Source organism: Pungitius pungitius, chromosome 1 (genome assembly GCF_949316345.1).
Source record: "Pungitius pungitius chromosome 1, fPunPun2.1, whole genome shotgun sequence".
In the NCBI taxonomy this organism is placed as follows: Eukaryota; Metazoa; Chordata; class Actinopteri; order Perciformes; family Gasterosteidae; genus Pungitius; species Pungitius pungitius.
Window position 1 is genome coordinate 26,010,389 of NC_084900.1, and position 57,168 is coordinate 26,067,556.

The 57,168-nt window shown below is 42.6% G+C and overlaps 1 protein-coding gene across 3 annotated transcripts; it reads left to right on the forward strand.

Annotated features, from left to right (window-relative positions):
* The first annotated feature begins 584 nt into the window (after positions 1-584).
* sema3b (sema domain, immunoglobulin domain (Ig), short basic domain, secreted, (semaphorin) 3B) lies at positions 585-52,958 on the forward strand. 3 transcript variants are annotated; one of them, XM_062563720.1, is made up of 19 exons: positions 585-1,098; positions 21,026-21,139; positions 33,960-34,558; positions 36,040-36,197; positions 37,380-37,442; positions 43,692-43,811; positions 44,273-44,366; positions 44,525-44,644; positions 44,762-44,904; positions 44,999-45,113; positions 46,125-46,194; positions 46,562-46,706; positions 47,337-47,556; positions 47,645-47,736; positions 47,897-47,938; positions 48,459-48,616; positions 48,730-48,785; positions 49,278-49,417; positions 49,682-52,958. In XM_062563720.1, exons 3-19 carry the CDS (start codon positions 34,399-34,401, stop codon positions 50,192-50,194), a joined length of 2,409 nt encoding a protein of 802 aa, XP_062419704.1. In that variant the 5' UTR covers positions 585-1,098; positions 21,026-21,139; positions 33,960-34,398; the 3' UTR covers positions 50,195-52,958. The 3 variants fall into 3 exon arrangements, with proteins under 3 accessions (XP_062419704.1, XP_037334395.2, XP_037334394.2); XM_037478498.2 differs by lacking the exon at positions 21,026-21,139; XM_037478497.2 differs by lacking the exons at positions 585-1,098; positions 21,026-21,139 and adding an exon at positions 27,556-28,284.
* The last annotated feature ends 4,210 nt before the right edge of the window (positions 52,959-57,168 follow it).

Here is a 57,168-nt window from a genome sequence, read left to right on the forward strand (position 1 = left end):
AGCTAAATTGACAAATTGACCCCATTAATAACATCTCAGCTCATTTTCAGTGTGGCTACTTCAGTGTCACATGACTGCGTCCTCAAACCAACCATTTTTTTCCCATCATACGGGGAATTCGCGTTTGGCCCAAATCCCAATTTTGTGGCAAAGCAGAGAGGTAAAGATCAAGGGTGTTGGCCGTGGACCTTGTTTTTCAAGTAACGTGAGAACACTGATCTCATGGATGATTTGCCATTTCAAAGGGTTTAGTTTAAATGAAATGCTTAGGTGTTAAGTGCACCCTTATCCCAATCAAACTGGGATCCGTGTCACGACCAGATCTGCCAACGGTTTGCTGGATCAGTACCGACACACAACAGTGAGCCTTTGGTGATGAGCCGTGTTGGAACACAACAGAAGGAGAAAGACACTGCGGCTGGGTGACACAGCAATGATGTGCTTCTACCTCTGGACTGTAGCAGAGGGAGTGGCATTAAAGAGGAGTGTGTGTGTGTGTGTGTGTGTGTCATAATGAGAGAGAGCTTTGCTTTCATGCCTGAGCAGTGAAAGAGTATCACTCACAGAGCACAAGCCAAAGGAGAACAAGTAAAGTTAGGCGGAAAGAAAGAGACGCGAGGAGGGGGGACAGAAAGGGGAGAAAGAAAAGACAGAGAAAGAGTTGGCTGAAAGCAGCTTCTGTCTTACGTCCCACCCCCTGAGTGTCTTCCCCTCCTCTCTGCCCGGCCGGCCCGGGAGCGGCAGGGAAAAGAAAAGGAGTGCAGAGAGAGAGAGGGATAGAGAGAGAGAGGGAGAGATACAGAGGGAGCTCAAGCACGCTCGCTCTTTAGCGCAGGACTTTCAGGACCTTTGGAGTGGGGCGCCAACTCACACTGACACTAACACGTGCTGCTTTTATTGTTACTGATACACATCTCAGAGGGACTCAAGGAGGGAGAAAAAGGAACACAAGGAGACCGAGAACATTAGAAATAGTCCATCCCAGCCAGTTCCTGTGGACTATTTGACCACGATGGCACCTGCCAGAGGGGAGAGTGACTAGGAGGGGCTGAGGAACAGAACCAGGACGCAGGCAGGGAGGAAGCTGCCGATGAAGAGGTGAGGGTTTCATTCTCTGAACAGTGAACAGTGTCCATGTCCATGTGAGCACAAACTTTCATTACAGTTTTAACTCATGGAACTACGGAGGAAGGCGTGTGTTTGAATGTGGTGGTGTGAATACAAAAGGGAAGTGTCTATTCAGTGCGTTTCTGTATTTATTTATTGAATGGATTTTAAGAGCTGAGCCTAAAAAGTGGGATGATTTCAGTTTCCTGGACTCTCTGGAGGTTTTTGTGATCGAGTTACTCCGCTCAGGATGTGTGTAAACTGCTGGTTTGGTTTCCTATCAGTGTTGATCATTATGGTGATTTCCTTGGTAACACGATAGCACGGCTGGACAAAGTCAACTGAGCTTAAATCAGGAAAGGAGATCTGGAGGTCTGTTGTATGTTGGGGGAATGTGTGTCTTGGATGTTTTATTTCCTGATGGTCAACCAGCACAAGTTGGGGATTTAAGGGGAATTCTTTTTTTGCAGAGAATCTTTTTCGGATGGAATTGGTTAGACACACCTGAAGTTGTGTTTTCAGTCTGCGAACACAACAAAATGTCTAACGTTGAAGGCTCAATTAAGCATTGTATGACGTTTAACAGAGAATCAGTGTTTATTAAAGGCACCAGTGGACATATAGAAGATTAGAAGTCCTTGGTCCTTCCACCTGCGCTCATTGTGTTTCGCATCCCTCCACTCCTCCATGCTCGACCCTCCATGCTGCCACACTGACACTTTTGTTCCCTAATCTCATTTACGTCTGCCTTTTTCTGCAGGTTTCCGCTGAAATCCCACAACTAATGACAGAGGCTTATCCCGTGCCACTCTGCCTTACTCTCATCCTTTCTACCACCCCTCTCTTTTCTCCCCTTCATCCTCTGTTTGACAATCCATCTTTTTTATTTTTTATAAAGCTTTAAATATCTGTTCTCTTTCATGCTATTTGTAGTATCAGCATCTTCTTTTTATAGCCTTCACCAGCATGTTTTGTGTGTGAGTGGGTGTATACGTGATTTAAACCTCACAGGTGTGCATTTTGTCTGTCATCTCTCCTATTCAGTGTAGTAATCCCACGTCTGACTGGTCTGTATAACCCCTCCACCCAAAACCTACTTCAACCATGCACAGTAACCCCCCACCACTATGCCATTGAACCACACATTAACCCCTCTACCTTTGCACTGAGGTGTGTTATGTCTGCACTAGATGGTCCAACAAGGCCCTCTTAGTTGCTTGAATGGAAACCTGTTTTTACGCATCAAGTTTACAGGTCAACAATGCTGTTTAACGCCTGGTACGCTCTCCGCGGTGTAAAAGTGTGACAAATGTCCTTCAGTGTCACTGGAGTCAGCGCAGGTCGGGGTGTTTAAGGTTTACCAGACCTCCTCAGCTGCCTGACAATGATTTTTCTCATTCAAAATGGTGTCGGTGGAGTCACTTAAAACAAAGATCCTCACACTATCAGGCCTGTAGAGATCCATGACGGATTGCACATGTTCATTACTGAAGATACAAACTTGAACTACATCAAAATAAAAATTAAGAAAGAAACATGGTTCTGATTTAATTTAAAAACACAGGCTTTGGTTAATAGTTGCCACAGTGGTTATAGTTATATAACTGTTTATGACTTGGTAAACTCTTAGCACGAGTTCAGTTTGTTACCTTCACTTTTGAGAAGTTACTCTGAAGAGAAAAATGTACCATTTATAAAGTATGTGTTTGCACCGCACTTTGGACTTTGAGAGCCCTTTCATCTTTGCCACAGTGATCTGTGCACCTGCGACTTGGTTAACTTTGGGAAAGATTATGAGTTAAATTGAGTTGGAAATGCTTGGTTAAATTCAGGCAAAAAAATCGAACCAACTACGTTTGGGTTAAAATAAGAACTGAAAGGTGCTACTACTAGGGATAGATCTTTATACGCCGTTTTTTCCTAGTTTAGGATTACGTTGATTATTGGTTGAATATGGGTGCAAAACATTTTGTACTCGTTGCTACAAACAAGTTTACTATATTTATTGTATACGGCCTCTGTTCTTTCACTGCATTGGGGGCTAACCAATTGCCAGCTATTCTTCCATTATCCCTTAAACACTGCCGCAACTGCAAATGAAGACAGGCGGGGGGGGGGGGGGGGGGGGTTTAAAACAGCATATGAACAATAGCTTTTACCACCTGGTCACAGGTTGCATTCAGTCTTTAAGTTTGTTCAAGTCATGTGACAAGAGAGAGCACCAAAGTGGACATGTATTTAACCCAAAAGCTACCATGGGTTCAAGGTGCGTCTGCTGATTGCCTGGTGATGAATTGACCAATGAGGTAACTTTATGGTTAAAATGGCTTCACACTGATCCACTGCCACACCTTAAAACCATTAACCCCCATCTCAACCCTTCCCCACGGGAAAAAGTCATTAACCTTCCTCTTAACCCTTTCCGCAGCCTGAAATATCTACCTAGTCAGCAGAAAGTAGAGATCAAAATGTTCAGATTCAGGACAGTGATAAGGTACCTTATATGTATGTATGTGCATATACTATAGACCACGGGAAAAAAGTGTCCTTTTGTTTTTATCATTTCAAGTACGAATGATATGAATATTTTGACGAGTAAAGAGAGATTTTACAGAGAAATGAAAGAGAGAGAGAGAGAGAGAGAGAGATTGGGTAGCGATGCAGGTCTTTGTTTGAAATATTTAATGAGTGTCTCTGCTCTCTTGAAATATTGACTTTTTCCCGTATAGCCAGAGGGGACAGACCGTAGCAGAGGTTGTTCCCTAATTTAAATAAAAAGCAAAAGACTGTTGGCATCAAACTTTCAGTAGATTCTTACAGTTATTTATTTTATTATTTTCGTTTACAATGTAAAAAAAAAATGGCAATGGAACTTGGTTTGAATGTAGCAGTTAAAAATTGTGTTGTGTTTTATGTGTGTGAAAGGGAGAAAGTATGTGTAGACTTTCTAATTGTGTGTTTTGCCATGTATGAGACTATGGCCTAATGACTATGACTGCACAAGCGTGTCTTTATTTTTGTGTATGCTCCTCTGGTGTCATTCAGGTTCTTTTGTTCAAAAGGTGTAGTTTCCACACTCATACCATGAGCAGAAAGGTATAATGGTACTTGTGACATGATGAAAAAAAAGGAAGGCAGATTTGTGTTCTGATGTTCGCCATTTCCTGCGATGCTGAATTTGAATGTCAAATTTGAACCTCTAGCTGCAAGGTCAGCTCTACAAAGTAAGCACAAAAATATATGAATACAAAATATGAATGAATAGATGAATGCGCTGGATAGCAGAGCAAGGTGCTGATATATTTGCAGTTTTTACTAGTAATAAACTGTAAGTGCCTTAGTGCATATGTGCATGTTTGTGTTGCGCTAGCAAGTGCTGTTATATATTTAATCAAAGATTTGTTTGTACTTCTTAACTTCACAACCGTTGCATTAGCTTTACATGACAACTGATAGCTGATGCGGAAGATGTAGAATAAGATAGCAGATAATATATCCCATGTTTTAATAGCGTCATTTGATATGCACAGATAACATCAACACATGGACGGATGGATTACCAAAGAGTTGAACCTGAGGTCAACGAAAACTCTCAAAGTCATCACTTTGTTAAAAAGTCTGGTCTGACGTAAATGAAAAGGTGAAAAACACTTTAGCCGATGTCAAGCATCAACTACCTAAGGTGAGGCGGTTATTAAATGATAGAGAAAGAGGATTCGCATGAGAGAACACAAGCTGAAATTAGACAGAAAACTGCATTTTGTCTGGCAGACCAAACTCTGCTTGAGCACAACTCGGATGCTCCTCTTACTTCGTTATGTTTACACTGACTTCCATCCCCACACAACCTTCTTCCACACATGTTTTTAGGAATTCAATTATATTTCATGATCTATTTTGGTTTCTTTTAAATATTTGAATATATGAATATATACTTATAGCAATAGTTGCTTGAAAATAGCTTGCACATTCATAAATAAAACGTTTTGAGATCCATTCATGAATCTGGATATATTTCCGTAACAGATGCAGAGAGGAACTGGTCCGAAACAGATTTATTTCACAGCAGACCTTCTGATGGTGCGTTGCAGGGCAAACAGGCGTGTAATTAATGAGATAAATGATTGCCCTGTTCAATTAAAGAGTATCAGGGCATGCTGACTCACTGGAATGGCTGTGATACAGCGGGTATATAATTAATTTGATCAATTACAACTGTGTTGACCCTGATGATACATTAATAAGGTTGCTGTGGTTCTATTGGTCGGCAAACTCTCGCTCCAGTTACAGCTTCGCAATGCTGTGCTTTTTAGTGTGACGTTATTATGGTTCTAGTAATGTATAATATCCTGTGACCCTTCATTATTCATCCCAACATTAAAAAGATTTTAATGGTCAAATGTCAAACATCCATTACTGACCTTTTTGGTCCTTACGTGTCAAATTATCAGGTATAGACAAAAAGCACATTAAATATGGTACAATATGTATGTGGGGTTTCTGCTCCTCTAAGGATACTTTCTTTGTGCTCCTTTTCTTACCTTACCTCACCCTCCTCTCCCCCTCCTCACCCACACACCGACATCCCATCACACGCACACACACCCTTCCTGTCTTTCCTCATTTCTTTTTCCCTCCTTGAATGCTCATGTCTGCGTAGCGCTGTAGCAGAAAAAACCCTCCGTTGCCAGACTGACCTGTAATTGCACTCTCAATTTGTGTAGATATAAGCGTGTGTGTGTGTGTGTGTGTGTGTGTGTGTGTGACAGCGAAAGTTTGCCCGTCCTGTCCCATCACCTTGAGCGGTCACGCAGTGTTGAAGGTGAGCTGGAATTAGGAGGCTTTACACAGGAAGATAGGAAAATAACGAGATTCTCTCCATCCTGTTCAAAAACACACACACATACAAATAAGCACCCTTATAGTTTAAGCAAAAGTCTCCCTCTAACTGCCCCCCCCCCGCCGCTCTACCCCCAGAGGGGTGCTAGAGGGGCTTATTCAGGGGATTTTGCTGTTCTGCAGTGTGCCTGTCAGATAAGGAAGGAGACGCAGGCCTGCCTGGTGACACGCTACTAAGCGCATGCTGTACAGCCTCCTCTCCTTCCTGTTCCCTTTTTAACCTGTCACTCAAATCCCCTGCCACCCTGTGCTGCTACTGGCAATGACACCACACACACACACACACACACACACACACACACACACATACACACAGGCTGGCATCTCATTTGGGAACTAGTAAACGTACACATTCACAGCCATTCCTTTGTTTCGATTTTTCTCACTTTGACTCTCTAGCTTCTTTGTTTTTAGTTTTTTTAGCCCCACCCCTTGAACAACTCCCGATTACGTTGTGACTTCGCGACTACCTCCTTTTTCCTCCTCTTCTTTAAAAAGGGCTAAACAGCCTTCTTTTCCCCGTGCTTTTTCTCCGGGTTTGCCCTCCATTCCCTGGAACTCCATCTCTTCTCCTCGCCTGTAGTGCTGCTTACTGCTGCTCCGGATCACAGAGACCGATTGAAAGACACGAGAGGAAAAGCACTTTGAAAGAGCATTTATTGCTGTTTTTACCTCAAAATAGTTTTCATTATCCAAGGTCTTTGTCTGATGACCAAGGCTGGGACATGAATGATTGATCTGGGTCGAGATGAGGTGCTTGGTGAGCCCTTCCAACCTCTAACCACCAGCTCCCCATCCACTCTTCTGCAGTGCAGCTGCTGTTTACAGTGCTTACACACTAGAAGCCCACCAGTTCCCCATCCTATGTGAGGAATCGGAGCGAGGTCATGATGTGCATCTGACTTTCGATGAACTGAGAGACCTGATCCAAAGTTGACATTCCCTCTCTCTATGGAAGCATATAGTGCACAGCCTGAGAGGAAATTGAATGATTACATTGTTGCTCCTACTTCTTCCTCCTGAAGGTATTAATGGTAAATTCCACCTTTTTCTGCTTTGATGTCCTTGCAATGTATATGATGCCTTGCAAGCCCTCTGTTGGCTAGTTTCCGTCCACAGCCGCCCACTCTACCATAAAACCCTCCTCGCCGACGCCCTGGGCCCATCTTGACTACCCAGCACCTCCGTCACCGCCAACCTCTTTACCGACACCATCCCCCAGCCCTTCAGCCTCTTGGCAGCTCTTACAGGCAGGCTAATTGACTCAGTCCCAGGAGGGGGGATCATGCCACATTTCTAATTTGGCTTCCCCTCCTACAGATAAAAGCTACATCTCTCTATCCTTCAACCCCCCCTCGCTTCAACCCCTCGGTATCTAGCCCTTTTCTTCTTTTTTCCTTTTTGCACTTTACATTTTTTATAGTTTAGAATGAATAACTTACATTTTCAGGTGTGTAAAAAGCATGATCTTTTGAGGTTGTTTTTTTTTTTCCAAATGACTGCCAGTCACAAAAACAGACATAATAGACAACTGAATACATGAAAGGACAGATACACAACTCTCAGAGGACAGCACCTCACATTGGCTCACCATGGGGCTCACCTTCAGAGAGCTCCAGCTCCACCAGCCACACCCGGGGACTACGACGGCGTGTGCCAATGTGTGTGTGTGTGTGTGTGTGTGTGTGTGTGCCTGCACACGTGTGTGCCTATGGACTGTGCCCCATCGCCCTAAGAAGCCGATAGACAATGAATAAAGACATTTTGTTCACTGATTGCATCACGCTGCAGAATCACAAGAAGTAAAATGTCTTCATTTCTGCCCAGATTAGAAATTAAAGAGTTAAAGATGTGTTGTGAGCATATAAGTTGTGTATAGTGCACAGGCTTATGTTTAATTATACATGTTTTAAGGTTCCACGTGTCTTTGCCTCCATAAAAAAGGAGAGCATGTGATTTAGATGATGAACTCATGTATATGTGTGTGTTTGAAGAAAAGCATATAAGGCATATTATTTTATTTACAAAAGAGAATTGACCCAAGTTCCATGATATAGCTGATATACAACTACAAATGCAAACACACACACACTCTGAGTGTACACTCCAGCAGCACAGCATGAGTCGGGCATCCTGACAGATTTCTGTGCAGGAAGCATGTTTGGTATGTAGCAGTAGCTGCGGCTTTTAGGAAAATGGTCTTTTCAGATGGACAGATAAGGTATTTTAGCTGGAGGCTTTGGGTCCTCTGGTCTTGTGGAAAAGACATTTGACACGTAGAGAGTTGTTACCTTCAGTGCAGTATGTGGAAAGATTTCAGGGCTGTTGGTGGAAAATCCATCCCCATTTTCAAATAACAAGTGAGACCCTTTTCCCTACAATCAAACAGATGCACCGACGAGGTTATTATTTACTTTAGACGTGAATGTAATGTTCAAATTTTGAGTTATGTTTTCCCCTATTCCCCTCCAACCCCCCCGACCTCCTCCCTACACAAACTTACAGGAATGTTGACACAGCAAAATGTATTGATTGTAGCGATACGACAAACATATGACAGTTTTAAGAGGAAAAGCTTATCCTGTAACACAGAGGACATGGGACGTACTGTTCTGGACCCTCTGAGACATTTGTCACAGGCCTCTTCTCTTCCTCTAATACCTTCCGGTGCTATAAAGCCTGGGAATGCACATCTTAAATGAGCGGCATTAGCAGATAAACCCATTGAAGATTGAAATTCAAATTTGCTTTCATTGCCATGGATGGGAAGTTCCCCTCCTCCAATAGGGAGCTGACAGTCTTTGATGTGACCAGTGATTAGTAACTGGAACTTCGGGGAGAATTGGCTGATGTCTTATGTTTGGGTGAGGGGGCTTCAAACAGATCAGTCTTTTATGCTTCAGACCCCATATGCTTATTTACTGCTCACCGCATCCCTCATTAGCCATGGTGTTGCGTGTGGCTCTTTGGGAGAAAACAGGACAGTCTGCTCACAAATTGCCTACATACATTTGGTTTTGTATGTATATTTTATGCATGCTTCTATATGCATGATTTGGGACAAAAAAAATTTAATTGCTTACTTAAATATTACCTGTGACTGCTCATTGTTGTTGTAGAAAGAGCAGAGGAAGTAAGAGGACAGAGAGAAACAGAGATTAGGAGGTGGTAGAGAATGAGGGAGGTGGAATGGATTTTGGATGAATGTGAAATGTGCTGCTGGAGATTGTTTCCATAAGGTAATGATGATAGAGAAAGACAGGCTTATATAATAGGAGCTACTGATGTAATGATGTAAAAATGTAAGTAAAGTAATTTCATCATGTTAACATGACATTTCTTCTCTGCCTTTATTTTGGTTTTCTCTTCAACCTTATCTTATCAATATCAATTTTGTAACACTTATTATTTAGTTTGCCACCTATTTTTCTGTAATGAAAGATCAATGGAATAAACTCACAGGAAGTCTCGGAGCATCAGAGGAAAGATGGAAAGGGATGGTAATGAGGCAGGAACAAAAAGGGTCAAAGATTTGGACCTCTTGGCTGAAAAGGTCAGTCAGAGGTTGGTAGCTGATGAGCGTATCTACCTGAGGGCAACATGGACACACCCATGTCACTTATTTATACCTTTACTGCATTTTGCGCTTTGACGTTTCCCACCTTTTTTTTTTTTGCACACAAGTGTAGTTAATGAAGTCTAGTTTGAGGTCATGGATCAGTCTTAATAACGGAAAAGCTTTGTTTGCCTCTACAGCTCCGTCTAGCTTCTGACAGTAATGATGATAGATGAAAGGCAGCGACATAATGACTGACCAGCACAGAGTTTAGTGTGTGTTCTGGAAATATCAGTGCAGCAAAGAAAAGAGCAGGCCGTGGCATGAACAACAGTTGTTTTCAACCAACATGCCTGGACACACATTCACTCAACACACAGAAACAATGTAAAGCCCCTTTAAAGCTGGCTGGGCTTGTACTTTCCTTTAAATGAATGAAAGACAAGAATTTTCATTTTTACCATTGACCTAATCTGTTTTTCTTCATAATCCAATTGGATACATTTCAGTATTGTTTGATAAAATAAAAATAGTAACAAACATCAGACACATCTTGTTATTTCGGTAAGATGATGGTTGGATCAGGACGTTGTGACTTGTCGTGGCTAAAAATGTCAGTATTTTAGTACAAATAAATTGTGTAGAAAAAAAGATGATTAAATGAATACATAAGTGACTCCGTTGATCCTAGATAAGTACACTGCTGGCTCAGTCCTTCAGTCCTTTGGGGCTGCTGCGCGGCAGAGGAGGTTTAACAGCGGGACGCAGATGCTCACTGACACGCTGATGCTCGCTTCCTGAAGGGAGGAAAGAAGAGTTATCAGCCAAATAAGAGACACCTCTCCGAAAACCAATGAAGCGTAGGTTGTAAAAGTAAAACCACTTCTATCCCATGCTGCGTGTTTAGATCTCTCAGTTTGCTTTATATGAGGTCCTGTCATTCATCCCCCATGAACCCCCATGAACCTCCACACTCTGTCAAGTTGTCAGTTCCTCTGTGCAACACTCTCACCAAGATTTATTGGGCTTGAAATTGCTCAAGATTGTTTTTGTAGCCAAATTCCTGAGGCAAAACTGTATGAATGAATGGGTACAATGACTAAGCTACCCTATGATTTGCAGTGACCAACTACAATAAGCAAAATAATTTGCTTTGGTCTGGGATTTGGTGTTTGGTATCAAAATATGTGGAATCGCAACTGTCCAAAATGTGGTGGTACTGATGTGTCTTTTTGTTAGGAACACAACAAAACGAAATAACTATGATTTGAACTCAACACTCAACACAACATGCAAAACAGAGTCCAACTTATACAGGATGGGACAGCACCATACATGGGGTGATGGAGAAATTTGAATTAATCTTAATTTGGGTGAAAACTCTTGCATTTAATATAAGCTTTGTGAACAGTGTAATGAAACATTTTAGTCAAGGTTTTCAGGATTATTTCTTAGTTATTAATTAGATTGAATATCAAAACAAGCTTAAACTGCATGCAAACATTGAAAGAGGACAATTTGAGATTGGATTCGATGAAGATTGAAATCCTGACTTGATCTAAATCGTAAACCGTGAATTAAAACTTAATCCCTGTTTACCACTGGCAAAAAGACCAAACGTACCACTGAGCCTGTCAGTCAAAAATTGAACAGCAACCACAAACTTCGACCAACTATAGAATATGAAAAGGAAAGGAAGCATTCGGAGGAACCCGGTGAATCCAGCAGCGTTCTGCTTCTGTCTGCTTGTCGTCCTCTACGCTCTCGCTTCCATTCGGACATGAAATAGTCATTAGGTGAAGGGGTTATTCCGCCTAGCCGTCTTTCCACATTAGCTAATGTGAATCACAGACGTTTGGAGAGTGTGTGTGTGTGTGTGTCATGTATTCGTGGACACAGTATCTGGAACCTAGAGTATGTGGGTCTGCATACGTCAGCATTCAGAAGTGTGTGGTTCTGTCAGGACTACAGCTGCTGTGTGTGTGTGTGTGTGTGTGTGTGTCTACGTCAGATGGTTCGCCTGACAAGGTTTTCTGTTTTATACAGTCGACAGGTGCTAAATAATGAAAGCACAGAGAACAAGTTAGAGAAGATGAAAATAAAGGAGAGCAGTACATGAAGACACGAGGAGAGGCAACTAAAGAAGGAGGAAAATAAAGTGGGATGAGGAAAGACAGGAAGGAAAGGAGGAAGCAAAAAGTGCAATTTGCTCAACTATGGAACAGAACGTCTTCCCTTTGTTCAGGTTGCATCACTCTCTCCCATCAGAGCAGTGGCAAGCAGCAGAGCCCTTCTACTTATGGAACGAATAGCGGCGCTGAAGGCCATATCTGATGGTTTGTTGGCATTGTGTGTCTTATTTGTGGAGATTTTGAAACACAACAAACTCCAGCAATAAAGTGAGAATGATGGAAAGAAGGTGCTGTGGCAGAAAAAAAGAAAAAAGACAGGAAAGGAGACGTCACAAGGGGGACATTTAAAGTCAGGTGTCTGTGACTGTCGCCTCTCTGTCTGTATTGTGTGTGCGTTTGTGTGTATAAAAAAGGAGCGGTTTAATGTAATGTGTAACTTAGTCACATGATTATTACAATACTCTTACTACATTTTCATTTTAAAAAGTTGTATTCAGCCTGTATCCACTTGAATGTTATTTTGCTCCGTAATAAACTGAGTTTATGATGACAGTGTGTCAACAGAATGTGTCCTCTATCTGCCAGGGTTGCTTCTCATTGATTTATGCAGGTCTGAGACAGCTGTAGTAACTCTATACCTAGCGCGCGCACACACACACACACACACACACATGCACACTAAGAGACACACACCTGGGCAGAGTGAATCCTACCCCAAGGGCAGCTTTTAAGGAGGAGCTGTCTCTTAGAAGATAAACTACAGGAAGAGATACGCGTTCCAGAGACAGCGAGCAGCGTCCACTCTGCAGCACTACTGACTACTACTAACCCAAATCAATCTATCTATTGCATGACTTTCAAAACATTTTCATTAAAACACTGCTGAGAGCCACGTTAACACAAGGATACCCCCCTTTTTTTTAAACGAATCACTTGGACTAGAATTCGTGCCCTAACACATCTCATCAAGTGTCACGGTTTGGGTTCTTGTCTTGTTTTATTTTGTAGTTTCATGTCTCTTGTGTTCCTGGGTAACTTCACTTCCTGCCTTGTCCTGTCTTCCCCTGTGATTGTCTGCCGTGCCTGATCGTTTCCAGGTGTGTCCAATCACCTGCACCTCCCTTGTGTATTTAAGCCTTGTGAGTCTCTTGTCGCGTCGTTGTCTTCGGTTGTCTACAGTTGTAGTCTCGTCTCGCCTCGCCTTGTCCTCGCCACGCCACGCCACGCCACGCCACGCCACGCCACGCCACGCCACGCCACGCCATGTTGTTCCGTTTGTAAGATCTTTGTTTTTTCCCTCCTTCCCCTTTTTCTCGGGTGGAGTGGTTTTGAGTTTAGTTTTGATTCTTTGACTATTAAAGTCCGTTTGTTTTTGTATAACTCCGCGTCTGGGTCCTCCCTCCTTGCCCAAGATCGGCCAGCATTGACATCAAGTCATTTTTGTAGTGTGCCGAGCTGAGAGTGATGCAGGTTGCCCGGGAAAAGCAAGAGTGGTCCTATGGAGCACTGTGCAAACACAATGCCTGGCGTGTGTGTGTGTGTGTGTGTGTTTGGCCAAGGCCGGTTGAGTAGGCTGAACATCGAGGCAATTAACAGAATTCCTGACTGCATTCTTTCTTTCTTTGAAAAAACTCTCACACACACCAAAATATTCTCCCCGGTCCACTCTCTCTGCGTCGTTCCCCTGCACGCTCATTCACACGTTCACATGCACGCCTCTCTTCCCATGGCCGATAAACTCATCAGTCCGTCCCACCATCGGGTTGTCTGTCTCACACCCTGTATTCTGCTTGTCTATACGTCCCCAGTTCTTTGCTTTTTGACACAAAGCGGGAGAGAGACAGAAAAGAAGGCGAGAGAAGATGTGACCCCCAATATCCTCCAATCGCATGTGTGTGTGTGTGTGTGTGAATCCTCTCCCTTGTGACAGCAGCACACAGTGTGAGGCTTTTCACATTCTTGCTGACTACATCTCTGAGTGTGTGTGTTGCGTTCTTTAATGACTCTTGAGCTCATATGCTTCTTTCTTTAGCGGGGTAGGCCGATGTCAGATCCCTGCACATTAAATTAACACAAGCCACATTTGTCAAATGGCTGTGCTGCAACATTAGTTGCAGTATGAATACTGTATGTGTAATTTGCAAAACTCCTGCGTCAAATCTCTCGGCTCCAACTTTGTGTCTCCCGGTGAGACGTCAGGCGTGTTGGCACTTATGGAAATGAACTGAGCCGAGGGTAAGGGGATTTGTTACCAATCCCATCTGTCATCTTCCTAAGTGGACTCAAATCCCAGTTTGCGCTGTTGGATTATATGCTAGTTCCTGTGAGAGGATGACAAGCTAACGTGGGGCCAAAGCCATTTACAGGTACAGGATTCACTTCCCATCCGGCTTCATGGCGCAAAAGGAATTGTTTGGAGGAGTTCTGTACGAAGGTATTTTATTTTGCACAGTTTAAGTAAAATGTTGCACATCGGCCAGTTGCAGCGTTCGCTTACACACAGTAGAATATTTTTTCCTAATTCCTACGTCAGATCTCATGTGGTGTAACGTCTAAGAAGACAAAAATGCGTCAAACATCTTGTCACTTTAGGAAAGGAAGTGAGCCAAAGCTGCCTTGGATCTGTAGTCCATCAAGCTGTGACATTTTTAGGCTGTAGTGTCGTCCTGTAGTAACGTAGGACCATGACTTTTGAAGTCGAGGGCCGTAAATTCAATTTCAATACATGCTTACAACTGCTCCACCTGTTTGGCTCCAACCTTAAAATATATAGTTTTTTAATAACGATGGTTTTGTGGAATCTAATGAAAGTTGAAGTGCTGCCTGACTGCAGACAATGTGGGCAGTGCATGGACTACTTAACTTCATTTTGAAAGGATTATGGATGATAAACCATCATTTACCCTTGAAATGACCTACTATTTTCCACATTTAGTGAAAATATCAAAACCTCCTACTCTGGTATTCTATGTGCTATTTGATTGTGCAGTTCATATTGTTCAAAATTTACATTTTCATTAATTTTGCTTATTGCCCTGATAAATTGGGCAAATAAATGGGAAGGGAGTGGAGTAGAAATATCAGGAGAATTCTCAAGAGGGGTGTGTTCTCACACACACACACATTTCACAAAGTGTTTCTACATTGTGGAACTTATGATCACAGTTGACCTTCAGTTTGCCTACAAAGCTTCGCTCTCTTTGCTCGCATTCCTCGCTTTGGTCACTGGGGCCGAGGGGACATTTGGGCTACGTTAGCCTCTAGCTGCTCCGTTTTGGTTTCAATGAGGAATCGTGACCTCGACACGACACATGAGAACAAATGGACACACTTTTATGTTGAGGATGATGATGATGATAGGACGTTTTGCTTAACCTCCCATCTAGTAACATGATAGAACATGATTTTGTCTTTTCTTAATAGCTTTACTTTGGCAGAGAGACAGAGGTATATTTTCTGATCTTACCTCACCATCGTCTAATTCGCCCAAAATCAGGGACAGGAGCCATAGTGAGTCTGAACTGGCAGACTGTGGTGGTTAATTGGCGAATTAAGTCTATGAAGCCCCAATCAAAGAGCCAGTTAGCATGGGACACATGCATTTGACATGGCCAATTAGCAGCAGTGTTCAGACTGAACTCGTTAAGTATGAACTGGTTAATGGTGTCCATTAATTAGACGGGGTGAACAGGGTACCACTCCCACTCCGCTTTCTGCCTGACATTCACACACTGAGGCCTCAAGCCTGTGTGCTTGTATTTTGATAGAAAATAATGTAAGAATTATCCACATAAATACGGAATGCAGGGTGTATTAGAATTTTTTTGCGACTTCAAATTAGTTTTTACTTCGTGTGCAGTAAAGGAAATATGGTTTTAGTTCAATCATGACCAGACATACTGTTAGGTAAAGCTTTCTGCTCCATGAGTCTCTTTGTGAACTACTCATGTGTAAAGCTGAGAGAAATGTGTGTGTGTGGGTTGCATTTACTGTAGTTCATTGGTTTACAGATGAAGCGTTAACCAGAGCGGTTCAGCTATACAAGGTCAGGTTGTTTTTTTTCTCCCCATGTTTACGATAAATACTTAATTTGACTTGTCACAGGAACAAAAAATAACCAGATCATAAGCAGGTCCGTGTGAATATAAATGAATTTTTTAGAAACCTTTACGCTAACTTCTCTTTTTAAAGATAAACTGATACGTCGACAATAACTTCTTACGGGCACTCTGGGGTACTGTGGTGTTTTAACACTTTTCATAAAACATTTGTGGTTACTGAAACGGCACCAAAACTACCAGACGCCGCTAAGTCGCTGCTCATCGTGATGCTGCAACAGTCTCAAAGTGGAACAATATGTGTGATTTTCACTCAGCAGTACCTGTCATGATCTGGTTACAGTTTATTTTACACAGTTTTGAAATAAAGTAGGATTCCAGACATTTACAATATACATGTCACGGATCGTTACTCAAACCGATGTAATTATGAGATGTGAGTGAGATGCGGCCGTTTGGCAGGAGGATGGCAGAGGAATGACAAGTGTTCTCAGGAGGGAAGAGAAAGATGAAATGGTTTATGAGCAGGCAGTATTATTCCTTCCTCAGTTATTCCTCTCGGGTATTCCTCTCTTTTCTCCACTTCTTTCCTTCCTGGTTTTATTATCCTCTCGTCTTTGTCCCCCCCCCCCCTCACACACACACACCCTTCTGTCTACAGTGCACACGGTGTTTGACTAACCTCATTAACTGTGTCTGGCCTACAGCTCAGCTCCTCGTTGAAACACACTGCAGATAGTATTCATAGTGGCTCCATTAAATTACCCATCAGCCATTACAACACAGGCGGGAGTAATCACATTATAGAGAAAAGCATGGATCAGGAAATTACAGCAAAAGGTGGCCTTAAACTGAGAGAACTGAGGCGGACACTTTAGAAATGATTCATTGCACCAATTCAAATATAATTCAATTACAATTACAAGATGTATCAGATTCAAAGGTACTTAACCTTATTCTCAGGGCAGCATGTGTGTCACAATGGTTAGGAGAAAGATGTTCTTTCTGCTCTCCAATGAACATCCAACCAATTTAGCCTTCACATATAAAGCATATGAGTTATTGTCTTTAAATGTTCTGACTCACTACTTCTTTAAAACGCATTGCAGTGTAAGAAAAACCAGAGAATCCGACTCGTTTGAGCGGAATAACTGAAATCCTTTTGTCTAATGTTGACAGATCCCTGTTGCAGGTGCGGTGTGTTTATCCAGCTTTTGGCCGAGTGCAGATAATACTGGCTGTAAGCAGAACTCATGGCGTCTGATGTGTTTCCCATCTGAGGGATCGACTGGATGTGCTGGCAGGAGGCGGCAGTAAGGAAAATCTGTTGCAATGAGAAGAAGAAAAAATTGACCGCAGTGGTTACAAGCTGCTTTCGCAGTTAGTTTAATTCAGGCCTGTTTTATTTGGTATTATTCTATTATCTGTTTCTGTGGAAAAGAAATGAGAAAGAGGAGATAGAGGTCATGGAGGATGGAAAGTCGATTGAGGATAAAGGAAAAGGGGGGAAGAAGAGAGAGATAGAGATAAAGAAAATAATGTAATAATTCATGAAAAGAGGTGATGAAGGGAGATGAAATGAATGAGGAGGTGTAACAGGAAAAAACAAGAAAAGGAAAGAAGGAGATCCCACTCAGAGCTCGTCCGAATGGTTGAGGACTGCTGCCAAACTGTGAATGTGTCTGTGGCTTCCCTGACCAATGATTTACTCATTCACAACTTTGCTCCCTCATACTTTCCTCTAACCAGTGGAGTCCTGACCACAAATGTACAATGTTGAAGTGCACCACCTACTTTACACGTTTGCTGCTGTGTGTATTTGCGTACATATGTATATATGTGGCCTGCTCATAATAAAACCGTAGTGTGTTGTTTCTGCTGCAGATACACACATGAGATTAGGAAAAAGCACTAACATGCCGACATACTTTTTCAGTGTTTATAGGGCACAATACCACTTTACAATCCTCATCTCCTGATAAACCAAATTCCAAAATATATGCATGGAAATAAAGTTTAAAATGACCTAACAGCTTGATAAAACATAAAAGAAACAGAACTAAGCACACCTGAGTAAGGACAAATAAGCATGCCAACAACTTTGCATCTCATGAACATTTTGTCAGTGAAAGAAAAAAAAAATATTATATTAATTTGTTATTCATGTATTTGTTGTTTAACCACAGGCAATGTTCCTAATACAGGGTTATATGAGGTAGCATACAATACACACATGCTCACAAGAACGTAAATACTATATGCACACACACATATCTCACATGCCACTCCAGATAAGAGAAATGTGAAGTAATTTTGTGCATCACATTGTGTTCCGCCAACATTTCTTAGAAACCCGTGTTAAACGTCTTTGCTTAATGCCGTTTTTGTTAAAAGTTAGCAACATTGCAATTGTATGAGAAAGCACAGCTTTGCCAAAAGGGGAAGTGAGTATAAAGAGTGCAGAAGCAACAGCAAGCATGCGAGACAGAAAGCAGGACAGAGAAAGAACGTATCAGAGGGAGAATCCCACTAATGATCAACAGATGTGTGAGACATCAAACTGTTCAATTTGATACTGAGAACAGTCAGACATACTTAGACAAAAAATACAAGGAAAACTCATTTAAGTATTACTTCTCTTTGCTACTTACTTGCTGTATGATGGCAATTAAAAGCCGGCCGGCAGAATACTGAAACGGTTGTAGCCATGAAAGTTGCTTCTCAGTTGGGAATACAAGGAGTTATTCATGCTGTGAGAAAGTAAAGCATCGTTCACTGGTGGGTAAGAACGATCTTGGTTGTTGAAAACAAGCTTAAGCAACTCTTTTTACCTGCTTGGTAAGAGTTGTCTACTTTAATCACGGACCAATAAGTCTTTTATTGTTTAGCAGTACGTCATTTTGGACACATCAAAGTGAGAAGAGGATTGAAAGATGTGTTCTATCTTATTGCTCAGAAAGGCGCACTAATCTGAACCGGAATAGAACAAAGCCCTTCATCCGAACAGAAGGCCTTTTCAGGAGAGCTTTTTATTCCTTAGTCCTCAACAAGCACTTGATAGGCAGGCATTTTAGTTTTCAGAAGTACAAAGCAGTGCATATACAGTGACTCAGCCCACATGGACATTTATAGTAATTAATTACACATGTGGAGAAGGACTATGCTGTTGTCTTCTTTCTATTTAGTGTGTCCAGTTGGCGGAGCTGGTTGCACCGCGTCGGACTAAATCAGTTGCACAGAAAGAGGGGCGGAGTGGCCATTTATCTACCATATGATGCAAATCAGTGGTCAAAACCAGGTGTCCATCTTGGGAGTGATGGCTTGAGAATCCTTGCATTTGGAAAAAAAATGGCATTTTGATTTAAAAGGAAACTATTTTCATTGGAAATACCTAAAAGTATAGAGCAAAAGCCCATCCCATGTGTGTGTGTGTGTGTGTGTGTGTGAAGATGAATTTGGCTTGTTAACACAAGCATAAAAGCAGGATTATTGTAAAATGACTCAATTGTTAAAATGTTTTTGGTTCCCTATTTTGCAGCATGACGTATGTACTAAAGAAGCACTGTTTTGCAGGAATTAACTTCAGGCTCAGCATTTGGGTTTTAGCTCACTTGTTCTAGAACGTCTCTAGAACTGAAACACTTCTTTCATGTGGAGATAGCAAAGATACAATTCAGACATTCCTATTTCTTCCCTATGTTTTGTCCCTCCTTCATCCCTCTCTCTGTTACTTTCGCCCTTCCTCCTCCGGCTTTTCATGCTGCCCAGAGTTTAAACAGCTTTGTTTTTTTTCCCCTTGACACGTTGGCTCTGAAAAGGAGGAGGAGTGGAAGGAGGGAAGGAAAGCAGGGGTGGAGGGAGAAGACGAGCCGAGCCAAAAACAGAGCAATGACGGTTTGTTTGGGGACGGCAGCCTATTACTTCGAATGCTCTAATCTCCTCCACCTGTAACCTCAAACCAAACACACAGAAACAGAAACCGAGGCTGTGGGGTAGAAATGATTTCAATATGTGTGTGGCCTATATTTGACCCAATTTAGCACCATAAATAGAATTTAATACCAGGTTCTGCTTGAAATAGACTCAGCAGAATATTTCCATACATTTAAGTTTCAAAATAGGTGAAACACAGCTTTTAAAAGGTAAAAGCACTGCAAATGTTTTTATTATTTGGTGAAATAAGGAATTGCATAATAATGTAGAAGCATTTATAGGATTTCAACATTTCTATTGAAGCTCCAGGTTGAGTTCATGTTTTAATGCACTATTTTTAGTTGAAAATAGTTTAGTTTAGTTTGAAAATTTAAGTCCATGCACATTTCTTAAACATAAATCACACATTTTATTTGAAAGCCTTCTGACCTTTTTAGTGTGTCTGCGTGTGTTTGCTCTTTGTGATGTTGGGGCGACGATAATGACAGCTGTTGCCTCAATGATAACGAGGTGATTTCCCCGCGTTGCCCTGGCAACCCTAAATCACACAAATGTGTGTGTGTGTGTGTGTGTGTGTGTGTGAGAGGCTGACTGAGAGACTGTTTTTGCCCTTCTTTGTGTCTGGAATGAACCTGGGCTGAATTGTTCTTGTGTAGCTTTGTCACGTAGCCGAGTGTTTGTGCTTTGTGCTTTCCAGGATTTCTATCAAACTTTTGAAGCCTAACAGTTCTAAACAGTCAGGGGCCACATTTCAATTCTTACATGAAGTCATTTTTCCATGGTTCCTTAGAAAAGAGTTTTTTTGCAGTTCAATAGAAAACGAATGGATGTGACATTGCACTGTGAGAAATTGTAGAATATTTTTTACAGGAAAAAGTTAGAAGCTCTTGCATTACCAGGGAGTCCTGGACACAAAAACAACAAAGCACATTCATTTTGGCCCCAAATCACCTTCTTCTGCAGGAAGAATGTTGGTCTTCTTGAATCAAAAATTTGCCAGTTGCTGCACAAAGGAGCATGGTTACCTGGTAACGGGTTAATAACTTTAACCGCAAGTGAAGACCAAAGCTTTGTGACCACACACACAACCATATGATTCTGTTGGTGGAAAGCCAGAGAGGGAACATGTACTTGTCACCGCATTCGTGTCCCCTTTGGGTTTATTGGAGCACATGCACATTTGAAGTTGGATCGGAGTTTGCAGCACAGACATTTAAATAGTCACAATGTGCACGCAATGAGAATTGTCCATTTTTTTAATTGTTGTTTCAACACAAAGGAAATGGACAATTAATGTTGCTCGGCAAGACATCAATCTATTGGTTTGACCTGTGTTGCAGGTGGATGGTGTTGTAAAGGTGAAATACAGTCCACTCGTTGTGCAGCGTTCCCTTGGACAACATGGAAATGGGCTGCAGTCCAAAAGGAAGGGGACGATTTTGTTCTGCAACAAGGTAAAAAGGGCTCTGTGGGTTTCTTTGTATGCTGCCATCTCCTCCCCTTCCTCATCATCATTTCACGTTTTTAAGCTTTATGAGACTCCCAGGTTTTTGCTTCCAAAAATAAACAACTCATCAGGTGCCTTTGTGGGTGGCCTTAGTGGGAAATCAAACTTTAAACTTGGCAGTGTGCGTAACTTGTGTCGGCGAGGGATTCGTATGTTGTGTAGTCGTCTCGCAGCTAAGAAGAAGCATCCAACCTTTCATTCATCACCCTCCCCCCCCTCACACCCCTCAATAACTGGTTGATGGAGGGGATTTCTGGCCCACCAGACACAGACAGCACTCAGAACACCTGAGAGATCTGTGCATTTGTGCGTGTGTGTGTGTGTGTGTGTGTGTGTGTGTGTGTGTGTGTGTGTGTGTGTGTGTGTGTGTGTGTGTATGCGCGCGAGTGTTAAGCGTTTGATGCAAGCAGCTGTTTTGAGAGCCTAATTTTGAAAGTGAATTCACAATTATGGAAAAGCGGAAAGTACTTTCAGCACTTGTGTAATTGGACTGTGTATGTGCATGCATTTGCATGTGTGTGTGTGTGTGTGTTTGTGTGTGTGTAGTTGTTCTGCTTGTCTGACAAAGCAACGTGAGCAGCTGCATTTTTTGCATTCTTCAATGTGTGTGTGTGTGTTTTTTTTAAGAAAAGGAACCTAAATAGAAAATGTTCTATTTTGAACTCTTTAAAAGGTTCTATAGTGTAAAAAGTGAGAAGTCTCTAACAAACAAATCACACAGCACATGTTCAGAAACACTTAATACACGTTAATACAGGAAAGTGTTGAATGCACTTGTATTGAGGCAGAATGAGTCAAAAGTAAACACATTCAAATACAATTATGAACCTTAAAATGAGCATAATATGTCTTCTTTTAGAGCTTTCAGAAGTATCTTAGCAATTGGTTTGACGGGTTCAAACAGAAGTTTCTGGACCTGTCTAAGTAACCAACTTAGTTCTCAGGCCTGACACTGATTGAACACAAAGGCTTCACAAACGTTTGTGTGAAGCGGCATAAAAAACGTGTTCAAAGTAAAACTAGATATAGCTTTGCATTTTTTTCACTTGACAGCAAAAGTGGAGAGACTCATTAAATTAGCTCCTGCATCACATTCTTTGTTGAGCTTCATTCTTGCAAACAGGGAAACAAAGCCATTCATTGACAATGTCTTAACTTTGCTTGATGGGTTTTAGGTTTACTACCCGATGAGGTTGAAATGTTAAAAGTAACAAAAACAGAAAACTCAAAAACAATTATATTTTCATATAATGTGATCCATACCCACTGTGCTTACACTGCAGCAGTTAGATTGTGTGTGTGTGTGTGTGTGTGTGTGTGTGTGTGTGTGTGTGTGTGTGTGTGTGTGTGTGTGTGTGTGTGTGCACGTTCCACATAGCAACAAGCAGAATCACCTCTGTGTCAAAACCACTGACATTCTCATGAAACCTGCTCATTTCTGAGATGGGCTCAGATTTCCCCTGGGGGGTCTAAAGCATGTGCCCGCTCACGCACTAATAATGTCTCAACAACTCCTTGGAAAGTGTGTGTGTTTCTTTACGTGTGTGTGTGCAGTTAATCTGCCATAGTGCTGAGAACAGCTTGTCTGTTTGGATCAGTGCCCATCAGGATCAGGAATCGTTTCGTTGGGTCTGCTCACTGCTATCACATCTCAGGCCTTAATGAGACAGCGCAGCACCACTGCTGGATGTGAGTGTGTGCCGTTACACACACACACACACATATACACACACACCGTATGCCTAATCTGCCTGCTTTTCCGCAAAATATGTCTTTCAGATCCAAATGCTTCTGAATCTATTTTAACGGCAGTTTGTTTTTGATGTTTAGTCTTTATATTCATGAGACTGAAAAAAATCACATTACGTTTACATATACAACATAAAACCTTGTGCAATGATCAAAGACAGAATTTAGTGTCAGGAACGGATGTTTGCGTTGGCTTTTAGGAACTGTCAATTTCAGTGTGTGTGCGGGCTGAACTTTGAAGCTTCTATCTTTTAGTAGGTGATTTCCCACAGATCACAGTGTTTCATCCTTTCACACTGTGATCTGTCCGGAATTCTCTTATGTAGCAATAAGAAGCAATGTAACATCCCAGGTCTGATTAAAGTGAAGCTGTGAATTACAGGGTACCTGGCTCAAAACCAGCCTTGGCTTGCTTGCATTCTATAACTATTTAATTCCATATGGTACTTGATGAAAATAATGCTGAAAAGAGAGGGACAGTTTAGTTTATAGTTAGGTCTGACTTTGCCAGTGTACACATTTATATTATATTTTGTCATTCTTTAATTATGCAATAATTATGCGATGCGTATCTTAATACAAATGTGATGACGGATTTAGCTGGTGAAGTTCTCTCTGAGTCGCAGACATAAAGAAATGTCCCCATCTAGTAGAAGCAGGCCTTCATTATCTAGTGATCAGCCAGCTAGATATAATATGGGTGGGAACTAGTGGAGCAGTGTGCATTCCACCCAGAAAATACTGCTTATTGTAAGTGTGTGAGAAAGAAACAAAGCTGTGTTAATGCAAGGTGCTGTAATCCACTCGGTGACCTTCAGAACCTGCTCGGAGGTGTGTGTGTGTGTGTGTGTGAGAGAAAATGTGTCACTTAAAGCTCATGCTTGAAGGTGGTCTTATCCACCCAGTGACCCTCAGAGCCAGATGGTGTGTGACTGTGTGCCTGTGAGAGTGTGTGTCCCACCTATGAGCCTCCTGGCAACAGAGTCCCCCCCCCCCCCCTCCCCGATCCACCCACCCACCCACCCCGTACTGCCCTCCTGACGGGCCAAACAACCCCCTCTCTCTTTATCCTCCATCCTTTCACTTGGGTGTGATCACATCAAAGTAAAACAGGGAGGATTACAGGTTGGTGCCCCTCAGGGTTCCCAAGCAAGACCTCTCCCTCTCTAACCGTGGCACCCTCTCTCTTTCTTTTCCATTCCTGCCACTCTCCAACGGGAACCCCGATAATCCCCGTGGTGTCAGGAGGCCAGGGCACCGTGTCATGGACGACCTGTCAGGACACATATAATACGGCTGGATATGGAGCCCCAGCTCGCTCAGAGAAGCCCAGCTAGCCTTTTAGAAGTCTCACACATTTTTCACATCTTTAATGCATTTCATTGTTTTCTTCTTCTTTTTACTTCACCTTTTTCTTTTAAATGTCTGGCCTTGCAGCTCCACTACCTTGACAATACCCTAGCGCCAGTTAAGCATGAAGCCCCAAATGAAACCAAAGTGGCTTTTTGTTGAACCCAGCTATTCAACTCCTGACCCACTGCTGTGGATGCTATTAATAAAATAATGCAACCCACACATGCACAAAAACACACACACCTCACCCTCGCATAGATGAGATAAGTATGTGGTTACAGCTGGCAGTACGAGCTCCATAGTTGCGATGATGCTATTGATCCACTCCATACTGGAATGTGTTTTATGTTGGGTCAGCAGCTCTGGGTATTTCTGCATCTGTTGAGGAAATGTTTATAATGCAACACATGTAATGTTGGCAGATGTCATGCTAACACAGTGTCACACTGATTTCACCGCTTGGTCAGCCCGCCTTCACATGCCGGTTGAATCTGTGGTGCCTTCCTTTTGAAGAATCTGCATCTGTTCTGCGGGATTCCTCATCGAGGTGCAGCAACGATGCAAAGTGTCTCCTTAAATTTAGCCCAGTCAAATCAAAAACTATGTGAAATTAGTGTAGACCATACATAGCAGTAGGTCAAACTGAATTAGTCCAACTGAAAAGTGAAATGTCTCTTTCAAAGAAAGTATCGTCCAAAAAAAGGTCCACATCTGAATTATGATACTTATCATTGTTCTAGTCCATTTACGTGGCAAAATCTTCAGAGGCCATTGTGAAATGCTTACCACTACAGTCATGCCGGCTTCTGGACTTTACGAGGCTGAGGGCAGGACGTGGGATGACACCAATTGTCAATCCGCTGTTGTGCATTTTCAGCCAAATCCTCCATCTAATAAAAGCCACTGAGTGTTCGGCCATCCGTCAGAATTGATATTTGGTTAGAGATTTTTAAAAATACTGAAGCATGTCCTCCAAGACAATTTAATGTTATTTTTAAGGTTTCCTTAAATCATTAACTTGTATGTTCATTTTCATACAATATGCTATAACAGCTGGACTGTTTATGGGGCTTGACTATACATTGTCATTACGTACCAGAAGTAGAAGTAAGCTGAGTTACCTGCCGGCTGCCATTAGGCAGTTATGCTCATTATTGCAGCTTAGTGGATTCTAAAATATAATGTGTACGTATAAAATACGGAAGCGCTATAGAAGCGCAATGATGTAATGCAATGAATGGCAATGCATTAGCAGGGCGGATCCAGAATGAGAACGTGTTTCTGGTGGTGCTGGTACATAATGAGCCCTACATGGCCAATAAAGACAATTCTGATTCTGATTACATAACAAACACGGTTAAATTATTCATCTTACACGACTCAGTCTTTGGATCTGTCCTATATGTTCTATATATTTTCATGCAAAGCCTTATTGACAAAGACCACAGGGGGAGACTCCAACATGGGAAACACCATCCTGAGTTCAGGGCAATCCAAAGATCCTTTTGGTTCATTGATTTGCGATTGACTAAGAAGCTATTAGGAAACCGAGCCTTCGTCGGTTTCTAAAGAACAGAGGCTTGCGCTGAGACAAAAGCCTTTGTCAGGATCACAGCGCTCACTCTGCAGTCTGTAGAGACGTCAGGCTGCTTTATGACAGACAGGTCAGCGGGGGCCGGGCAACGGGCTGAAGAAAAACTACACAAGCAGAAACACACAATGAGTCACGAACACCAATAGTTTTAAGTGTGCTCAAGTGCATGTGCTCAAATGTTTAGAAATGCAAGCAAATTTGAAGACAGCACACACATACTGCAATCAACCCCCTGATGTGAGACCCATGACCTCTGCATAGGGACCCTGGTGAGAGTTTGTAGGTCGATCACTGCACCTGTCAATGGAATGAACATCTAAGGACTTTGGCGGGTGGAGAAAAGATGGACTGACAGTGCTGAAACAAGCAGTACACAAAACGAGGATTCAGGCTTCAAATGTAATGCTGATGCATGATCATTTAATTTCACTGGATATTTTTCTATAAACTCATAACTTGTATTATTTAACTGCTGCAGAGTTATTTCACGTGTTGAATGGATGCTTTCATACTTTTCTTTTCCCTCGTGGAAACTTCTCATCAAAGGAATACATTGTGACTGACTGTGTTGAAGCAAATGTCCGTAAGATAAGAAAATACATAAAAGTCAAGACAAACTCTAAAGATCTTTCCACTGGCACAGTGAGACCCTTTTGAAAACATTTTAAAACTTCATATCAGTGAAACTTTTCTCCTTTCGTTTGAAGCTTCCCACACATTCATATGTTCAGATGCTGGTAGTCGTGATACTATACTTCCTCCTTTATTTGTGTACAGGATGGTGTAAGCCCTCATGTGTTATAAATCTCTACAAATTACCCTCTTACTGTACGTACAATGTCTTATCAGACGACATGCTGTACACACCACCATGCCGTCATTTTACTGTGCCAGGACATCTGTCCTGCTTTTGAGTCTTTGGATAAGAGTGATGCCTACGTCAGAGTAGGGGTGAAGCCAGGCCTCTGGCCTCACGTCTCATGGCAGTTACTCCCAAATCTCAAGACTCATCTTTGTCACTTGAGGCTTCTGCACGCTGTGTACCGACAGTGTTCTCTGTTCGTCCCGTATCACACTGTTCGGGAGATGGCCAGGAAAACCTCGCTCGCAGTGTGTCGAGTGGAGGCCTATCGGGCGGTACTTGAACTCTGCAAGCTTGCACCTGGTTGGGAGGATGTAACATGTTGTTGACGTTGTGAAGAAAACATTGTGTGTGAGTACGCTTTGAATGTAAAGCACTCCAATGCACCATGTGACTCTGTGGGGTTGTTTTCGTTTTCACTCAGGACACTAACAACGGTCTCCTGAGTGAAACCTCTGTGTTGGCTTTGTCTAAAGAGTACGCGGCGTTTCACTCACAATTTTTAACTTCTCAACCGGGACAGCCCCAAATAACAGGGTGAATGGATGGTTCAGATTACCAGAGGGAAGGTTACGGTTAAGGCGTTATGGTTAAACTCTCATTAAAGTCACCGATGGTAGAAGTAGAAGTTATGGACAGGTATCAGTACAACTCCACAGTAGCACACACACATTGAAAATAGCACATTGCATGTCCCTGCCCCTTTCCACTCCCCTCACCTCCCACCTTCCCCTCCTCTCTTCAAGCCCTCCCTCACTCTCTGTCTCTCTCCCCCTCTTGAATTAAGTCCATTATTACTGCCTGCTCTCCCTCTGAGCACTTCTCCTTTGCTCAGCTTCTGTGACAACGGTGTGTGTGTGTGTGTGCGTGCGTGCGTGCATGTGTGTGCGTGTGAACTCGTCTCGTGTGTGTGTTAAGAAGAGTTTTATGTGTGTGCACAGGGGCTGTGTGCTTTTCTAAGTGGAGTGCAGCCGTTCATCAGTGGAGCTGACTGCAGAGAGGGGGATACTCTGATCTCACTGCGCAGCTTTTTAATTCGCACACCGGCTGCTTTTTGGACTTTTTTAAGACCCGCTGGACTTTTTGCACCAAAGCGGGACTCTGCCGCTGCTCTCTTTCTGCCCTCCAGGCACCGTTCCCATCACTGGAATTACTGAAGCTTTTACCCCGCTGCGGTCTGAAAAACAACTAAATCTATTGATCATTTCAAAATAGTTCTTTTCAACATTATTATTCATCGGCCGTTCCGAGGACTTTCAAATTTCGGGATTCAGCCCCACATCCTTTTGCATTCTTATTGAATCGATGCATCACTCATTTGAGAGCTCGTAGGTGTGTATTTAGCGATCCACTGTGATAGTATATAATCCGGTTTGTCTCATATGGATGTGTTTTTCATAAGGCAATGGAAAGATTATTAGATCAAACACAGAGAAGCAGTGCAGTAACCGTCCGAGGCATGTTTGGCTGATCCTGACTCGGGATCTTCTGAGCTTTCCTTGGAAATTAAATTCTCCTGGAAACTGATGGACAGGTGAGTTGATATTAACTTTTCCAGTCAAGAACGTTCATGATCACTGTTTACTTTTAATCATCATCCAAATTATGATTCAGATAATAAATGCGTCACAAGGAAGATTTGGGGATTTCTGGCATTACCACACTGTAATAGATTTACTGGTCTTGATTTTATTAGCTACATACTTGCGTCATTTGTGGTCAAGTGCAGCTCTAGTGATAGCGATCCATTTCAAATCCAAATATCTCTTAATGATCTCCTGACATGTGGACTTCGTACTCAGGTTTGAAAGTGAGTTGTCTTCTCTCAGAGAAGCCTTCTGGAAAAGCTCCAGTAAGGAGACGTCTGGATCTGCTTCTGGATCCAACACGGCCAAATGGTACCAGCTCCCAGCAGGGGGCCACTGCCTTAGCGGCTCTTTCGTCGTCTCTTTTTTTTTTTTCAGAACTTCTTTGATGGGAGCTTTTCAGCATTCTTGTGACCCGCAGGGAGGCAGTTCTTCTGTGGCCAATTCAGGCTGTGCGAGCTTAATTGATTAAAACAAACATATTGAAAGGATATCAAAAGTGAGAGATATGATGTTTAATGATACATCAACAATGAGTGCGAGAGCTTGGGTTTGGTAGCGTGCACTTGCATTTTAGGCAGCTATCAACGGGTTCACAAGCTAGGAAACTTTCCATTAATGGTCACCGGGCCAAGTGGCTCGGCCCCAGCAACCGACATAGAGAAGTAACCTCCCTGCCTCTTTCATTCACCCCGTGTCCTGTAGAACTGTGCAGCTCACAAGCCCCCAGTCTCGCTTTCCTTCTCTCGCTTTGTTTTTTTTTCAGTTCTAATCCCATAAAGAACACGAATCACTTTTGACTTATAGCTGCTTTTTCTTTGACGGTTGTGTGTGTGTGAAAACTTGCATTTGCTCCTGTAACAAGGTTAGTCCCAAGACCCTCCACTGAAAACAACGCTGTACTTCTATAATCCATAGTGCACGGAAGACTTTTCATGTGACTGAGCTTTTTTCACCATAAAGGCTTGTTCTATAACGTTATCAAGCTTTTCTCAGCTCTGAAACCAAATGAATTAGTGCTTTTATAAACTTGTTTTTCAAAGTCTGCAGTGTGTTGTCCTGCAGCCAAGCCGCCCGGCATCACCTGCTCATCCTCTCTCACATCTCTCTGCACATATTGAGGGGTCTGGCTTTCATGTGTTATCGTTTTTCATTTCTCAAGGATTATTTTTAACAGCCAAGGTTGGAATGCAGCGAGTTCGGATGTCCAACCTTCACTGCACTCGTACTTTTATTTAATCCTCGTGAAGAAAACGCATTTATGCGCACATGCTGATCACAACCAACCATTTGTTCATCTGTCAACTTTGGGGTTTTCTCAACTTTATCCCAAAAATAAAACTTGTAACATTGGGGTAAATGGTCGACCTTGTGTGATTCAAATCTAAAATGATCCCCAGATGGGAGGTTAGTCTTGAAAATGTGATTAATACGCAGCTTGCACGCAGATCACTACTGCTGTGGGCAAAATAGTATAAGAGCAAAATAATAACTTTGGAATGGATAATGTGCATACAGTTCCTATGCATGTCAAATAGGATTTAAAATTACTTTTCAATTTAACTGTAGTGAGTGGAATAACAACTTTTTAGAGAAAATGTTAACACTTTCACGGTAGAAGTTGAAAAGAACTCGACCTGTTTCCCACTGCTCCCCTTTATCTGCTCCTTTTACATGTCAAACCTCCACTCATCTGTGTGTTTAAAAGATCATTTAGCAGGGACAAATCCTCAATTAAGGCAGGAAGTGTACACAAGGAAATGAACAGATCTGTTATTTCAGGGATTCACACCACGATTCAACAAATGAAGAACGAATAACAATCACAGGCACTTCACACGTTTCCATGTATAGTCTTTTAGGCATTTTGTCTCCATAATTTGCTTTAATCCCCCTGCCCTTCCCACCCCCCCCCACCCCTCCAGCCTCCCCGCCCCCCACGCCCCTCTCCATCAGACAAACTGGTGCAAAAGCCACGAGCAACCTGCTGTTTCAGTAATTTTGTTCTGTAAAGAGCCCCCCCCTCCTCCTCACCCTCTCCCCTCACACTCATTCTTCCTCTTCCTCCCTCCGTCCATCCCTCCTTCCTTTCATTTCTCCTTCGCAGGGAGGCTTAGACTTGTTGGTAACAGGCCAGGGAAACTCTTTTCTCCCTGCAGGCGAAAACAATTGGCTCCTTTCTGTACACCACCTCTCGCCTCGTTCATTTCTCCTCCCTCCCTCCCTTGGATTCTCTTTTTCCGTGGGACAGGGCCGTAGGGGTGTGACGTCTGTATATTGCTCCGTCCCTTCTACGTTTATCGTCTACCTCTGGCCTCCCCCATCTCTTGTTTATTCTGTCTCGCAGTCTTCTCCGCTCCCCTAGAAAAGGACACTTCCTTATCAGCTTCCTAAAATTCCTAAATGACTCCCTCCTCTCACACTCACTGTTTCTTGCGTTTTTTATCCACAATTCATCTTCCTTTTTTGACTTTTCTTTTGCCAATCGTGTCTTCCTTCCTAACATCACCTTTCCCATCCCATTTTGTGCTTGTCTTACTATCCCACATCACTCCTTTTACCCCAGTTTCTCCTTCACTTCACCTCTCTCCACTTTTCCCTCCTCTTTCTACCAAACACCCTTCATATTGATCATATTGCTCCTTGCCTCCAACAATACGTCCTTTCTCCGTCACTAACAGCTTGTTGAGCGATGGTGGCGCACTGGGAACCGCAAGGTTGGCAGTTTAAATCCCCATGTCAAAGTGTCCCTGAGCAAGACATGCAACCCCTAATTGCTCCCCAGGAAAAATGTAAACCACGGGTTAAAATGCAATGTAAGTTGCTTTGGATAAAATGCTAAATGGCCTGCAATGTTCCCGTCTCTTCTCTCCTTTTGTATCTCCCTCTGTCGGTTACTCTCTATTAGCCCCTCGGTGTCTATTCCTCTCTTCATCTCTTGCTCTGTAGCCGGTGATGGTGAAGGGCTACATGTCAAACTGCTGATAAACATTCATTACCTTGTGTTGTACTGTAGGCCTGCTCTTTAACCTGCATCTGAAAAGCCCGTCTCACCCTGGAGTCTCACCCTGGCTGCTTTGTCTCTTTGCCTCTGTCTATTTAGGCTTTTCTTTAACAGGATGGCTTCCCCCCCCCCCCTTTATTTTTAATCCACTCCCTCTTGGCACGCGGCTCCATGTCTATTGAAGCTGAAGAATGCAAGTGTCAGTGGGCCCAATGGCTTTTTTTTTTTATTAAGATGCATTATGTAGCATGCAAGTTTTTGTATTTGTGTGTGTGTGTGTGAGTGTTTGTGTTTGTGTTGGCTGATCTAAAGTGCTGAGAAGCAGGGGTTTGCATAAAAGTATGTATGTTCCTGGAATATAATTGTGTGTGTGCCCGCTCAAGGCTTTGTGATGATACAAGGATGTGTACGAGACAATAAGGGTCTCTTAAACTCATAATAGCAGTATTGGAAGAAACACATGATGCGACACACACTCACACAGCTCGGAGAGACTGGGAGGAACAATGGGACCGTCGTCCGTTCCTTTTATAGCAACCCACGGGAGGGAAAGGGCCTCAACGCTGCCCCTGTCACTCCCAAGACCTGTGACGTAAACGCTCCGTGTGCGTGTTTCTGTTTGTGTGTCACCGAGCTGCAGCTGACGAAAGCGCTGACGTCCCTCTCCTTGAAATACTGCGGCGTCTTTGCAGCAACGTGCGAACCGTGAGACTCTCTCTCTCACACACACACACACACACACACAGAGTCACAGTCTTTATTCTGCCGCAGACACAAATATTCTGCAACGCACCTGATTTCAGCAGAGCAAAACTATAAAAGTCACCCAGGAAATTCACACCTGCCTCTATGTGCAGTGCTGAAACATACGGCTGTGTGTACATTTGTCCGTGTGTGTGTGTGTGTGTGTTTGTGCATGTGTGTGCAGGTTACGTGGGAGTTGATGCTCCTGCTCAGCTCCGGCCTGTTGTGTCGTGGCCTGGGAGCCGTGAGTTTATGAGAGCTCTCCTGTCTTCACGCTTCAATAGCTCCATTATTCATTATTCACTCCGTGAGTGTACTTTGGTGTGTATGTGTGTGTGTGTGTATGTGCCATTTGTGTGCCTACTGCATCTTTTTTTGTATTTCAGTATGCACATGTGTGCTTGAAAAGAATCACCGCAGCTTTCAGAAGTATTCACACCAGATATTTGAACAAATGAAAAGCATAAGATGAACGAGGTCGATGACGTGAGTCAAAGCCGTACTTCACCCATCCTCATCCTCACCAGGATGTCCATCAAACCTCTCTACTAATCATGAAAATAATATATATATATATATATTGTGATAAATCTTTGTTCTTATGCTACCGAAGTTCAACACATATGTGACTCCAAGGCTTGAAAAGAGGTTCTTGGGGCCAAAGGGCCCGTTTTTTCAAACACAGGCTCCTTTAAATGATTTCGAAGAATTCATGAACCATATGAAGAAAGTTAATGACTGTTCTTCTGTCCCTGGTATTGGCCCAATCACTAACAGATCAGATCCAGTTGTTGGGAGGAGAATTAGAAAGAAGAAAGAATGAAAGGGAACGAGGGGGGGGGAAGCAGAACGTCTGCCTGTTCCTGACTCAGTGCCAACTGTGAGGTGTAATATAATAAAGGAGACTGTTTCTACTGAAAGGCTTTATTGTCACGGCCGACCGCAGGGTCCAAAGTACTGCAAGAGAGGCGTGTGAGAGTGTGTGTCTGTCCAGTGTACACTTTGACTACACAGCATTCATATACGTGTAAGCTTACAAACCAGTGACCTCATTCCCGCCCCAGCTGTGGTAGAGCTGTGGTTTAACACACTCGCGAGCAAAGAACAAAGTTATTGGGGCTTTTTCCTGCGAAACAATATCAAATCTGCCACTCCAAATGTGACTCCCGTTCTCAAATGACTTCATTTTTCTGTACTCCGTGATAATGCTAAATTGACACAAAATCCCAATAGACTGAAACAGAGAAAGTGCACATTAAAGGAGCCGTGTGTAGAGAGCATTATAAAAGCCAACAGTTTGAGGCTTTGAATAAATTATAATGAATTGTATCTACTAGTGCGTAATTCAATACTGACTCAATATTGACTGTAATCCTATTTTCCTGAGGGACACAACTTTATTATCTGGATTTTCTCACAAGCAACAGTGGACTCTTGGTTGGCTCATCATGTCCTCGGCAATGAAGAGATCTCATCTGGGGACATGGTCTGCCAGTGTGGAGACAGAGAGAGCGAGGGACAAAGAGAAAGAAAGGGACTTTGAGCTGGCAGTGCCACAGACAGGACACTCACACACACACACTCACACACACACACACAGAGTCCTAATTATCATGGTCAGCGTGTGTATTTTGGATACTGTCCCTGGGTCTCTTTGTAATGTGAAGAGATTATAGTGGTGTTGCCATAATGGAGGCTGGCGTTAACACAGCCTGGGGAGGGCATACATCTGACTGACTAAATATACCTTGGATGCCAATGCTTGTGTGTGAGTGTGTTTGTGTGAGTATGTGTGCAGGGGCATCCCTGGCACATGCAAACAAATGCTGGTACTTTCCAATTCTAAATCCTCTCCCTTTCTGTCTCTATTTTTAGGTCTCTGTGCCCATGTGTGACGTTTTTGTCTCGTCTTGGAGGTGAGAGGGAACTTGGTCGTCCTTCACAAGTTGAGCAGTAAATCGGCTTCGAGGGACTCCTTTGGAAGCAAGGAGGGTGTTATAAAGATTACGCTGAATATTAAGATCTTGAAAGGAAGCCAAGGAGAGCCGTGCTTCAGCAAACGCCAAGACAGAGAATCTGTTTTGGAATTATAGTGGCGAGCTCATACTGAGGAACTGAGCCCAAACCAAGGAAGGTGGACTGCTTACAAAGAAGAGGACTTTTAGCTCTAAATCAGAACCAAACCAACAAAATAACTACCAACATTTTACATTAAAGCTGACAGGAATCTAGGCTGAATACTACCACCAGGTCACTTTGCATACCTCACCTTTAAGTTGACTTTAAGAAAAGAGCTTGCTCTGAGCGAGCCGAGATGATGACCATGATGATGATGACGGTAGCCATGATGGTCACCTGCAGCTCTCTCTTCCTGCTGGGTCTTGCCACGGCCCATACTTCCTCCGGCACCTCTACATCTTCATCCTCCTCCTCGGCTGCTTCCTCCTCGCCACGCATGAAGCTCTCATACAAAGGTAAGATGCAAGGTTTTGAGAAGGAAAGAAGGGGAATTTCTTGTGTACTTTGGAGTTCATGTCTACGGCACATAATCTATACGTTTGTTTTGCATGCAGTACGTGCACAGACACACACACTTTTTCATGCATCACCCAGCTTCCACAATATCCCTTTTTAAACGGTCAACTGTCAACAGTCTTAAACAGCAGCAAGCTGTAATTTGCGGTTAGTGTGATTAACAGCAACACAAAGGCGAACGCACACACACACACACACACACACACACACACACACACAGCTTAAACACAGTGGTGGGGTTTGAGTTTCATCTCGAGCATTGTGAGTTAGAAGAAGGCAACTCGAAGCCCAGCACAACCACACAAACCAGGGACATGTTCCATCACTCAGAGCTGGCACTTACAGCCTGAACCGGCCAACAGCGTGACGCCCGCTGAGGGCCGTCTGACACATGCGCTCCCTTCACTTTAGGCGGACAGTACCATGTAGGGCACGGGATGGAAAGTGGAATGTCTTTGATTTAATAGACGCACAAAGGGCTGAAGGAGAGCTTGACAGCCTTGCGTATCGCTGAAATGTGTGTGTAGATCAAATTGAGCTGCTAGGGGTCTAACGTCTGACCGGTGGTTTTGCTGTGAGGCCTTTTGTGAGGAGCTGAGGAAACGGTGAGGGATCATTGTGTGTCTTCTCTGGGACTCAGGTTATTATCATCATATTGGGGCTGGATAATAGCATCTTTGCTAAAAAACAGAGACAAAACAAGAGCGGTAGGCCTGCAGTCCCTGATGTCATCCTCCCAACTGCTGGGTGGGGTTTGAGTCCTAATAAAATCAGAACAAGGGCAGACTAATAAAGCCATTTTAAGGTCTAAGCAGAGCGTAGGCCAGCAGGGCAGGACGCAGTCCTTTTATTTCTTCTTTCTTTTCCATGACTTTGGTTAACTATTATAGCTTAAAGTAAAACATATAAGCTGCATTTTCCTCGGCACTGTTTCCCCCAGAGTCTGTTCGTGGAAGCTTGGAAAAAGCAAGGAAAGTCACTTTTTCCATAGAAAGCAATAGTCTCATTACTGTCAGAGGTTTGTCCTGCTGGTTCATAAGTCACTGGACCAGCCCAGTTAAAATCCACCATCTAATCTGAAGACTGATGATTTGAGGTTGTTTTGGTATTGCAACTTCGCTCACGACATCTTTATCTTCAGGACACTGTTAATTGTTACTTGTAACTTTATTGAGGACTTAATAAGCAATGAATGAGTAAACGGATAATGGCGGTAAATACGTTTTCCCTTCTGACAACACACACATTTTGTTGCTGACTCACATTTAATCAACAAATTGAAGATACAACATCAACAGCCCGGAGATGATACATTTTACAATAGTGACTAGAATCTTGCAAAGGTTTCTCAGGTCTAATCAAAGGTTTCTATGTCTGTACCTACTGTACCGATTGTCCTGTCTACCTGTGCGGTGGCTAGAGTTGCAGCAGTTCCACGGGGTGCGGCGGTTCGAGTTGGAGCGCTCGTGCTGCTTCAGCGCTCTGCTGTTGGATGAAGAGCGAGGCCGCCTCTTCGTCGGGGCAAAGAACTTCCTGCTGTCGCTCTCGTTGGACAACATCGCCAAGCAGGAGCACAAGGTCGGTCAGCACCAAACTCCGTCACACACAACATTAAGTCGGCCAAGTCGGAACTTGTTAAAAAATATGAAAGTAGGGAATGAAATACCTTTTAACTCTGTTTTATTCCACATTGTGTTAGTGGACTACAATATGTTAATAACTGACATGAGCTTCTCTTGGTGTGTCTCCAAAACACAGCAGTCATAACTTTGCTTCTGCTCTGTGCTTCATTAGTTACCATATGTGCCTCTTATCATTGGATCATATTTATGACTTTAGTTCGTGTTAACAACAAACTACAGAGAGGAGATTACACGGACATTGGATGGAAATCATGAAGTGTTTTTACCACCACTGCCATTATGTCTGATTTCTAAGAATAATTTGTTACTCTTTGCTAAGCCAAATGTGCTTCATGGGTTTGTTTTCAAAGGCACAGAGGAAAGAGAAATATTGTGGGCACTGTGGACGCTTCTTACAAATAGGCTCCTTTGAAACTGACAGAATCATATTTCTTGCACATGTGTGATCAGTTAAATGAGCGGCTTTAAGTCAAACAATAGAAGAAAGATCGACGTGGGATTGATAGAGGAAGGTAGAAAGGAGCTGGAATGAGATGAAAAGACAGAATTCATACCAAAAAAACCTCATTGTGATTGATGTCTAACTGACATCAGTTTATTGAAACCTTTGCCTTTGGAGTATGTAGTCATAGCCTCTTGAATACACATGAGCACACACATACATGAACACTAAAATGTACACACTACCAATACAATTAGCGCACTTAAATGCATAAAGGACCATAGATACAAACACAGCCCACTACAAACATCTGCTCACAGCTGTGTGGAATAAATTACACGTATGTCCCTGCTGCGTTGGATGTGAAGCCCGTGTTGGGTCGGGATTTATGGGTGGGTTTGATTTATGACCTGGCTGTGATTGGTAACCATATTGAAGCTGTTTTTCAATGTGGTCGGGTCATCCTTCTTTACATGAGAGGGGAGAGTCAGGAGGTGTCTTATTATTATGCTCAGGGGCATATTAGTCATTAAGAGGGAACAAAGGCGTGTTGTTTTTACTGTTTGAAATTGTAAGATTTGATATATTTCATCAAAATGTACTTCTAACACCCACATAATGAACTCAGATTTCAGGGACTGAATAATCTGACCTCTTTTGGCTCTTTTGTTTCAGATCTACTGGCCAGCTCCTGTCGACTGGAGGGAGGAGTGCAACTGGGCTGGCAAGGACATCTCTGTGAGTCTCTTCACGCCTCTTAAACTGTGTATGAGCGCATTAGATAACCTTTTAGGGGAAATGTTAAGCTTTATGTAGTCAGAAACAACCTGTATGAATCCTAACTTTTTGTGGACATACATTGCGCTGGAGATGAAGAACAAGGCTGAGGAGCTCCTAACTGGCACAACACAATGCTACCTTTTAATCCACTGGAGTCATGGGAGGGATCACAAGACAGAAACACCACGTTTAAACTGATAACATGTTATAATAGGTGCAACACTCCTCCTTTTGGTCCGACCCTGTGGTGCAATCACACCCTCCAAACCCTCTGTTTCAACCCTTTCTGACTGGCTTTATCTCATTTGTGTTTTCCAGTTGCATTTACACTCAGGCTTTTATTGTGTCTTTTGGCTTGATGAAAGAAACACATTTTTTAGATCCTTTTGTGTTGAGGGAACATAGGGAGCTGACACACTAAGTTAGCAAATGTATTTTAATATTGGACCGCAAAAAACAACCACTGTTTCAGGTTAACACAACATTGGTAAAACAATAATCCCAAATTGCTAAGGTAGAGCGACTATTTTTACTTAAACAATTAGATGAATCTAGTTAAAAACAGTTAGTTATATTCTAGTAAAACCTGATTACTCGGCCATGTACACTTATATGTTTGAGTTTTAAGCTTACAAGTTGAAGTTTTAACTTGAGAAACATACAATAGAGACAGGAAGTATTGCTGTAAAAGCAATGCAAAGAAACAAGAGCAAAAATTGGAAATAAACTTTAGAGTGAAATGGGCACTGGCTTCTAGAGGACTACAGTATTCCCCTCTAAGTCTAAACAGTTAAATATAGAAGCATCACAAAACACTAATAAAGTCCAAGCACAGTAATTAAGACATGATGAAGACAAAATGAGGTACTGGACAAATCTGTTAATTGACCCACTGCATGTAAACACGTGTTATGTGAGGCTGCAGTGTGGCTTTAATTAACTGTTATTTTACGAGGGAGGCACGGTCGAGACTAAGAGTGGTTTTTCAGGACAAAAAACATTAATCAAAATATTACAATAAACACAAAATATGCTATCAAGCTATCATTTAATAATTTATGACTTAATTCAAGCCAACATGAGGTAACAGCGTAACATTAAGATAAGTATGAAAGTGAGTGAGCATGGAGGGACTTGACTGACAGCATGAACGGTGGGATTTAACTCATGACCTAATGCTCCTAAGACTGTTACTTAAATCTTTTATTGGTGGCTTTTCTTTTGATTCTCTATTTTGAGCTACCCAAAACTAGTATTTAGTTACCAAGAATATGTCGGGTCAACACCAAATGTGACGATTGTGTGTCTAAATGGGCAGAGCGGGCTCGGCTTCACTGACCGACATACAGAGGCCACCAGGAGCCCGTAGACCACCCAGGACTGCATCACACACAATTAGCCAACGCATATAGTTTGTGCACTGCGTAGGTGTGTGCATGTGTGTGCAACGGTAACTTCCCATCAATGCTTCGGACACGCCACAAATCTGCCAAATCTGCCTTTATTGATGTATAAATACGGGTAAAATAAGTGATAAATATAGTTCTATATTTATATTATTTAAGTATTGGATGTGTGTGCGTCTGTCTATGTGTGTGTAGAACAAACCCTTCATCAGTGTGATTACACAGCTGTAGCAGACGCACAACGAGCTCCATTCATTCAAAGCCCCAGTGTCCAGTTTCACCTGACCAGGAGTCTGTCTGACGCTGCGTTCAGGTTTCTGTGTGTGTGTGTGTGTGTGTGTGTGAGAAAGAGACGGCAGGAGAGTGATGGAGAAAAATAATACAATTGCTCCAGAGGAAGAAGGGAAGTAGAGGTGGAGGGAGAATGAGATGAATGTAATTAAACACAATTAGGGGAAATTTTGAAGACAAAAGTTACACTGAAAGGAGCTGTCCCCTGGTCAGTTATTATTCTGGCCTTTCTGGCCTTTGTTATTTGTATCCTTCATTTAACACACTCCCTTTGACTTTTGGTACCTTTGTGAACACTTACCCACACACAGAGAGCTGACCTGACCTCACACCCTAATTACAGAGAAGTGTTTCTTTCCCCCCACTGGATCTGTTCTCTCCCACTTCCCCCTTCTCCTGCTCTCTTCCCATGCTCGCTCTCTATCTCATATGAGCTGTTTCTCATGTTGTTTACGACCCCCTTAGTCCTCCCATTGTCCCTTTGTACATGCTCAAGGGATCTTTCCTTCGTCATGGCCAGTTAGCCTGATATCAGCCGTGTGTTGGAGCAATCTTTTTTACACAAAACCTGAAACGTTAGTTGAAGCAGACATTTGATGTAAATTGGCCTTTATTCTGTTACTTTAAGAGCCGGAAAGGTTTGCTGTGGTCATATCCAGTACAGTATGTGTGTGTGTGTGTATTTTGTGATACATTCACTGTGATAAATTCAACTGCCACCTACCTCAGAAAATGTACCTACCTATAACTTTTCCATTCTAGTAGACACGTTTATGGGATTTCTCCACACTAAAAAAACTGACAACTAAGAACACTTCTGCGCACACACACACACCCCTATATTACAGAAAAGAAGCCAGGTAACATGCCTACAGACACACTAACACAAACACAGACACATGGACCTAAACACAGTAAGACAGTGACTGGAGAGCTGCAACCTTATTTAGGTCTAAAAATGTGTTTCATTGTGTTTAAGCTGTCACGTTAGCATCAATTAAGAGAAGATTACCTGTTAAAATCCATTGACAGAGGAGGACGTTGTGGAAAAGGAGGTTAATGTTGAGGTTGAGCGATGGCGTACACTTATAACATGAAACCGTCCGCCCCACAAAGATAACGGCATTGGTTGTTGAAAAGGCAACACTTTCACATTTTCTTTTCATGGCAGTATAGCTTTCCTTGCAAGAAGAAGAATTTGAATTAATGTCAATGTCTGCAATGTTTGACCCTGAATAACGAAGCTTGTGTCCTCTGATCTCCGCTGAAAACATTTTGGGAAAAGAAGAATCTACAGTCATGTCATGCTCACATTAACGTGCTGATTTGGTTTAGCATATATATAAGTTTACAATATTCACCCACTTTTTTTAGTGTGGAGGATTAACCAGATTTCCTGGTAAGTCCTACTAAAGCTCTGCAGACATTTCACTCAAAAGCCTCTATGAGAATCTGAATTGCCCATCCAGCCATTAGTGAGATATTTCTGTCGTGACTATCGCCGCCAAAAAACTGACCAACATTGTTATATACATTTGTCTTTTTGGGAGGAACGAAATATCCTATATTTAGTCCTTTAGGTAGTAGGACCTATTGTGTCCCTAAACAAGGGCGTTAACCCTCAACTACGAGGTGAAGCAGCTTAGTGGCCTCCTATGTGGAAATGTGAAGCCACTGATTATTAGACTTTTACTGAATATAATCACTGAGTAGTTCACCACTGGGAGGATAAGTCCCTTTGCACACTCAACAATTCAGTGTTTCCACCCAAATAAACGAGAAAAAAAAAGTATTTCCTGCCCCACCTTGATGTGTTACTTAGTGATATTATTACAGCTGAACAGATTGTTGGTCAGAGTGCAGAAATCATTCTTTGGCAGGACAAAAGTCCACGCGGCTTTGCATTGTCGTTTTCAGCAGAAAGCAATCACAAGCTTCCCTGGGATAACACACAGCGCTGTGTTCAGTGTCTAATGGCCGTTTAACCCGTGTGTTCAGTCAGAGGCTCTGAGCCATTAACTCTATCCACTCAACAGCGGCTCTTTTTCTATCAAATCCTTCAATATAATCGGGTAAAATATCTGGAGATGACTGCTTAGATGGGTCGAGAGAATATGAGGGCCAAATAAAAGGGAAGAAAATGAGGGACGTTGTTTTCAAATAAATATCTGGAGTCCTGGGTCACATTAGCCTGTAAATGTCTAAAAATACAACTAATTAGATTCTAATACATCAAAGGAACAAAAACGTAAGAACTTGGGGAACTTCCTTTTTTAACGGTTCTCACAATATTTAGAAGCTGTACTTTCCCTTTGACTGAATCAATCGGTGACGTAATGCTTGAATGAAAGCCCAGCTAATGGGAGAAAGACAGAGGTGGAGGCAGGGAGCAGATAGTGGCTGATATAATAAATAGGTAGATCGGGTTAATCATTTCTAGAACGGAATGGATGGAGGAAGAAAAGGTTAAAAGACATCCACCGAGGAACAATTCCACTTTATAAGACATGAGGGCGAGGACATAGAGCTCAGGCCGCAGTGAGGTCAGAGCCTGCATTTTGCTCACAGTTTCAACAAATGAGTCAGTGGTGGGTCAAAGGTTAGCCAGTGAACCCTTACACACCCACACAGACCCACCCACCCAACCACACACACACACACACTGAGGATACGTGATGGCTGGCATAATTCACCTCCCTTGTCCTCCTACTTCCTTTCTGATCTTTTCAAGGTCTTTCAAGCGTCTTCTTACCTTTTCTTTTCTTCCTTTTCGTCGCATCAAAGGAGTTACTTTGTCAAACTAGTGTTCCGCTGACTCCTTCACCTTCCTCTGCCCCCCCCCCCAACACAGACGAACACACACTGAGGGCTTGAAATACAATGAGAGTGAGATGGAGCAGGACAGGTCTTCTTCAGACACACACACACACACACACACACACACACACACACACGGAATCATGGCAAAAAAGCTTGATTGAAACGTGGAATCGAGGAAGCCGCCGAGGTGTGTTTGTTCATTCATTGCTCTGATATCCTTGTGTCAGCCTGAAGGGTAGAGGCAAGAGTCAAGAGTGTGTGCACGTCGTCCTTTCATGGGAAACAGAGGTCTCCTGTGTTTGTCAACAGCTTCATCGGCCTGTCGATTGGTTGGACGCCTTCACATGGTCACACATGGAAACATGTATGCAATCACACACACCAAGCACTCAGACTTTAACCCCTAGTGGTTTTCAAAGGCTGAAAAGCAGGCCTTTGTTCTAAACCACTGAGGTGAGTGTGTGTATTGTGCACGTTTAGGTGTGTGTGTGTTTCCAGGCCTAATGAGCCATAATTCCGCTTGCTGCCGCTTTCACAACCCAGGCCTGTCCGTCACCCTCAGGTGACATTTACAGAGACTGAACACATTCCCCATGAATGGAAGTTGATTAAAGAAGAGAGTTGAGATAACATCAGATGGAGAAATCGCAATAAAACATTATGCATTATAATATTTATTAACATTATTATCTAGCAAATGTATTTGGATTGAAAAAAAAATGAAGTGAGTCTGCAGACTTTGTAAGCAGTGCAACTGTTAATTGACAGATTCATGTATTCATGAACCTCTTCTCCAGTCGGTCCCGGGGGTTCAACATCGTCTGTAACTTGATCCACAGACCGATGTTACGATGGCCGGTCTGGAGAATAATGGAGAGCAGAGAAAGGGAGATGGGAGAGCCAGCATTTCACAGACACAAAAAAGGATGAATGCTGAAAGTTGAATACATGGAGGATTAAACAGGAAAAGATGAACAATATTTTCACCAAACTATGAAGAATTCATTAAATGCTAATGGTCACATCGTACATCAAACACATTTGAAATAATAACTGTACTAAGTTATTTGTATTTTACGTCATGAGGTGTGATTCATTGGCCTATATGAACTTTCCTACAATGGTTTGGCCATGTAGATATACATATCATATCCATACTAAGTGAGTTAACAAGTAACATTGTGTGGTTCTTTTTATACCTTTGACTGTTGTGTGTGTGTTCCATTGGAGCCTCGTATGTGTAGACGCACACAGACTGTAGGCATGTGTGTGTTCAGCCATAACACAAAGGCTGTCACAACAGTGTGTCGGAGGCGGAGCTGAGGACTCGACAGTGTTGTCACAGGCAGCGAGGGTGAGATGAGCTATGTGAGGAATGTTCATCACTAACCCTAAAAAAAAGAGAGCCAGAGTTTTGTTAGTTGTTCTAGTATTTAAGTCTCTTTTCTTTTGCGGTCATGGTTTCGCGTTTTAATGCGTTTAAATTGAGTTGCAAATAACTGTAAATCGCACTTTCTTGGTGTTTTTCAAGTCATTTCTAGTTTTAGTGAACTCATGTGACATTTTGACATTTCGACATATAGATTTATGTAAGAAGGTGCGCAGTATTTATCTAACATTATGGACCTCCTGCGTGTGTTTAAACCCCTGAGCAGCATAAACTAAAACTCTATCTATGTTTGTGTTGCAGTCCGACTGTGTGAACTATGTGAAGATTGTGCACCACTTTAACCGCACCCATCTCTACGCCTGTGGAACTGGGGCCTTCCACCCCACCTGTGCCTTCGTGGAGGTGGGACACAGGATGGAGGTGAGAAAAACACAAAGCTAAAGCCAACACACTAACTTTGGAACCGCAGTATTACTGATGTTATTCTTGATTATTTAATTACATAATACGATATATGTAGTCTATAGAAACAATTTCTCAAACAACATTGTGCTCCTGCCATCCGTCCCTTTGAGTGATAACTCAACCCCAAAACTACATGTAAGGACCTCAAAACACAAAATGCATGTTTAAAAAGATATTATGCTGACAGCCAACTTTTAGCTTTTAGAGTTTTAGCTTGGAAAGCTAAGCATAGCAAACTTTACTCAAACATGCGGCAATCTACACCGGCACTAAAGAAAAGGTGAACAATGGCTGCCGACAAATCTTTTAAGCCTTGCTCAAGTTCCTGATATTTCAACCCCAAAATGATTGTAGCAAACAAAATGTAGCTGTAATATGACTTTAAAACATTCCTCCATGTCCTCTCGCTCCGTCAGGACCATGTGTTCAGGATTGACCCCTCCAAGGTCGAGGATGGCAAAGGGAAGAGTCCGTATGATCCTCGGCACAACGCTGCATCTGTTCTCGTTGGTAACTAATGCACCTTACAATGCACTTCAATAGGAGCTGGCTACCCAGAAAATGCTTTTATTTAAAACTGGTTTGAAATAAACAGTTTAAATCCTTTCCGAACATTTTCCTGCTGTATTTTGAGTCGATTGTGATGGATGATTCCTTCTGTCTCCTAGGTGACGAGCTATATGCAGGCGTGGCCACAGACTTAATGGGACGGGACTTTACCATCTTCAGAAGCCTGGGGAAACGTCCCTCCATCCGCACAGAGCAGCACGACTCCCGCTGGCTCAATGGTCTGTGTGTGTTTTAATGATGAAGAAATCACTTCCTTTTTCAGTTTAGTTCATTTCATGTCATAACAACTTGATGGAGAAACTCACACTGTTTATCTCTGTTTTTGCTCGAACCAGAACCAAAGTTTGTTGGTTCCTTTTGGGTCCCAGAAAGTGAAAACCTGGACGATGACAAGGTTTTTTTCTTCTTCCGCGAGACGGCGGTCGAGGCCCAGGGGCTGGGAAAGTCCACCTACTCCCGCATTGGACAACTCTGCAGGGTGAGAGATAATATTCTATTTAAAGCCGGTGCGATGACAAATGATTACAGTTATTCTGTTAAAATGACTTTTCAATTCTTTTGTCTCGAATAAGAACGACATGGGCGGTCAGCGAAGTCTGGTGAACAAGTGGACGACATTCCTCAAGACCCGTCTGATCTGCTCGGTGCCAGGAGCCGACGGCAGCGACACGTACTTTGATGAGCTGCGTGAGTTCACTTTTCTACTTGATCCACGTGTCTATGACTACAGCGTTATTACATGTCACATGTTGTTAAACATAGCATGTGATGTCATAGCGATTGGCCCTACACAGTAAAGTGAATGTCCTCATATGTGCATTTTTGGGGCAGAACGAACTCACATCGACTCCAGTGACAAGGGCTTGAATGTGTGTAGGTTGCTCGTTAGAAGGAGCTAAACAAATAGCATTCTGTTCAGTTGACCGGTGCAAACTCTGTGGGTGTAAAGAAAGATAAATTCAAAGAAAAGCTTTCTGAACTCAGAGGAAGCATTGAGACATTCTTGCCCACATTTCTGATGACTTAAAGAAATTTAAGAGTTGTTGGAAATAGATTCTGGCCTGGTCCAAGGGGAAAGTATCAGTATAAAGAGGGTGGTGAATCTATCACATTTTTGAGTCTTGTGGCTTAGAAGAGAAAGTTTTTTATAGTGGAGAATTTCAATTTCAATGTACATAAGGAATGCCAATGGGATGAGATAAAAACATCTGACAAAGACAAACACAGATCCTCCATTCATGTTGTCTGCACACCAGCACGTTTTTGATTCACCTTTCTAAACAGTCCTTTGGGCCATAACATGACATGTTGTGATGCAGTGAAAGGTGAACCAAGTGGAAGAATCCGTCATGACCCATTAGACAAGGTCTGAGTCCATCTCATTGCCTCCTGTGAACAATGAGTCTCTTACTGAGGCCATATTTAGCAAACTAGTTCAAATCAAAAAGAGCAGTAGACTTTTCTTCTACTGCAGCATTGCATGACACATGCGCCAGCATCTTGATGAAAAATGAAAATAATCCACTGCCCGAGGCTGTGGGGAATTTGGTTCCATGTTATGACAGATATTTGCGAAATACCTGTTTAAAGTAAATATTGCCATAGGGCTTTGCTTATCTTTCTCTTAACCTTCGACCTCTGGACTACCACCACCTGACCTGTGTGCGTTTGTGTCTGTGTGTGTGTGTGTGTCCTCAGGCGACGTCTTCTTGCTGCAGACGAGGGACAGAAAGAACCCTCTTGTCTACACAGTCTTCTCTACTTCTAGGTCAGAATCTATTCACATTGCGTGTGTTTGTGCAAAAGAGGGAAAAAAGAGAGGAAGTCAAGTGTGTGTGTGTGTGTGTGTGTTCATGACTTGTGGGGACATTAGTCTGATTACACATTCACAGTGTCGTGACAAAATCTACATCATTAAATCTTATGGTGAAGACTTGGTTTAATGTTAGAGTAAGGCAAGATTTCTCCTTAAAACTTAATGTCAAGTTAAGGTTTAGGATTAGGCTGGTAGTGATTACGTTTGGGTTTGGGTAATTCTCAGGTTAATGAATGTAAGTCAATGTAATGTTCCCAAAAGTCACGTGTGTACGTGTGCAATGAATGTTTCTAACCCAGCTCCCCCTGTTCCTCAGTAGCAGTGTATTTAAAGGCTCGGCTGTGTGTGTCTACTCCATGAATGACATCCGGAGGGCCTTCCTGGGGCCCTTTGCTCATAAAGAGGGGCCCAACTACCAGTGGGTCCCCTTCCAGGGAAAAGTCCCCTATCCACGACCAGGAATGGTATGTCGATTTGACCTCCTGGTTTCTGATATTTCCGTTATTTTCATTTCGTTTCATTTTAATACATTAAACTCATGTAATATCCTTGTCTTAACAGCACTCATTTTACAGTATTAGACCTAAATTAATCCAAAAGCTCTTCCCAGCCTTCTCAATCAATGTGTTCTTATTAGGGCTCTTACATTCTTCCAGCACTGCCAGCATAGCGTCAGAAGAATTTGTTATGCAAAGCTTCAGCCTCAGCAGAACAATCGCCATTGTGTGACCGCAGAATAGTAATTGCACTTGACCTACAGTAAACCAGCTATCACGCCATCATCGACTCACCGGGTTGTACAATTAGCAGAAATTATCAGATTAAAAGAAACAGGCCGAGCTTTGACGAAATTAATCAAAACTGCATAGAAAGTAGATTCAGAGTGCATGAAGCAGATGATGGGTTTTTACACTTTATGTACGAGCGTTGCACACAATGAAAAAGTAAGAAAACTGCATGATACCACAGGTTGGTATGCTTAGAGAGGGACCTGAGGAGGAGATAATATCTCACACCTTTGAGACCTGTTCCACCATAACACCTCTTTGTGGCCTGATAAGAAATGTGAGTGAAAAGTCTTTTTTTTCCCACAGTGTCCCAGCAAAACCTTTGGCAGTTTTGAGTCCACAAAGGGTTTCCCAGACGATGTGATCCAGTTTGCACGTCACCACCCTCTGATGTACAACCCGGTCTACCCAATGAGCAGACGGCCCGTCTTTGTCAGAACTAACGTGGATTACAGCTTCACGCAGATCGCCGTGGACAGAGTCAACGCGGCCGATGGACAATATGACGTCATGTTTATTGGCACAGGTGAATAACGTGTTGCAGTCTTTACTTTAGCTTTAAACCTGAAAATAAAGACATGTGGTTGTGGTTTGACATGAATAATGTATTTCAGACAAAGGGACAGTACTAAAGGTGATCAATGTCCCCAAGGAGAGCTGGAACAACATGGAGGAACTCCTTCTGGAAGAGCTCGAAGTCTTCAAAGTGAGAAAACTATGATGGAAGCTAATTGGTTGTAAAAATCAAGCAAAAACTCTGGCTGCATATTGAGAGCATCTTAAAATACCTATTTTTTAATAATGCAAGTGTATTCTTTTTGTGCGTCGCATAGTAGTTAATTTGCTCTGTCTTGTGTGTTCTAAAGGACGTCTCATCTATTATCGACATGCAGATCTCCTCCAAACGGGTAGGTTTGTTTTAACCTCAACATCATTGATGTTAATTGGATCTAAGGTCTTCAGGCCCAGGCAGCCCCTGGACACAGGGGCGATGGGATGAGCCTTTAGCTGTTAGTAAGGGGAAGCTGATTGTAGAGGACACAGAGGCAAGAAGAAGCTTCTAAGAGCCGTCCTGAAGGAAATGCGGGGCGTGGATGAGTTGAGAAAGTGTGGAAAATTCAGTTAGAGGGAAGTACTGGGCAACAAGTCTGGCAAATAAAGTAGACAAGGTCCTGTTGACATTCAGGTACAGCTTCCCAGAGTCTAGTAACAGTTTCTCAGTGTGCTCCTGTCCTTTGCTTTGGTGACAGTGAAAGCAATAAATACAGGTTAGTTAACTATTGCATTTCTTGCTATGGTGAATTTGCAGCATAACCATATCACAAACAACAATGATGCAAGACCTGGAGGCAAGCGTTCATTCTGGAGTTCAAATCAGTGTGTGCTCCTGAATCCTCAAACTGGTCCCTCCCCTCTGTGTCCTCACAGCAACAGCTGTATTTGGGCTCAGACACGGGCATCGCCCAGGTTCCCCTTCACCGCTGCAGCGTGTACGGGAAGGCCTGCGCCGAGTGCTGCCTGGCCAGAGACCCCTACTGCGCCTGGGACGGAACATCCTGCACTCGCTACCTGCCAAACACCAAGAGGTCCGTGACACCAACGTTATTCGTTGTTTCAACCAGGAAAAGAAAAAACATCATTTCATGAGTGTGAATTCCTAATGTTGAAGTCATTTTTTTTCAATGGACTCCATTTACAGACGTTTCCGTCGCCAGGACGTAAGAAACGGAGACCCCAACACCTTGTGCTCTGGAGGTATTTATCAAAGACTCTTGTTATTTGTTTCGTTGTTTAATCCAATGCAAACACAAAACCCCACCAGCTGTTAGCAGTATTTTTTAGATGACTGAGGGTATTCAAAATGAAAGCTTTACCCTGATCCTGCTCTGACTCAGAGACACTTGAGGCTTTATTATAGATTATTATTATAACACCTCTATTGAACTAAGAACTTCTGTGGTGTACATATATACATATACGTTTTTACACTATAACTATTTCTTAAATGTAGTCTTTAGAGATTAGATATATATTTTGAAATATATTAGACTTCACTTAAGCTTAAGCTGCCTTCTTTCCCGGGTCTGACCTGCTCTGGGCTTTACTTCCCTGTTCAGCTCCTCTATCTGCCCTGTCCTGCCCTCTCCTGGCTTTTTAATTCTTGAAGGTCCTGGATTGTTAAAAGTGAGCAGATGCCCTTGGTTACAATAGATCTCCTCATGCCCTTGTCTCTGCTGCCCCCTGCAGACCACCATAAGCACCGCGTTGCAGAGAGGAAGCTGTACGGAGTTGAGGGAAGCAGCACTTTCTTGGAGTGTATCCCAAAATCCCTTCAGGCCAGTGTCACCTGGACGTTTCAGAAACATCTCCAGAACCCACGTGAACAGGTGAGAGGGATGGCGGAGGGGTTACAACTAAGATTTCTGATGGCTTTGACTAGACACTAAAAAGGTTTTACCTGACTGTATATATTTCACAATATGTAAACATGTATTGTGAGTCATCTTTATGTTTAACATTGTTTTGTCCTCCATTACATTGTTGTCATTCAGTTCTATTCTGCTCTTGCAGTTAATGTGGGATTTAAAAGGATGCCTTTAAATGGCATATTCAGCTCCAACATATTGCTGAAGTGGTTTCTGGTTCTCCAGGTGCGTGTGGATGACCGCATTCTCCAGACAGACAGAGGCCTTCTCATTCGACGTGTGCTGAAGCGAGATGTGGGCGTCTACCAGTGCCATGCCATGGAACACGGCTTCACCCAAACATTGCTAGGCATCACCTTGGAAATTGTACCTTCAACTTCCTCCTCAGTCTCCAATCTACCCTCCGAGGCCCCTGTCCGATTGGACCCCCGCAGTGGAGCTGGGCCCCCAACGACCAATCAAAAGCTCTGGTATCGGGACTTCATGCAGCTGGTGGACCACCCTAACCTGAGCACTGTTGACCAGATTTGTGAGCAGGTTTGGGCACGAAAGAATGCCGGCAGTGAGCAAGGAGATAAGGCCTTCGCTGCTCCGGGGAAGGAGGCCCCTCTCCTGGGCCCCGCTGCCCGCCCAGTTAACAAGAAGTGGAAGCTTTTCCAGGAGAAACGAAAGGGGAGGAACCGCCGGACCCACGACGGGAAGCCGAATCCTCGGGCGCCTCGCAGCGCAGGGGAGTAACACCGCCAAGAAAGACACGGAGGGGGAAAAGAATGACTAATACAAGAAAGGAAAGAGGAGAGACTGAGAGACCAAGAACTCCTGGAGGCGTTCACACATACAGACACAACCACATACAGAAGAGCACACACACACACTCTGTACCTCCTCTATTGTGTATAGATATCCATGGATGCCCCCACTAAACGGTACCCGAATCTCTGGTCCTCGTCCCACTGGCCAGCTCCTGCATGTGTTGCCTTACAGCCCAAATTCATTCTGCACGATCCCTTTACACTGTTCCACTAGCTTAGTCAAGGTTACATGCAGGTACATGGGAGTGAACCCACCTGTATCTGCGGGAAATAGACCTTTACTCACCTGTCTTCCCTGCTGCCGCTGACTATATATGGAGAGTCCCCAATCTGTTATATGTGGGTAGTAACTCATAGTATGAACATCTAAGCTTCGGACTGCACCGCTCTGAAAAAAAGAAAACAGCCCCCAAAGAGTGGGATAAACTCTGCTCACCACTTTCCTCGCCTAAGGATTTCACAACGACGTAGACAATGGGGGGTGTTAGTGCTGCACATATTTGAGAGGGAATGGAGAACCTGGAATATACTGGAACGGATCAGCATGTTGCAAAACTGGTTATATTATATCGTTTTTTTATGGTTTCCTTGGGCACATTGAGGTATGTTGCAGCAAAATAAATCACACAATACAATGCAATTATGGTTAGAGAGCGGTCGATTCTGGCAAGATATAATTATATTGCTTTACTGGTCTAAAAGATATTCCAGGTGGTGAGGGAAAGATGAGATGTTTACACTAAACAGAAAAGGCAGAAGCACAAATGATGAAATCTGTAGAAGCAAATAAAGCCCAAACACACCTGGATTCTAGACACCTTGAAACATATTTCACAGCTTTGATATGATCTGAACTCTCTAAAATGAGCTATTTATTGTTTCTGTTTCTGGCTGTGTTTAATGTTTTGTGCATTAACATGAAAGATAAATCCCAAACATGGTGGTTTTGGTGGGGAAGGTTGATATGATGGGAGGTAGAGGGAAGCTGACTAATAAGACAACCCATGTTTCTGGGCTACAGGACAATATATATACAGTATATATATATATAAAATATTAGCATGATATTTAAGTTAAACTATGATTTTCTTTTGTATTCTAAGCGGTAATTCAACTCCTCGCTCTTTTACACTGTTCTTGCATATGTTGTTTGTGATGAATAGCTATATTCAAAATGATATGAGACGAGCCTCCTGATAACTCCTCATTCAACATGGTAAAATGTACCGAAAGCTGTTCTCTGCTACCCATAATGCATTTCAATCTCCCTCAACAACCAAACTTTCATCTGACTTGGTACACTGCCCTTCTCAGTGTAGTGCAACAGTCCCTAATAACATGGCCTTTTGCTGATTAATGATGTCATCTTTTCCCTATGGACAGTTAGTATGACACAGTCTTCCTTTTCTCCGTCTAGAGTCCATTCTCTCTGTGTATTATCTGTAAAGAAAGCTTTTTGTTGCTTGTCTGTGTTTAAATGTAGTATGTGCCTGCCTCCTCCTGTGTACAGGCTCGGATGAGGAGCCCACCTTTAGTACCGTACTTTATAATATCATAGTCTGAAAGAAAACAACTGGCCATGTTAGACACAACATGAATTTGTGTTTTTTTGCATTTATAACTCAAGGTAATCTCTATGATGAATTCATGGTAGTTTCGTGGTACGGTTTTCAGCATAATGCAATTGGTGAAACTTAGCTGAGTCCCTGACAACAGCGGCATCACAAGCTAGGTCTGCGAGTTACTTCTAGATGTATGCATTTATTGTCATTGTTATTTATGTACCTTCTTTATAGAGATCTAATTAACTCTTTAAACTGAACTGAACTGACCTAACTGGCTCCTGCAAAAAGGACACTCTGCACTTTGACACCACATCCAGAATTGAAAACAAAACGTTTGAACATGAAGATGCTGCTTTACTGCATTTAATCCGTAGAATGAATTTGGGATATAGGCTAAAATTAGATTATTAGTTGCGTACTGCTTTTGTTTAATGACACGTTATTTACAACGGTTGTGATGTCAAATTAGTTTGAGTGTCTTTTTTAAGCCAGCAGTTTTGTGCTCTTTTGAAATTGCATGACCAATTCTGGTGGCTAACGCGTTTGACAATGGTGCGGTGGCAAGAAAGAGTGGGAGAAAGAAAGCACAATGTTAAATATTATTATCATTCCTTTGTATTTATGTGCAAAGCTAAGCTGATGTGTTGTGGTGGATTTTTATTTTTTATTACACATTTATTGTTCGTGTCCTCTGAAAATGACTAGTCCTCAAAAAACAATTGGACACTGCAGCCAATGGTAAAAAAAAAAAGAAGAAAAATGCTTTGTTGTTCACATAGTCCTCCATTCAACACTCCTGTTGTAACCCATGTCATGTGACGCAGCCCTGCAAGACAGCTCACAAGAAGAGGCTTACGTGTGCACGTGTGTGTAAGAGAAAGAGAGAAATGTGTGCTTGTGTTTCTATGTGTGTGAGTTTTGGGGAAAGCCGATCTCTGTATATAATGGCAAAGGGAACAGTAGTGTGTGTGTATCTGTGTAGAGAAGTCTAAAGTTGAAAGTTCAAAGGTCGAAGGCCAAAGTTAGCGTGGTGCACTGTAATACTCCCAGAGGTCTTTGTGAAATGTCATGTCAGATTGTTTTCGAATTAACACAATAAAATGATGCAGTTACTTTAAAATCCAATCGCTGATCTCTTTTGTAAGACAGTGTGGGAAAAGTGATGACACAATGTCTGCATGTTCACAATTCACTGCTTATTGTTGTACGCCAATTTTACTGGCTACCTTTGCCATTAATGTGTTCTTGTGCTCTTGTCCTCAGTGAGGACATTTCAACAAAAAGTAGTTGGAGCATTATTTAAGTATTATTTCTTTAAATAATTCAAGTTACATTTATTTTATTGTATCAAAATAAAAACCTTAAAATAAAGGCTGATTTCGATATCCGATTAGAGATTAGAGAGCGATTAGAGAGAGAAAACAAGGGATGAGATCATTTTTAGTACTTTAAATTCCCACTGTGACCCAAATATGGTTTCAACTGCACTTGGTGTATGAATAAACTATTGCTCCACTGCTTGCTGGATGGTTCCGGTTAAGTGTTAAAGGTGTATCCTTTTGATTGCATCCCTGTCATGTACAACAAACAAGCCGGAGGATTCATGTAAAGCACTTTCAATGAACCATTAAAAAACAAACTTGACCTTATTCTTAGAGCAGTTGCTATCACGCTCATGTCTGGTCTTAACAATTAATAATAAATATATTTATAATATCACATAAAGCTGAGCCACAAAAAAATCATTTCTGTTGTCTTTACTCTTGGAAAGCAAAAAAAAAAAGATCAACCCTTTCTTGCTCTTATTTTGCCTGCATATACAATACAAAAGTACACACACACGGACACACACACACATACACACACACACACACACTAGCTATCACGCAGTGAAATAGGCCGACAGGTCAAATGATTGATGATCCTAATTAACCGTAATTACTTCAGTGATTATCCTCAGCAAGCCAGAGAGCCTGTTGACACAAAGGAGACAGAGGTCCCACTAACTAACCACGGTCACTCATTCTCTCACCCCCCCCCCACACACACACACACACGAGCCCACACACAAACACACACACACCCACACATACATACAGACTTGACCACAGCTTGATTTACGGTGATGTAGCCCTACCAGCTTGAAACCCCAAACAAACCCACCGCTAATTGCTTCTATAGATAAACAAATAGCTTAGACACAAACAAGGAAAGAAAGAAAAATGTCGTTGCCTAGTTTCTCCTGACACACATCAGTTACCTCCAGTTACCTCCAGTTACCACCTAGCACCAGCCGAGTCCTTTCATTACAGTTTCCAGTGCGGTACCACAGGGAGAGGGAGTGTGGTGCGTTGCTTCATCACCTACCAGCGCCTCCACGTCTCTGTTGTGTCAGGGGTCGGCACGACAGCACACACTTTAAATAACAGACGGTTATCGAGCTCTGTTTAATAAGAAGGCATGCAGACTGCTGACATGGGTGCACTGCTCGAGTCAGATGTCCCCTGAACCAAAACCCGCTTGTTTCATTCTTTGTGCATGTGAAATGGCGGGCCGCGTCCTTGAATCACACCTCATTCAATCCCCTGTAGACACAGAAAAGTTATGGCTCAGGTCTCATGCCTTAATGACAAAATACTTTGGCCCGTTTGTCAGCGCCTCCCGAATCCGTCCATGTGACTGTGTTCCTTGGGTTGAATATGAGAACATCAAATGAACGTTCTTACAACTTTAACTACATAAGTGTGTGTGTGAATGAAAAGGTCTCAGGTGGGCAGTTCCGGAGGTGCCTGCTCTGTTATCCAGTGCAGCTGCAGTAGTAATCACACACACACACACACACACACAGTCTCAGGAAGGTCATTACCTTTGACAATATAAAGGCAATCTGGGAAAGGGACAAAATCAAGCATTGGCAATGTTCCTAAACAGGAAAAGGAAGTGAACCATAAGTGTGTGTAGCAGTAAACAACCTGTGGTATGCGAGTTATTCACCCGACTCTCAGCTAAACTGAGCTCAACATTTTGCATGCGGTCGTGTGTTGCTGCACGGTTTACTTCCACCTCTAAATAACCAGGTGCCCCCGTCCTCTTCAGTTGTTGATTCCTCTCTGAGAAAAAGCAGCACCTCTCACTCCATCACTTTCCCATATGGATGACTTTCTCTGCAACATAACATGAAACACATGTTCTCCTTTAGATTGCAGCCCCGCGAATTACATTTTTTTCTTTTATTAGTAGAAAAGGACGTTGTTAGTACTAGGATTAGGCCCTCGATGACAGGCCTCGTCATAATAACGGGGGCGATGCACACCAGCCAGTGGATCATCTGATGAAAACGAGCTGACGCCGATGGGGGGGGCAATCATCGCTGAATAAATGATGGCGAGGAACAGACAGAAAGGACAAGGTCGATTCGTTGAGAATGAGTGGCTTCATGCGGCGTTACAAGACGCATGGAGAGAGAAAGTCCATAAGTTAGAAGTTGTTAACCACATGAACTGATTCATGCTACGCACACAGCTCTGTGTTTTTTTTGTTTATTTTAGGGGTCCATGTGTTGATTCCTCCCCTGGATAAATTACAGTCAAAATAGGCTTAAAGTGAGGATTTCATTCATAGATTGAACTACAGATTGCTGACATAGATTGCATGTTGCATATCTATTTATTTATATATATATACTGTATAAGTCTGTAGTATTGGTAGTGGTGGAAGAGAGCATACTAAGTGTGAACACAGGAGCACGCTGTCTCTCTGTGTTATCACTCATTATATTACTATTTCATGTGTGTAACTGACAAGCCTCGAGAGGACTCAACAAAAAAACGGATATCTGGTTCATCCTTAAAATAGGTTTTTAGATTATAAATGTCAAACATCATGACCAGCAACACCAGTAGGCAAGAAATAAAATATTTTAGTCCTTTGAACTGGTCGTTTTCTCTGATCTTTAACGCAAATGGACTTTCAATGTCATGTGTTAGTTGCCAGATTTAGATACAGAACTTATAAGTTAAAATGAACTAACAATTATAAGCTCCCATGCCAAAATTTGAGCTGTGAAATGAAAAAGAATAATTAAACCCAGGTTGTGGAAAGTCTGCACTGAGTCAGTGTGAGACTGATTCTGTCCAGCACACAGACCTAAAAGGAAAACCTCATGCCTCCAATCAGGATCAATGAGTTCAACGGGTCCAGTGGGTACAATTCCGAACAGAATGAGAAAAAAAAGAGGTTGAACAAGAGGAAACTTGTTCGTAGTCAACCAGAAATAAAATACACCGACAGTGGCCAATAGGCCGACGGGGAAGACTGCCTCTTAGAGCAATAACACTGTGATGTGCTGCAATAAACATAAATCAGAGGTTATAAAACTGCTTTGTCCAACAGCTTTGAATGTTAAAAATGTTTTAAATACACCGAGACCAACCCTTGGACACGGGACTGCGGTTTCATACGTCTTGAGAACACATCAGAGACAAGAACACAACATTTTTTTGGTTTTGGGAGGCAAAAGGAAGTATCGTGAACCCATGAGGTAATATGTCCATGCAACATTTAGAAGTTTAGTCACTTTTATAGCTTTCTTTTTGGAACATCCAGCCATCTGCTGCAGTATTTTCAGTGGAACTTGAATTAAGCCTCATAATGTGTGTTTCTTACTCTCTCATTAGCTAACTTTTTTTTACTTTAGACAGCCACAAAACGTTGTAAATACGACCTGGAAGTATTGCCCCAGACTAAATAAAAAAACAAACTCAGCTGCTTAATAGAAACAGTTAACTAAGTAGAGGAAGTCTGCCAAGTTTGGTAATATCCTGTATTAAGTCCGGGGTCAAACCCTCATCCTTAACCCAAACCTTCATTTTCAACCATCAATCACAATAAACGTTTGCACCCCCGCAAAAAGACAGCCGCTCAGGCAAAATGGCGTGGTAGGCTTGTGGAGCGGGATTTCCTTGCACAGGTGATAGTGTATAACTTAGGTAAAGTTCATAAGCTTGCTTGCTCCCTCACTCAGATTCTAGCCAACATTAGATATGAATTCCTTCTTCTCACGTACTCGTGAGCTTCTCCCCCCGAGCCCAACATCCAAGTAGCTTGCTCAGCTTTACCACATTCACTGGCATCATTACAGGACGTTAGTGGTAAAGCCCACCGAAATTTAAAATATTTCTAACTTTAATGAAATGCACACAGCAAAAGAGAATTGCTCCTAACAGGCACGCTATACCATAGGGACGTAAAAAAAGGGAGCTGCAATTCCAGTGTGAGAGAACTCACGACAGTCTTTGACCTAATAAAGACTAAATGTTCCCCACAAGATGGAATC

Coding starts and splice junctions, on each gene's coding strand:
- sema3b (XM_062563720.1), top strand. CDS start 34,399: ATGATGACCATGATGATGATGACGGTAGCCATGATGGTCACCTGCAGC. Junction 43,812..44,272: donor AGGTGGGACACAGGATGGAG/GTGAGAAAAACA, acceptor TCGCTCCGTCAG/GACCATGTGTTCAGGATTGA. Junction 49,418..49,681: donor TCCAGAACCCACGTGAACAG/GTGAGAGGGATG, acceptor CTGGTTCTCCAG/GTGCGTGTGGATGACCGCAT.